Consider the following 72,089-nt stretch of genomic DNA (forward strand, 5'->3'; position numbering starts at 1 on the left):
ATATAGTGTCCTATACAGGTTATAGAGGAGCAGATTGTATATAGTGTCCTATCTACAGGTTATAGAGGAGCAGATTGTACATAGTGTCCTATCTACAGGTTATAAAGCAGATTGTATATAGTGTCCTATCTACAGTTCATAGAGGAGCAGATTGTACAGTGTCCTATGTACAGGTTATAGAGCAGATTGTACATAGTGTCCTATCTACAGGTTATAGAGCAGATTGTACATAGTGTCCTATCTACAGGTTATAGAGCAGATTGTACATAGTGTCCTATCTACAGGTTATAGAGGAGCAGATTGTACATAGTGTCCTATCTACAGTTCATAGAGGAGCAGATTGTATATAGTTTTCTTTATAAGTAAAGATTCAACCTTTCCTGGCGACTCACTTTTCAGCACCGACTACTGGAAATAGTATAATGACCCCTATGATGGGGCAGAGCAACAGATATCACTAACAGTGAGTGAGCTTTACATGCATGGGCTCTTTTACTTGGTGGTTATCTCCTGACCATACTACCCTACTCGCTCATCTGGGTTGAACCTCACATGAGTCTTTTATTTGTGATGTGCAAATTTATTTTGAGAATTCTGAGCACTGATGATTTTCTCAGAGCGGAACAATCATCTTAACTTAAGAACCGCAATGCGACCGTAACATCTCAAATAGTCACAGTAACTCTGGAGAAGCCCAGGGCTCGAGGCTCTGACAACTATCCCGGACTTTGCATTGTAACGCCCAATGTCTCCTAAGCAGAACAACAGAAAATCCAAAGATAATAAATGATTACAAGAGTCGCCCGAGCCAATTACTAGGGTAGAAAGTTCCTTCAAGAAAGAATTCTAGGGAATGTTCATAGTCCTTTTTCTAAGGAGAAACAGAATCTTAGCTAACATCAGGTCATAAGAACAAGGCGAGAAAGAAAGTGGCGGCTGTGCCAAGGAAGTAGGAAAATCCGTCATGGCCTCATCTGGAAGGTTCTTCGCTTGCTGTCATTGAGTAAAACTCTTCACATTCAGGACTTTCCTGATCATGCTGATCCCTGAGCTGAGCTTTTGTTACTATGTATTTGTGTAATTGGTGACACAAACTCTTAGGTGTGTGCAGGGGTTGCCAATGTCAGGACAGAAGAGCCCGATTTCTACAGTGTCGCCTCCACTACATCACCCCGGACAGGTCTTTGCCTTCTGCTCGTACTTTGTTATTTTGGACCTTCTGGATTATTTTTCTAGGCCTCGTCTTTTCACTGGCCACAGTTTTTCATTTCTTATAATTCCCGCCAATAATCTGACAGATGCGGCTCCTCACTGCAACCACGGCCTTGTCGCCATTCCAGGCCTCCACATAAGAGAGCACTGGTTTATCTGCCGGGATATCGCGCCATGTAATGTACCAGGAAATTACACACAGAAGTTTGTTTTTCAGCCTCCAGAGCAGAGATTTTATCTCTCCTGAAATATTCCTTTTCTAGTTTTTTTGCAAGATTTTTGTGGCTTCTATTACAGTAAATGAATCCCTGGTGTTGTGTAACGTGTCTGATCATGGCCTGCGTTTGCCTGGGGTGTCAGGCATACTTACCAGTACAGGAGTTGTCAGATCGGCGGAAGGACTTCTGTGCAGCCTTCATGGCTATAATTATAGGGGAGACGACCACAATGTCACTACTCCCTAGTACAGTCTATAAGAATATATGACCTGTGTGTAAGTATTGTCAGGAGAAGGAATGGACAAGTATGGCCTGTATGTAAGGATTGTCAGGAGAAAAACTGGACAAGTATGGCCTGTGTAAGGGTTGTCAGGTCAAAGATTGAACAAGTATGTCTTGTCTGAGGGTTGTCTCTTCTACTTATAAAGAACATGGCAGCTCGGCTTAAGTTTGCAAATTTTTGTACCTGAACAAACCACAAAACTTCTGAACATTGTCATTTGGAGAGTAAAGTGAATTTGTCCGACCATAATCTTTAGCGCCACATCTGGTGGGAACCAAACTAGGACATCAGCACTTAAGTACCTGGCCCGGGGGCAGAGGGGGAGGATTTGGGCTTGTTCTGCAGGACCCGGACACCTTGTATTCACTGACTGGACCATGAAGTTCTCAGTATAGTAAAATAGTCAGGTATGAGGCCACCTATACAAGACATGCAGCTGGGCCCAAACTGGGTAATGTGACAGGACAAAGACCCTGAGCACAGCAGCACATCTATCATACAGAGGGTTGTAATGACCAAGCTAGAGTCACATGGAGGATTGTAATGGCCCAAAGATAGCCACATGGAGGATTGTAATGGCCCGGTCCAAGTCACGTGGAGGGTTGTAACCGCCCAGCCAGAGTCACATGGAGGATTGTAAGGGTCCAAAGAGAGTCAGATGGAGGGTTGTAACCGCCCAGCCAGAGTCACATGGAGGGTGGTAATGGCCCGATGAGAGTGACATGGAGGGTTGTAACGGCCCACTCATAGTCACATGGTAGGTTGTAATGGCCCAGTCACAGTCCAGACCTCAGACCAATAGAACTATACTGTTGCTGGACCCTAAGAGAGCTGAGCAGAAACCAACATGAACAAACCTCAATGACCTGAAGAACATTGTAAAGACAATTCCTCCAGAATGATGTGATAAAAAGTCATCCAGAAAACCAGGAGGTCGGGTTATTACTGTACAGGGGGCGCTGCACTAACTCATGGGGGCCCTTAGTTACTATACATGACTTTTCCATTTTGGCCTAGTGTTTGGTAATAAATAATACCACGGTGGAATCTTCTTCATCTGAGGTCGGCCTTACCTTGTAAGGACTAGATGGTTATAATATCCTGATACATAAGGTCAGAGACATCACACAGGGTACCCCCAGGTGTAGATATTACTTTAACCATACAGTATTGCCCCATTTTTTTTGTGTCGGTATCGGTGCTGTCTCCTCTCTTTCTGACACCATGGTGGGCACTGTTCCTGGTGAAGCCCCCGATATCTCATAAGTTCTTCTGCCTCAATCGCTCTGTGGTGCTTTCTCATGATCTCTGTAGATACTGCCAAGAATACGAAGACAGGACAGACATGAATGGGGTCATGAGATGGCAATGCCATACATCATGGTCACAATTTTCCCTTTTTGCTGTTTTTTTGGCCAGTTCTGTGTATTTCCTTGTTCCGCTCTGAAGTTCCCCCTAACGGTGATCCAGCAAACCCAATGTAATAAGAAAGAGAAGATAATGGCGGTGAGCACATACTGCCGAGAAACCGCACTCAGCCTACCCCGAATATTCACAGTTTCCTCTGCCCTTCATCCATCTGCCGCCCTGAAAACATGACACACACACGTATGCTAGGTTAGAAAAATATACATATATAATATACTAGCTTTTACCCGCGACTTCGTCTGCGGTGATTTGAGAATTGGGTGGACACAGACGTGTGAAACTGTAAAAGTGCTTTAAAAAGTTTGGTGGGCTAGCAAATGTGATGTGATGTGTTATATTGTGTATGTTGTGATACAGACCATGTGATGTGTTGTATTGTGTATGTCGTAATACAGACAATGTGATGTGTTGTATTGTGTATGTCGTCATACAGACAATGTGATGTGTTGTATTGTGTATGTCGTCATACAGACAATGTGATGTGTTGTATTGTGTATGTCGTCATACAGACAATGTGATGTGTTGTATTGTGTATGTCGTCATACAGACAATGTGATGTGTTGTATTGTGTATGTCGTCATACAGACAATGTGATGTGTTGTATTGTGTATGTCGTCATACAGACAATGTGATGTGTTGTATTGTGTATGTCGTCATACAGACAATGTGATGTGTTATATAGTGGAAAGCTATATGTAAATGTGAGTGAGTAGAGTGAGGGCTACTCCTGAGGTGACAGTAAGGAGTGTGCAGGCAGGTTGAGGCAGGAAATGCCAGGCAGTGTGTGTGAGTCTATAGCTGGGGCTAGGAGTCCTGCTTTTGTGAGTTTCCTGCTAGGAAGCCATGTTGTTTAGTGGCACCAAAAGTAGCCTGTGACTCAATCCTAAGGGAAAACTATGTTTGTGGAAAATTGCACGCAAATCCGTCCAGGCGTTTTAGCGTGATTGAGGAACAAACATCCAAACTCACAAACATCCAAACACACAAACTTTCACACTTATAATATTAGTAGGAAGTAGGATGAAGTATACATATACAGTATCCTTGTCTTTGCTAATATTATATTATTATATTTTATTATTATTATTATTATTATTATTATTATTATATTATTTTATTATTATTATTATTATTATATTTTATTATTATTTTTTTTATTATTATTTATTATTATTATTATTATTATTATTATTATTATTATTAAGATGTTTGTTCCGCTTTCACGCCGCAACGCCCAAATGGATTTCAATGAAATTTGGCACATACCTAGAATAGCACCCGGAAAAGAACATAGGTGCCTCACAATCCCCGTATGTTGCCAGTTTGGCTGTCTGCGAGCACCGAATTCATGGTCCGTGTAGGCTGCAGGACCTGAGCTGACGTCACCTTGTCAGGCACGGGGCTCCAATTGGACCAGGCCACTGCGGGGGCAGAGCTACAGAACTACAATCTGGCCGCACGCTGACATGAGGAACATGACGTCCTGCATGCCGGCATCGCTGGAGCTCGGCTGCAGCAGCTGCGCAGCATGGTTTTCTAACCTTCTGCACCCCGGTAATCTTGGCACATGGGGAGCCTGGGGTGGACTCACTCTAACCCCCTATAGCAGATGGTCAGTATACATATACAGTGTTGGCCAAAAGTATTAGCCCCCCTGCAATTCTGTCAGATAATACTCATGTTCTTTCAGAAAATGATTGCAAGCACAAACTCTTTGGTATTAATATCTTCATTTATTTTGCTTGCAATAAAAAAACACAAAAGAAAATGAAAAAAAAAGTCTAATCATTGATCATTTTACACAAAACTCCAAAAATGGGCCAGACAAAAGTATTGGCACCCTCAGCCTAATACTTGGTATCACAACCTTTAGACAAAATAACTGCGAACAACCACTTCCGGTAACCATGAATGAGTTTCTTACAAGGCTCTTCTGGAATTTTAGACCATTCTTCTCTGGCAAACTGCTCCAGGTCCCTGAGATGTGAAGGGGGCCTTCTCCAAACTGCCATCAAGAGATCTCTCCACAGGTGTTCTATGGGATTCAGGTCTGGACTCATTGCTGCCACTTTACAAGTCTCCAGTGCTTTCTCTCAAACCATTTTCTAGGGCTTTTTGAAGTGTGTTTTGGGTCATTGTCCTGCCGGAAGACCCATGACCTCTGTGGGAGACCCAGCTTTCTCACACTGGGCCCTACATTATGCTGCAAAATTTGTTGGTAGTCTTCAGACTTCATAATGCCATGCACACGGTCAAGCAGTCCAGTGCCAGAGGCAGCAAAGCAACCCCAAAACCTCAGGGAACCTCCGCCATGTTTGACTGTAGGGACCGTGTTCTTTTCTTTGAAGGCCTCTTTTTTTTTCCTGTAAACTCTATGTTGATGCCTTTTCCTACTTTTGTCTCATCTGACCAGAGAACATTCTTCCAAAACATTTTTGGCTTTCTCAGGTAAGTTTTGGCAAACTCCAGCCTGGCTTTTTTATGTCTCTGGGTAAGAAGTGGGGTCTTCCTGGGTATCCTACCATACAGTCCCTTTTCATTCAGACGCCGACGGATAGTACGGGGTGACACTGTTGTACCCTCGGACTGCAGGAAAGCTTGAACTTGTTTGGATGTTAGTCGAGGTTCTTTATCCACCATCCGCACAATCTTGCGTTGAAATCTCTCGTAAATTTTTATTTTCAGTCCACATCTAGGGAGGTTAGCCACAGTGCCATGGGCTTTAAACTTCTTGATGACACTGCGCACGGTAGACACAGGAACATTCAAGTCTTTGGAGATGGATTTGTAGCCTTGAGATTGCTCATGCCTCCTCCCAGTTTTGCTTCTCAAGTCCTCAGTCAGTTCTTTGGTCTTCTTTCTTTTCTCCATGCTCAATGTGGTACACACAAGGACACAGGATAGAGGTTGAGTCAACTTTAAACCATTTCAACTGGCTGAAAGTGTGATTTAATTATTGCCACCACCTGTTAGGTGCCTCAGGTAAGTAACAGGTGTTGTTAATTACACAAATTAGCGAAGCATCACATGATTTTTCAAACAGTGCCAATACTTTTATGCACCCCCTTTTTATGTTTGGTGTGGAATTCTATCCAATTTGGCTTTTTGACAATTCTTTTTGTGGTTTTCCATTGAAGACAAATTAAATGAAGATAAAAATACCAAACAATTTGTGATTGCAATCATTTTCTGGAAGAATATGAGTATTATCTGACAGAATTGCAGGGGTGCCAATACTTTTGGTCAACACTGTACATAATAGTAGCTGCTCAATCTTCTTCACTACAGCTCACCTATGGTCACTGACTCCAGATCAGTTCCATAGTCATTCCCATCACAGGGTCAGGATACTGCTTTCTTCTCCTGTGCTTTATACTGCAGTTCTGCTCACTTGGGGCACAGTTATGATTATTAACTCCTACAGCTCTGCCTGGTCTACTTTACAGGAAACTTTTGATGTCATAAAGAAGGACAATGTCACATAAACAGAGAAGAAGCTCTGCAGGGCACAACAACAGCGAGAGGTCAATGAAATCAAAACCAACTTATATCAGGTGACTGGTGGTCATGAGACTGCTGGAGAGAAGAAGGTTGTAGGTGACGTCAGACAGAATAGAGCACAGTACACACATGGCTGGAAACCCTGAGCAACCTGATAATACTGCAGTACATTCTGTCAAAGATTCAAGGTGACCCTTCAATTAAAAAAATGGGGAGCGCCCTTAGATAATACCGCATAATGATCAAACACATATGCAGTATTATAGTAGTTATATTCTTATACATAGGAGTAGTATTATAGTAGTTATATTCTTATACATAGGAGTAGTATTATAGTAGTTATATTCTTATACATAGGAGCAGTATTATAGTAGTTATATTCTTGTACATAGGATCAGTATTATATTAGTTATATTCTTGTACACAGGAGTATTATTATAGTAGTTATATTCTTGTACATAGGAGCAGTAATATAGAAGTTATATTCTTGTACATAGGAGCAGTAATATAGAAGTTATATTCTTGTACATAGGAGGTAGTAATATATTAGTTATATTCTTGTACATAGGAGTAGTATTATAGTAGTTATATTCTTGTACATAGGAGTAGTATTATAGTAGTTATATTCTTGTACATAGGCGTTAGTATTATAGTAGTTATATTCTTGTACATAGGAGCAGTATTATAGTAGTTATATTCTTGTACATAGGAGCAGTATTATAGTAGTTATATTCTTGTACATAGGAGCAGTATTATAGTAGTTATATTCTTGTACATAGGAGCAGTATTATAGTAGTTATATTCTTGTACATAGGAGTAGTATTATAGTAGTTATATTCTTGTACATAGGAGTAGTATTATAGTAGTTATATTCTTGTACATAGGAGCAGTATTATAGTAGTTATATTCTTGTACGTAGGAGTAGTATTATAATAGTTATATTCTTGTACATAGGGGGCAGTAGTATAGTAGTTATATTTTTGTACATAGGAGGGTTTCTCGTTGGGTACAGCCTGCACCCCACATCTCCCACACACAGTACACACTGCACCCCGCCTCTCTCCCCTCCACACACAGTACACCCTGCATCTCATGGGACCATCTGATGTCACACAGGTCCTTCTGATTACAGCTGCTCTTAATGCAGTTACAACCTTCTGTTGTAAGAGCGGATGGTGATCGGGGAAAAGTTTGTTAATAAGCAAAACACCTCAGGGACAGAGCGGGACATGTGGTAAGCCGTGCAGGACAGGAGTCTAAAATCGGGACTGTTCCGTGGAATGCGGCACGATTGAGAGCTATGATTATAGCAGCACCAGCAAATCTGGGTATCATCCCATAAATTGTATAGCAACAACTCCTCTCCAGTTAAAACTGTTCCCAATAGAAAAAACAATTCGGTCTGCCAGCAACTTGTATGGATGGAAAATGTTCTTTTACTGGAAAAAAGCAGTACACCACGTATCAGTCCTTACAGGAACCTTTCTCAACTTTTTTTTTTTTTAATAATGCATATACTGTATATAGTTTTTTCCTATGTGATTTGGTAATTATGGATTGTGTGTATAATTGAGGAGGAGATGCCTATTATTCTTCCCTCTCTGAGTAGATTTCTTTTAAAGGGCCAGTTCACGAGGAGTTAATGCGCTCGCATTCTGGCGCGTATACACGGGTCAAAATGTGAGCGCTCAAAACAGATCCCATTCATTTGAATGGGTCTTTACGGGCGTATAATGCAAGCAAAATTACGCACGTTATACGCCCGTAACCACCCATTGAAATGAATGGGACCTGTTTTCAGCGCTCACATTCTGACACGTGTATACACGCCAGAATGCGAGCACATTAACTCCATGTGAACTGGCCCTAATATTGAGCATTTTTTGGCTTCCAGATTCTTACTCCTCTTTTAATAGATAGATCACTGCTTGCTGTCAGTGCAGGACAAGAAATATATACATGTAGAGAATTGCTTACACTGTAACAAACCCTCAGCAGGATAAGATCAGGATTTGAACAGATAAATGGGTGGACATTTCATACACATGCTCTTAGAGTATTGTGGAGCTTTGTCTTCCTGAGTAGAGGTTCTCGGCTGTCTCGAGAACATGTCGTGCAGCCCATTATAAGATGTCATCCATTACTGTTTGTGCACCGTTGCTCATCTTACCTGCCCTGTGTTGTTTGTCCCCATGGAGCGCTGGGCCATGGACCGGTCAGAGTTGGGCGTTTCTTGTGGTCTCTTCATACCCAGCGGTCAGGGCTCAGTACCAGCTCATGTATCAACAAGGTAAGAATCCTGGCAGGGGGCCACAGGCACTCGAGGCCATGAATTCCTGTCCACCGGGGTGGACTTTATGCGGCTTTTTGGGATTTGGAGAATATTTAGCCCTCAGAAATATTTAGGTCACATTAATAGTGAGAAAGCACAGAGTCCGGGGAAGTGATGGAGACGAAAGAGCGAGGAATGTGGGAGAGACAACAAAGTGCAGAGCAACCAAAATCACTGCAGTTGGCAGCTGGGCAGCTCGCTCATGCTCTCTGGTGTCAGCCATTTCCCTTTTGGTAGGTTCTGATCATAAGTCATATTAACACAATCTATTACTATCTGTTATCATCCATGTCATGAGAGGCCAACTGTAGGACAGATGAATACAATCTATTACTATCTGTTATCAGCCATTTCAGGAGGAGAGCGATTACACCCATTTTTGGTTTTCATACAGGATGTAACTCAGGATCAGTACAGGATAAGTAATGTATGTACACAGTGATCAGCAGAATAGTGAGTGCAGCTCTGGAGTATAATACAGGATAAGTAATGTAATGTATGTACACAGTGACTGTACCAGCAGAATAGTGAGCGCAGCTCTGGAGTATAATACAGGATGTAACTCAGGATCAGTACAGGATAAGTAATGTAATGTATGTACACAGTGACTGCACCAGCAGAATAGTGAGTGCAGCTCTGGAGTATAATACAGGATAAGTAATGTAATGTATGTACACAGTGACTGTACCAGCAGAATAGTGAGCGCAGCTCTGGAGTATAACACAGGATATAACTCAGGATCAGTTTACGTTTTTGTTTTTTTATTGAAAAATATTAAAATAAATTACACTATTATACATAAGAATCAGGCTATTTACATACAGTGAGTCCAGTGATACAAAGGACATCGGTTGAGGCAACAAAATATACAACAATCATAAAGCACATGGAGCGTTTAGTAGTAAGGGCAGGTCTGGGCACTTTGTACTCAGCAGGTTCTTATTTTTACTATGATTTCTGAAATTTGCTGCATACATCGCACTTATAGGATACTTTATAGGTATAGATGTAGTGTAGAGGTTAGAACTGCAGCTATAGGGGCTCCTGGTGTCGCTTTACATGGCACGCTCTATACAGGAGAGGATTCAGCCCCAGGTCTCAGGACTCAATGACTACATATAACATATTACATAAAGTGCTCCTGACTGTGACCCCCCTCTGACAACATGTGGTATAAATGACATCACTTCTATAATCACTGATCCAAAGTAATCAATTCCATATAAGAACAATGAACACCGGAGGACGCTACAGCAAGGTCTACAAAAACACAGGATATCAGACACTGTACACATTGAACAGTTCTCGATAATAATTTTAATATTGTTGACTTGACTTCAGCTTGTCCATTAAGTGCCATGACTAGAAGGTGTACAAACATTTCAGACAGAGTTAGAGTGATATCTAGAATAACCATCGGACCCACTGGACAATATAGACCAGACTATAGGTGTACAATGTATGAGCCTTACTATACACTATGTGTCACCCAGACACATTCAAGGTCAGTCTGCAGCTATATACATAGTATACCCATAGTATGACTGTAGTGTAGGAACCATCCACAAGGCTTCTTCTAGGTCCAGAACCATTCATAACACACATCTAATAATAGTTAATGCAAAGACTTGTCATCCTGAACTACACCAGATTTATCACAGTGACCGACACTGGATGATAGAACTTAAGTGTCTTGTCTACATTTAGAGACTTCATGTGTATTCTCTGACCTGTATCCAGCCATGTGCACTATGTATGCAGGGAGTGTTGTCTATTACTTAAAGCTACAGTACAAGGAGACCGCCATTGCTAGACATGGTCAGACCATAAGGTGTGCCCCATGGCATGATGTACGACAGACTTCAATCTAGAAGATTTATAGAAGTCTGAACAAGTGACCTGCGTACCTGGATAAAAAAAAAAAAATGTTCTGGATTCAGCACTCCCCGAATGACAAGAAGCTTCACAGCTTTACCGCTCGCACAGCGAGGAGGAGACATCACAGCAAATAAGATAGATAAAATGTGAAAATAGTAGCCAGGATTAAAGGAAGTCTATATATAGATTGGGAACCTTCAGTAATACCTAAAAACATACCAATAGCATTACCGAACAGGTGGGGCACAAGATGCGAGACAAGATGCGGCAATGCCATCAATCTAGATTTGGTTACCTTACTAGGTCCAGTTATAGAGCATTGCAGAAGAACCGGCGACATCTGCTGGTCGGGGAAACCAAGATCTAATGGAGATGACAGCCACAAGCTGCTGTCAAGTGTAAACTGTACTGTAACAGTGACAGTAGGGGGCATATTAGGAAAACATGGCTGCCTTGATCCATAAACCAGTGCAACACCGATCCATAGGTTGTGTGACAGCAGTGACACGGTTTGTGCAGCCGTGTATTTCTAATAGTGGACTACCCCTATAAAAATATGCGGGTGAAGAGGACCATCTACTATTAGACAAAATCAGTATGTCGGCAGGCTGCATATGATAAGACGACTTGCTAAAGTTTTGGGTCTTCGAATCCATAGTTACAATTTCGCGGCTGGGAACACGTGTATTTTGCCACAGACTAGCTGCAAAAATAAAATAAAATCTAAAAAATAAAATTTGGTGGCTAACCTGCTGGTCACAGACACCCTGCAGAAAAGGGTGAGGCTTTAGATACATCACCAAAGTCATGTAGGAAATTTCTAAAGATGACTATATTGACCAACAATGGAGGATAAATGACTAACTTTAAGGACTATGGGAATTAAACTGGACTTAAATGTGAAGTTCCTAAATTCTCAGGTTCCTCAAAGACCCCGTGTTCTCCTAATACCTCATGGCTCTCATGTACGGTCAGTCGTCGCCTACGCTTTAGGATGTTACATCATCTCATCCCCGGGGTCTCTGGTTCTGACATTACAGTCTAACCATTTCTTAGTGCAAATCCACAACAATCATTTATACTATGCAAATACGGCCAGAGACTTAAACACGACCCCCTACCCCCCACGAGGTATCTACAAACTGAGGGGTGGAAGTTATTCACATTGCCGCAGCGTTGGAGGTTCCTACAAGTTCTCTTCAAGTTTAGGATACAGTACCAAACGTGCATCACAAAAATATACACATTATACTAAGACAAGGGGGCAATAAGACTGTCCATTGTGACCAATCATAAAAGACATCACAGTTCCAGTTATATGAAAGAGTCTATGGCTGGAGAGTGGAGGTACGAGTCTCCACCAAACATTTAAGCTGGAGTGAAGGAGCAGACTATTTGGGCGCTTATAAACCCATGTCTTGTATTTTGGGTCACTTATCCTATGACACATGGGGTACAAGGTGAGAAGCTGTGGAATATCATGAGCTCCTTGGGAAGGAGACACAATCCCTCCAACCGATGACCAACTCATCACGAAATGTCTAGTAGGGATTAGGAGTATCAAAATAATGTGAGGAGGGGGAATGGTCACATTATAATTTACGGGTACATTAAAAAAAAAAAAAACTCCTAAAGTCTTCACTTTGTGACTAAGTCTTAGAAAATAAATATCAGTATCCGTCATCTTTATCACGTAGGAACCTATAAATACAGTATACACCAATAGGTTAGGAGACGTTGTGAGACTAAATACAAGATGTACATATATACAGCTCTACAAATTCAAGTATCGTCACCGAGGAAATAAAATGGACACAGGAGGCAGGAGAGAGTCGAGATCTGACATGCTCAGTTTTTGGTTGGACTTGGTACTTTTTGAGTTTTCCTGCATTACTCTATACGAGTCCAGTGTAACCTTGAGTCGACACTCACTACACCAACAGGTTATGATTGGCCTTGGCCAACAGAACAGTCTACATGGAGAAACTATGCACTTAGTCCTTCTACTGATCAACTAGATCTGTCCAATTACGGGTCTCACAAACATTCTCCCATTATTATCATCCCTAGCGAGCAGCGGTCTGAGGAGATCCAGTCTGCTCAGCGGCCGGGTCACGTTTCTCCCTTGCTGTTCATTTTATTGTACTCATTCACAAGTTGTTCGTACGGAACAAAAACCTCAGTGTCATTGCTAGAAAAAGAAGCCTCATCGAGACAAGTAAACGTATCCAGTCTAGTCGGAGTCTCGGGGTCCTCGTTATTTTCCTCTATGGAAGATTTAGACTTCTCTTCATCTTCAGAGTTATCACATTCCTCCTCCTCATCCTCCTCATCTTCATTGACAAAGGTAATGTTGTTCTGAAAGATCAAGGGTTTATAATCCTTAGATTCCCAAGGTTCTCCTTCCTCTTCGCTGATTCGATCTAACTGGTTGATGAAAATGGTGGCTTCTTTGTCATGGATGGACCCCATTCCATTCTCTTTGTGAAGACCATTGGAGAAAGTGACAGCATCATAGCCAAATCCATTGCGTTTAGAGTAGACCACCATCATGTCCTTGCCTTTATTCGTCACATTACCAGGCAGAGCCCCGTTCAGGACTCTTTCGTTGCTGGTCTTTAAACCATTTTTGCCAATCTGTTTAATCAGGTCATTGTACGTCTCCTCCTTCTTAGACAGGAAGCTCAGGATATTAACGTCCTTCGCCATTGGGATCTGCTTGTCCTTCTTCGTCCGTGGATCATTTTCAAAGGACTCTTTTCGTTTCTTGCGTCTCTTTTTAATGGCCTTGTGGACTTCCACAAACATGCTAACCTTCCAGTTCACAAACAAGGACAGCCAGGCCAAGCCAAGATAAATCCAGATTTCCACAAAGTATCTGTACAGGACGGCATAATCAATCTTTGGGTTTACACCTGCCAAAGACATAAGAACAGAATATGAATGCTCAGTCACCTCAGTAACCCACAGCGCTGAATCAGTGGCATAACAAGGAATGGCAGGGCCCCATGGCGAACTTTTCACATGGCCCCCCTTCCCAAAGACCCTAACCGAACACCTCCCCCCCCTGCCGCTTTCCTGCACATGCACTATTATGCCGCATAGTAGCCCCTGTACCCAGTATTATACCCTATAGTGGCCCCTGCACACAGTATTATGCCCCCATAGTGGCCCCTGCACACAGTATTAGGGTGAATTCACACGGAGTAAACGCTAGCTTATTCTGAACGTAAAACACGTTCAGAATAAGCGGCGTCTAAAGCAGCTCCATTCATTTCTATGGGAGCGGGGATACGAGCGCTCCCCATAGAAATGAATGGGCTGCTTCTTTCACTCCGTGCAGTCCCATTGAAGTGAATGGGGAGTGCCGGCGTGTACGCTCCGGCATGAGCAGAGCTTGCCGTATACGCCGGCACTCCCCATTCACTTCAATGGGACTGCACGGAGTGAAAGAAGCAGCCGATTCATTTCTATGGGGAGCGCTCGTATCACCGCTCCCATAGAAATGAATGGAGCTGCTTTAGACGCCGCTTATTCTGAACGTGTTTTACGTTCAGAATAAGCTAGCGTTTACTCAGTGTGAATGCACCCTTATTCCCCCATAGTGGCCCCTGCACACAGTATTATTCCCCCATAGTGGCCCCTGCACACAGTATTATGTCCTATAGTGGCCCCTGCACACAGTATTATTCCCCCATAGTGGCCCCTGCACATAGTATTATTCCCCTATAGTGGCCCCTGCACACAGTATTATTCCCTATAGTTGCCCCTGCACACAGTATTATTCCCCCATAGTGGCCCCTGCACACAGTATTATTCCCCTATAGTGGCCCCTGCACACAGTATTATTCCCCCATAGTGGCCCCTGCACACAGTATTATTCCCCCATAGTGGCCCCTGCACACAGTATTATTCCCTATAGTTGCCCCTGCACACAGTATTATGTACTGTAATACATAATACTGTAATAAGTTTGCTGCACACATGGGTTAAACTAACCAGTCTAAACTCATCCTTCAGAAGAAGACTTCAGCGCTGCACTGCTCTCTGCATAAGTTGAATCCCCCAGCACTATCTTCTTCCTGCACCCCTCCCCCACTGAGGCTCTCCCCCACTTGGAACACGACACCTTAGGTGGCCTCGGGCCTCAAAAAGTAAAATTTCTTTTTTATTTCTTTTTTTGGTGTATTAACTAGTGAGGGGGTCCAGGCCCTCTAAGATGTCGGGCCCTGTGGCAGCTGCTACTACCACTGCTACCGTGATAGTTACGCCACTGCACTGAATAATGTTCATGGCATCTACAACTCAGAAGGCCCCAACCTCATAGCAAGTACCACACACTGGAAAGGAAAATATCAGATTTACTTACTCTACAGACTAGAAACCAAGAAGATAAAAACAAACAATTGTATTCACTCGGTGGATACAAAGAACAGATGAGATGACGGGAGAGAAGACAAACCTGCCACGTAGTCTCCAAAACCAATGGTGGTGATGGTGATGAAGGAGAAGTAGAGACCCTCAATGTAGTCCCAGCCTTCAATCTTCATGAAGATGAAAGGAGGAATCACCAGGTGGACAAGGACACCCCATAAGAGGAAGATGGCCGTGCAGGTGATCTGGGCTTTTCTCTGCAAGACAATAAGACAAATGAAATTACACATTTAACATTATTGGGAGGCGAGAGGTTCTAACGCAAATGTAAAGGGTGGGAGATCTGTAAACAATGACTGGAGGAGTCTGTGAAAAAGGGGGGGGGGGGGGGAGAATCAGATTCATTCTATGTAATGCCCTTCATGTCATGTCTGTCAGTAATGACCTTGTAAAAATCACCGGATATTGTCTTTATGTACATTTTCTGCAGATTCAGCTACTTTCACCTGCTCAGATGACGGATAACCAAGTTCTACAGTCAGCAAATTTTAGACATAAACAATATACATTCACCCCCATTCCGTGCCAAAAACAGGAACAGAGAGTCACATTTTTATCTACATGCTACTGATCGAAGAACCCCATACACAACTCCACAGACCACAGAACTGCAACCCGCAATAATGTTTTATCAAAACAATTGAATCCGGTGTCAATCCCTGATCAGCAATGTACAAATCACATAACCAGTGGATTAATGGATCACTTACACCAGAGCTGTGATCCCTATTCTGCTGGTGCAGTCATTGTGTACATATATTACTTATCCTGTACTGATCCTGAGTTACATCCTGTATTATACTCCAGAGCTGCGCTCACTATTCTGCAGGTACAGTCACTGTGTACATACATTACATTACTTATCCTGTATTATACTCCAGAGCTGCACTCACTATTTTGCCAATCTGTAGGCTAGGACATGACACGCAGCGGTCACACAGCGGTAGCTCCATTCCTGAACACATGAGGCAGAGCAGCTATGTACAGTTTCTAGGTGACAGATTATGCCCATTGGGGGGGGGGGGTCTCAGATGAATGTTTTCGCTTCCTGTAGGTCTCTATGACCTCATTTACAGAATTTCTTGTCAGTCCCATATATCATCATTTATGTGATTTACGTCCTATAATCCCTCCAGAACAAGCACTCCCCGTTATACCCCGTTTTCCCCATAGGTATATGGCAGGATTTCTTACCAGGGTGACACCTCTCTTCGTAAGAAACTGCCCCAATCTTTTTGCTCGTCCTGCAAAGAACTTCCCTAAGGCGCTGATCCAGGTCAGGCAGAGCGGCACCCCAAACAGGCCGTAGAATATACAGAAGAGACGCCCGGCAGAGGTCTTCGGGGCGATGTTACCGTAACCTGCAGGGAAGACAGGAAATCCTATGGTGATACTTTTTATGCCTTGTGTAGATGCTCACCAGTCACATACTAGTAAATTAGAAACACAAGCCCAGCCCGGATCCGCCTGAGACCACCCGGGTCACTAGACCGAGCGGGACTGACCACTTTGTGGTGTGATCTTGTAAGTAAGGAGACCTCTGAAAATTCAGGACAGTTGGCAACTAAGTGATGACCCATTAATGGGGCCCATGTGGGAAACAACGCCATGACCATGTTAGTAAGGGGAGGTCCTGAGCTAGCCATGGTCCCATCAGGTCCCCTGGTATATATCCTTGTTCCCTGTACCTCACACCTACCGATTGTAGTGATGACAGTGGCTGCGAAGATGACAGCATTTGCCCAGTTCCAGTTGTTGAAGGTCGTGTTCCCGGTGATGGTCACACCTTGACCTGCTGCATTAGAAACCGTCTGTGGACATAAAAAAAATACATAAATAAGTGGTCAAGCTATTTACCTCTGTTATCAGCCATGTAGGGATCAGAGATGACATTCTGGCAGAATGTTGGGACCAGAGTTGGGGGGGAGGGGGTGTGTGGAATTGGGACACCTACTTTATTAACTTTGCGTAAATCATTAGTCCAGACTAATATCTTTCTCTACTTATCCCTCCTCCCGGAGCCAACCTTTACTTACAAATTCTTCCTGAATCTGTCTTAGTCTCCCAAGATGGACTACAGCACAGATGTATCAGATTGTAGAAGTCAAGTATAGAAGTCTACATGGGGGAAAGGAAATGAACACACAGAAGCGGAGACTGTGTTGTAGCTATGATTAAAGGGGGTGGCTTTCTGGCCCCAAATACAGTAAGCCACCATGTACCTAATCTGTGTGGATCTGATAACCGGACCTCAAACAGAATAGCTTCATGTTACTCCGTGCATGCACACACACACATATACACACATCCCTCCTTGTGTTACTTTTGTATACACTTTGCTGCTGATGTATGGAAAGTTTCCTCAGAGTTTAATGAATTTGATTCTGGCCAATATAAATGCGTTCCCCAAAAACTCTACAGGTAAAACGCCATTAGTAACAGCGGAGGGCGCCGCGGTCTCCTTGGGGCTACTCTTATCTCAAACACTATGTATTTAGCTCTATAGAGGAGCCAAAAATCGAGCCCACCCGATTCTGCCCTAATTCAACGATCCCAAAAATCTTCTCATCTATAGGACAAGCAACTGACACTGAGCAGATTAGTCACACCGAGCCACGTGTATAGGACCAGACACCTCCTGATTGACCCCGATAGCCCCCACACTTTGATTCATTGCAGACATTTGGGCTGTGATCTCTCATCTATGGGTGGACAATATCAATGAAATGTCTCAAAGTTATTTATCCTATGTTATGCAAGATTTTGAGTGATTCACTACTTGAAATGAGACAAATGGGAAGGAGGGGGGGGGATAGGGCAGCCATACAGATTAACCCCTTGCAGGTTACTGGTACATGTTATAATGGGTTGCAGAGAAGACAGACCGAGCCACCTGCTGCCTGCCTTTCTCTGCTCGTGCCACATGACCAAGAACAACACGTGTGGTCAAATGCCACGACCTCCAGGCAACTCCGAGCACTTGACCCTCAGACTCTTGGGGCCTCTGGATATGAAAAGGGGATTAAAAGGCAGGCTTTTCATTTCCTCCTTATCCTAATTCAGACACTGGAAAATCAATTTAGGACTCATGGAAAAAACTCAAGTCCAGATGTGAAGGAAAGGTCTCCTGGGCTTCAGAGCAGCAAGGACATGACTAAAAATGTTCTCGCTATCTGCCCTATCTATGGTGAGCACTCGCCTCTCCCACCACATAAGTCTACGAGACTGCAGAACAAAACAAGGAGCCTGGAGGAAGGACGTGTATTCTGCACCATAAAGCTTAACCCTGCTTACTTTGCCCTGACACAGCCAGATCAGATTTAGTAACCGTTTCCATCTTAAAAATTATCCGGATGTTTCTGCATAAACTTATGTAAACAGACAAACAAGCGGCTCATGGGAAGGACAAACAAACCCAAAGAGATCTGTCCTGGGTCAAGGGCTGAAATGTGGCCGAGCACTAGAAGAGCCCTTATCAGCAGAGAGCAGTACTCCAGAGACACCCAATGATGGTGACCAGGGAGATCAATGGCCAGCAGACCCCGAGCTGAGCAAAATGCTCACTAAAGATGTAGTGTGTGACAAGGCAGTCACACCATGACCAAGGGGTAAAGATACAAGGATGGGAACAAAACCAAAATGCCCCAACTTTGGCGATCATTGGTCACGGATCAAGAGAAGACCAGACTCTACTCTGCTCTCCTTGCTTGGGGTTGCTGAAGACCCCCATTACGGTCCTGCCTGGTTCCTAATTTTCATCGGCCATTACATGTAGAGGGGAAGTTGCCAAACAGATATTTTAATTTCATTGGTATATGGTTCCTGACTTGCTTTACATCCTTGTGATGTCTGCACATGCCCCGGCTCCCCTTCTGTGTGAATGGTGACATATGCCGGGCAGGTGGAGGTCTGCATAGCGGCTGTACTCGGAAGGTTTAGTAGCTGCAGGCTGTTAACCTCATTTTATAGGGAAGTTGCAGATCAGAATGTGGATCCTAAAGAACAAGTAAGAGGCCCAAAAATCTACAGAGACCCTACAGGTGATTGTGTGCGCAGCCTCAAAACACACAAGTGCCTCTATAAAATTCCCTTAATATAATGCACAGCAACTACAACAAAGTTAAAACATCACCAGAACCGGCAGTGTCATCCCTCCGGAGCACCAGACCCCCACAGACTCAGCCCTCCAAAGCTCTGGGCCCCCACACAGCCTCATCCCTAAGGATCACCGGGTCCCCACACAGCCTCATCCCTCCAGAGCACCGGGCCCCCACACAGCCTCATCCCTCCAGAGCACCGGGCCCCCACACAGCCTCATCCCTCCAGAACACCAGGCCCCCACACAGCCTCATCCCTCCAGAGTGACATCTTGTCCCCGGCAGCTTCTCCTACATACAGGAGCATAAAGCCTGCCGCCACAAAGACCGCTCCACGAGCACTGCAGGCCACGTCTTACATTGCCGTCTGTCCGTCCTGAGGCTTATTGTTATGTAATAGAGCAAATTCCTCTTGTAAAAAAGCCCCTTTGGGGTCAAAAATACAAACAAAAAAAAAAAAACACACATGGAAGAAACTTATCAGCAGCTGCGAGAAGCTGACGCCACAAAATGGACCTTTAATAGACAGTTAATGGACTCGATCAGATCGAGGCGGCGAAGGTCAGGATAAAGGTCAGTCTAGGACTGCGAAGACTCACATGACTCACATCTGAGGAGGAAACTCGACAAAGGGCAAAGGTCGCACCTAATACCGAGGGCATCTACAATTCTCTCATCTTCATAAAATATACTAGTAACCCTGTGAGTTCCCGACGCATTGTCACTTTTGCACAGCACTGTAAACTCTATGGAAATTTATGAAGTCAGAATTGATCATGATCATGTATTGCGATCACCATCTCTTAGCCATAAAGCCACCACCTAATATTCCAAAGACTCACAAATTCTAGTAAGAAGCCGCTCACTGGTGTATGTGTCGTAGTACGTGGTAATAGGACCAGACAAGATACCAGATGGCAGGCGTGTGCTCCTCAGCACCCCCAGGAGGTGCCATTAATAACGCCCCAGGTTAATGAATAACCCGTCAGCCTTGAATGTCATCACCTGCTCCGATAACAAGAGGACCAGCAAATATTATCACACGAGAAACGTGACAAGTATAGCCAAAAAACACACAGAGAGTGGTCCATAATATGGCTGATAACAGCGAGCAGTATATGGTGTATACCAGCCTACACGACAGGTACAAGTACAATCAAGAAAAACACTGCTGAGTCCACAACCGACCTCTCATACATATAAATACAAGGAACCCCCAAACTGCACGGGCAATGTCTCCCGGACTGAGACGGTATATAGAAAGCAAAACCTTGCTGGACTCTTCCTAGTTTTGCTTTTTACAAGTACAATCAACCTACCTGCACCCATGACACCACAGTGGGTACAGGGTATACAGTCAGTGGAGATGGCAGACACGTGCTAGGAGCAACACAGTGCATTACCTGCACCGATACACTGTAACAAGCTCATCAGCTGTGTGAGCAGGATAAAGACACCTCGGAATGTTTCATTAAGATCCTGAGATCTTTAAGAAGTTAATGAAGTCTAAGAAGCTACAGATCCTATAAAGAATTAGACTTCAGTTAACAAGATTCAGTGACAACCAGAAAACGCGTCGGGCGTCACTTTCTCAGCTGCTTCATGTGACTCTTCGCTAGTCTACGCGGCAGAAGGAAGAACTGGGCACCCCCTCCCACAACAGTCCACTTCACTCTCCCTGAATCCTCGATGATCGGAACAGGCTCGCTGCGTTTCCTTCCCAGACATACAAGAGCACAATAAGCAGGAAAGTCTTAGGGACGAAGTCCCATTATTACAGCCTGATGCCAGAAGGATCAGCAGAGGGGCAACCATGATAGGGGGATTAGACCCCCCCAATGCTGATTACGTCGGTTCACCCCACAAACGACATGTTTGTGGTCGACCCCCCACGTACAATTTATAGAATATCACCCAAAATGAGGCTCAATACGTCGTCACATTGAGTCTTAATCTGCAGATGTTGTGTTCTGTTGCCTCCGTCCCAGCTGCTGAGAGTTTGGCAGAGGAAACTGGGAAGAGATTCAGCAGCTTCTGCAGTAACCAGAGGAATGAAGGAAGACGACATGGTGACAATCTCGCACACATTCATGCACATGATTGGTTGTCACAGTCCCTCCCTATTTATATCCATTACTTCTGCTCGTGTGGGTGAGGAGGTTTGGGCTCACTCTATTCAATGGCCATTTATATGGGGGGGTGACCTCTGACCTTTCATAACCAGATTTCTGAGGGAACAGAGACTCAATCCTCACCTAAGGGGAAAGCCAAGAGTGGCCACTTTAGATCAGACAGATAGGCCGGCTTCCATGTCTGTGCGTCCCGAACAAAAGATCCCTTGTCTGAAATATTATTGACAGCGTGAATTGTAATAATGAAGGACCCGGAGAGGTGAAAAACGTGGCCGCGCGAGGAGGGGGCAGAAGAATGTACAAAGGAAGTGGAAAATCCCCCCAGAAATCGGAATCCTGTGTTCTCGTGTGTTCAGCCTGAAATACACAGGAGATAAGCGTCATGGGCACAGTATGGCCACCACATTGGGGCTGCACTCCCTAGACCTACAGGTTATCCCCCTCAAACCTACAGGCTGCCCCACCCCAGACGGCTCAGATCCTCAAGGTAAAGAGCAGAGTCATAGATGGGGATCCTGAGCTGGACTCCAGGGCGCCGCTGATCCTGGCTATACACATATGACTCACAGTAATATAATGTATGGGGGGGGGGCAGTAATTAATGATTTATGAGCTTGGGATGATGCACCGCATGTCTCAGTAATGATCCAACTCTGACACCTGAAGACGTTCAGCCGGAGGCAGAAATCACAAGAAAACCCTCCCAAGGTACAGCCAAATCTCTTAGACTCACAGAGGTTACATTGTACAGTTTGTAGTCCCCTCGTGTCAGTGCTCACTGTTGTTCTGACATTCTATTCATAACACATGAGAAATTAAATCTGTACAGTAGTCCCTGAACCAGGAAGCTCAGGATGGTCAGCACTATAGGTTCTTGTCTGACATGGAGATCGTGGAGTGGTCGGAGGGTTGGGCCTATAAATAGATGATAGATACATTGTGGCAAAGCCGCATCTGTGGCCGCTCTGCGTGCTGCGCTGCTAATTGTCCAAATCTGTAGATAATTACCGACCACCACAAAAAACGAGCAGATGGAGGACGCAGAGGCGGTTCCTGCAGAGACCACGCCATGTTTGTTCTGATGCTGAAGTTTCAGTTTTTGGCAGATAGATATAGATAATCCCGCCATCTGTACGTGCGCCAGAAAGATTCATACAGAGCACCAAAACACCCAGGTCATTTATCCCGGCAACCTCCGGCCAGGCCAAAACCAGAGACCTCAACTTTGCAGAAGTTTTCACAGACACAGACAGGGGGTGCCGTCACCTCCTTAAAGTGACAATGTGAGCGAATGTGACGTGGACAGAGGGGAAAAACAAAGGAAAAAAAAAAAAAGGTCAAAACAAAGTGTCCTGAACTTGACACAACAACTACTGCGCACTGTGGAATGTGTGTGAACAAACACCAAGGCCCAGAAGTGAGTGAGCGACACTTTCACTGAGTCAATAAACTACTGCGAGGCAACGGGCGGGGGAGATCACCCAGAAGAACATGTCCTACAAGGAGGATAAGAGAGCCTTTAAGATGACGGACAGCCTAGACGTGAGGATTACAGCCAGAACACCCCAATGATCCACATCAGAAACTTCTTGAAGGTGCACCTTGTAGAAAAGAATGTGTAGTCAGCACATTGTCTCTTAACTCCAACCAAGGGACCTTAGTCTGACCTGAACCCCTTACAGCACAAAAACCAGCCCAATGCTAGGATGGTGTCCTTACAGGTCTCCAGCCCCATCGTGGTTTGCCTCACCCCATGGGGTCACCTCTTGGACATGATGGGAGTTTTTCCTTCAGATCTGACCAGCTATTGTATAAGAAAACTTCACAAACTGAATCCTTCCCTCACCCCAGAGGGGAAAAGACCCCCCCACCCAAGATTCCTACACTCATATGGAGCTATGAACGTATGTGCCCACGTCATGGACAAACAATACCGCACTCTCCAAGAAGATCACATACACCAGACACAATGAGAGCGCTTTACATTACACAGGACAAAGCCCAACCACTGATACATCAAAACCCAGAGCACGAAAGAAGGAATGGAACATCCCCGAAACAAAGGAAGCCTTATAGCCATAGTCACCCCCCTAACCCAGCACGTCACTCCCCATGGGAACAGGTCAAATCCTACACAAGTAATATAAGTCACCAAGCGCAGACCCGCAACACATCGTAATGGCAGTACATGTGCTGAGGAAAGTTCTGGTAATAAGTATAAACAAGATAGCAACAATCCATAGGGGGCAGGATTATAGTAATTATATTCTTGTACATAGGAGCAGTATTTATACAGTGTTGGCCAAAAGTATTGGCACCCCTGCAATTCTGTCAGATAATACTCATTTTCTTCCAGAAAATGATTGCAAGCACAAACTCTTTGGTATTATTATCTTCATTTAATTTGTCTTCAATGGAAAACCACAAAAAGAATTGTCAAAAAGCCAAATTGGATAGAATTCCACACCAAACCTAAAAAAGGGGGTGGACAGAAGTACTGGCACTGTTTGAAAAATCATGTGATGCTTCTCTAATTTGTGTAATTAACAGCACCTGTTACTTACCTGAGGCACCTAACAGGTGGTGGCAATAACTAAACTACACTTGCAGCCAGTTGAAATGGATTAAAGTTGACTCAACCTCTGTCCTGTGTCCTTGTGTGTACCACATTGAGCATGGAGAAAAGAAAGAAGACCAAAGAACTGTCTGAGGACTTGAGAAGCAAAATTGTGAGGAAGCATGAGCAATCTAAGGCTACAAGTCCATCTCCAAAGACCTGAATGTTCCTGTGTCTACCGTGAGCAGGGTCATCAAGAAGTTTAAAGCCCATGGCACTGTGGCTAACCTCCCTAGATGTGGACGGAAAAGAAAAATTGACGAGAGATTTCCACGCAAGATTGTGCGGATGGTGGATAAAGAACCTTGACTAACATCCAAACAAGTTCAAGCTGCCCTGCAGTCCGAGGGTAAGAGTGTCAACCCGTACTATCCGTCGGCGTCTGAATGAGAAGGGACTGTATGGTAGGAGACCCAGGAAGACCCCACTTCTTACCCAGAGACATAAAAAAGCCAGGCTGGAATTTGCCAAAACTTACCTGAGAAAGCCAAAAACGTTTTGGAAGAATGTTCTCTGGTCAGATGAGACAAAAGTAGGAAAAGGCATCAACATAGAGTTTACAGGGAAAAAAAAAAAAAGAGGCCTTCAAAGAAAAGAACACAGTCCTTACAGTCAAACATGGCGGAGGTTCCCTGATGTTTTGGGGTTGCTTTGCTGCCTCTGGACTGCTTGACCGTGTGCATGGCATTATGAAGTCTGAAGACTACCAACACATTGTGCAGCATCATGTAGGGCCCACTGTGAGAAAGCTGGGTCTCCCTCAGAGGTCAGGGGTCTTCCAGCAGGACAATGACCCAAAACACACTTCAGGTCAGCAGTAGAAAATGGTTTGAGAGAAAGCTCTGGAGACTTGTAAAGTGGCAGCAATGAGTCCAGACCTGAATCCCATAGAACACCTGTGGAGAGATCTCTTGATGGCAGTTTGGAGAAGGCCCCCTTCACATCTCAGAGGGGACCTGGAGCAGTTTGCCAAAAAGAAGAATGATCTAAAATTCCAGCAGAGCCTTGTAAGAAACTCATTGATGGTTACCGGAAGCGGTTGTTCGCAGTTATTTTGTCTAAAGGTTGTGCTACCAAGTATTAGGCTGAGGGGGCCAATACTTTTGTCCGGCCCATTTTTGGAGTTTTGTGTAAAATGATCAATGATTTGACTTTTTTTTTTTTTTTTATTCTCTTTTGTGTTTTTTCATTGCAAGCAAAATAAATGAAGATATTAATACCAAAGAGTTATATTCTTGTACATAGGGGGCAGTATTATAGTAGTTCTATACTGCTCCTGTTACAGTTTATGACGGTTGAGCTGCTGGAGAAGATAGACAAGATAAAAGGTAGGGAACTAAATGACATTATTAGGCTGCCGGAGCACATGGTGAGCGGTGGAGGATATGGACACATGTGGGTTTCAGACATTGGTCAGGAAGCGGAGCTCAATTTTTCCATTTTAAGCTGAGGTGACTTGTGAGCTGCCCCTGTAGTCAGATGTTAGCAGTGCTTTGTATGGTGACCTCAGAGGACAGGGGGCTCCTGCACTGTATCTTCAGGTCTACCTAACCTCTGTTGCAGGATTCTTTATATCAGTCTGGCCAGAAGGATTCACTCAACTTGAAATCCAAGATGGTGAAGATGAATGGTTCGGCCCATGGATATCTAATGTAACAATAGGCTTTTATCCACATCATACGAAGAGCTCTCCGATCCAGGGGGCGGCTCTTCAGGCCTTGTGTCTGTTCTTCAGGGGAGAGACCACCCTACATACCACCCACTCGTAGTTGAGAAATTTCTGCCAGGTCTGAGGGACATTCATGGTCAGGTCTACCATACATGGTATAGAAGTGGAGTGCACCTGACAAGTCACTGACCCCACCGATCCCCATGGTCACATAACCATACCAATCCACAACCCGCCAACTCCGGAGAAAGATCCATAAGCCACAGAGCCTTCACTGCATGGGAATAGGATGTCAGAGTGGAAGTCAGGAAATCCTGGACTCGTGTACAAGAGACCTACAAAATACACTGTAGTTACCTAACGTGCCAGGAATGTGACTCCGATAGACTGGCATCAGCGAGCAAGACACTACAGAAAGTGAACAGGAGCCTCGGAGGATGGGAACCGCCTGAGCACAAGGTAGCGCCACCCAAAGGAAGCGTGGGGCCGAGTAGCCGGCTTAATCACTGACTCCTGCAATGTCTGGCTCCAAGGGATCCCAGGTGGAATTACATATAAGGTTCATCAGAAAAGGAGGACGCCAAGGTCACATCCAGCACTAGACTAGTAACATGGGCGGGGTTGTGACAACTACCTTTACCATATGACACCATCTTACAGTATTGCTCCAGTTTGCTGGCTCTTTAGTCACCTGCAAACGCCAAGGGCTAGTTCACACGTGGGCAAAGGGGAGGTTTTTGACAGCGGAATTCGCTTCAAAAACCTCTCCTTTAACATGGTGGTCTATGTAGACCACTAGCTTTTTTTTTTCCTCCTAGCGTTTTCCGCCTGAAGAAGCGACATGACCTTTCTTCAGGCGGAAAACGCCTGAAGAATTGCATAGAAGTGAATGGGAGGCGAAAACCGCGCGGTAAAAAACCGCGCGGTTTTTTGCACACAAAAACCGCGCGGTTTTTTGCAAAAAACCGCGCGGTTTTCGCCTGCAGTTTCTATAGCACATATAGGAAAAAAAACCCTAGCGAAAACCGCTAGCGAAAACCGCGTCAAAAACCGCGCGGAATGCAAAAAACAGCGTCAAAAAAACTCCTCGAGGTTTTTTACCTCGCACAAATAAGCTAGGCGGTTTTCACGTGTGAACTGACCCCAAGATGTCAGGAAAACCTGGCACTGTCTGGAAACCATCAACAAGTTGGTGTTGATGGATCCGCTACACTATACTATGCAGATCATAGTCACACATATTATTACAGCGGTAGCCCTCATATACATGGACTGGCCGGCTGAGCTGGAGTGGGGGAGATTTGGGGGTCAGGTCATATAGATTGTAGTGGCGGACACAGGAAAATCCCTAAAAATATGACTATAAACTATATAAACCATACAGAGGTGTCCTGCTTACTGATGCTTTCTAGATTATTCAAGTACAGCAAAAACTAGTCACAAATTAGAGATAATGGAGCTTATAAGGATGGGCGGGATCAGCAGGAGGTATTCATATGCCTTATGTAGCAATCAGATATAGGGGTTCGAGAAACTTCCAGCATCAGCTGCGACCTCCGCCCTGTAGGATGAAGGATCTCAAGAGTGCAGACACGACGTCCTTCATGTATCGACCTGTGTACAAGTTTCTATATCATCAGAGATATCCAGTGATACAATGTAACACTTGGGAAGTCACGTAAAGGCAGTGGCACCCATTGTGTCATGTGAGGCGTACAATATGAACATGCAAGTGACCCTCCACCCCGCTGCTGTAAAAGACACCAGTGTGACCCAGCTTTCCAAAGAGCCAGAGTAGACTGCTAGTGTCAGACTGCACTGCGGTTCTGGCATTCTATTCATGCACCAGGAGGATAAACAGGGCTGCTGTAACATGTGACAACGGACAGGTGACATTGATGATCACATGATATAAATACAGATGGCGATGCTACAAGGATCCTGCTCGGACTGGGGGAGCGGGAGAGAGGAGGTGGAGGGGGGGTGCCAGGATTTGTACGGTCACTTGCTGCAGGGAGACCTTTAGAATTTGCCTGCTGAGTGTCACTTTTACTGGTGCAGACTCATCCCCTCCTCAGCAGATCACAGGCAGCAGGAAACCCCGGACTGCTGTCAGCAGAATACACTTCCCCTTCATGTGTGCAGGTGCAGAGGGATGGGCAGGAGGAGGTTGCACAAGGCACATCTGCCACCACAACTCTGCCCCCACATTCCCTCATGTACCACAGCTATGGGGTCCAACAGAAAGTTTCCGGGCTAGTGAATAGAATTCTTAAACCACAGTAAAGACTGACACTTGGAGATCTTCCTCTAATTAAAGATCTATAGCAAGTCTAAAGAGTTGACGAGACAGCTCAGCAGTGGTCACCGAACGAGGTCAGAGTATTTGTAGAAATAGAAGTTACTGAGTTGTCAGACAAGAGGACAATGTGGGAAGAGGGGCAGATAATCTAAAATAAAAAATGCCAGGTCAAAGATCAGCGCACTTCCCCTTTAAGTTATATTTCTACACGGCACATTAGAGGACATGAGGGCGGTGAGGTTAAGGAAGGGGGGGGGGGGCAGATACTTTTTGCTGTGAAATTGTCGCTGACTGAGGAGAATCGCAGCATTTACAGACTCGGAAACTTCTAGAAGTCCCCGGTGGGCTGTGAACAGAAGACGCTTTCAGAGAGTCCTCCAAGCCCCGGACTATGTATAGACAAACTAATGACAGGGCGCCCCCTGTTCCCACACTTCTCAGCGGCTTGTACTAGATCTGTATGGATGAAAACACAAGAAGAGACATCAGCGAGGTATCCAGTGCTTCACGCCTCAGCCCATGACTACACCTTATACATTAGTGCAAGCCTAGGCCAGAGAGTCCGCCGATGTACAGGCACCCTGTGGGTTACAGACCCCGATGAGTGAGGTATCTGATGCCTCACGCCTCAGCCCATGACCACACCTTATACCATATCCATAGTACAGGCCTGGGCCAGAGAGTCCACTGATGTGCAGGCACCTGTGGGTTAGAGACCCCTATGAGTGAGGTATTTGATGCCTCACGCCTCAGCCCATGACTACATCTTATCTCATATACATAAGTACAGGTCTGGGAGTTAGAGACCCCCATGAGCGGGGTCTTATGGTGCGACGTCATCAGGTTAGGAGCCAACGCTCGCTATTTGCGTATATCTCAGCGCCCGCCGCTGCCTCTCCTTGGAGTTTATGTTCACAGTGGATTAGACATTGCATTTTCGCTCTTGGAAAGCGCCTGGGGCGAGAAGACGGTGACACACACAGGTCTGAGCAGAGTGCGGCGACCTCCCTGGCAGGGCCGCAGAGCGAGACGAGCTGCTAAGACTGAAGACAAAAGCCAAGAAAAACAATCGGAGGAAGAAATCGCTTTGCGCTATTATCCGACCACACGCTGACAGCGAAGAATCCATCCTGTTCTCTGCAGCCACGTCCCATGTAGACAACACAGCCAGGCAGCCAGGGGTTAATGACCAGCGCAGAGAAAGTTAAGTCACCTAGGATGTGCAAAAACGTAAGACATTCACGGCATGGACCTTTTACCTCACAAGTAGAAGGTACAGAAGACATCTCAATTCTTGAGTCTACACAGGGAGCACAGCTCTGAAGCTATAAGAGAGGTTGTGCGCACCTATCCGGCCGGTCACCATCAGTCTAGGATAGGAGGCAGCGCAGCGGGCACAGGAGAAGGCCAGGATGTGATGCAATGTAAAGCATGGGAAAGGAACAAAACAGCCACCCCCAGGAGATAAGGGGGAACCTCTGAGCATGACATATCACAGACCAATCGCTGAGGGTGGGGGTGACCTGCCTAGAATCTTACACAAATGCCCCTGTATCCATTTCCCACAACCCAGGGGTCAATGCCCCAAATATCTGCCCCAGTGCCCGAGTCTTTGGGTTGTTTTATGTTGTTGTGCATCACAGTTTTTAGTGGAGGGTATCCAAGCTCTGCGGGCACGCTCAGGCCTTCAGTATTTAGCCCCTCCCTCTCACACCCTGGACATTGGCGGTTTGCCCCATTGCCGTGGCAATAGCACACGCTGCCAGTGTTGCCAAATGTTTCTTTTCTTTTAGACTAGTAACAAGGTTTCTACCTTGATGGCTCCAGAGCACAACTCAGACAGCGACATCACAACGGGCCCTCCCCGCTACGTCCCTCCCCGCTGCGGCCGGCCTTATCTGCCACTTACGGAGCAGACACTCAGCAAATGCTCCAAGTTGGGGAACCAGTTTTTCAAGTCTAGGATCTAAGGACTGAAGACAACAGACTCCAATGGTGCACTGAAGTCCCCGAGGCAAGGGACCACGTGCACTTTTAAAGGGGAACGCCAAACATAACATCATTTTGTCTTGCCCCCAAATCCTATCACAGATATCCCATGTGAAGCCATTATGTGGGAGTCCAATATGCCCTTCCCTCCTCCCACTACCCCTGTTAGAGCCTGGCAATGCCAAGTCTTATCAATGTGTTATCCTTGTCCAAACAGGATCCTTGGCAAGTGGTGGACATTGAGCAACTCTGATATTTAGCCCTCTCTGCTGTGACACACAGAATCGCATAGTTGTTGGGCGACAAATCGCTCCTATAATCTATTACAATGGTTTGCAACGTGCGATACATGTACCCCGGGGGTATGCAACACGGCTAAGCACCGCTGGTCTATATTATATACAGGTCCTACCTGCCCAGGATGGATGTCCATGCATCATACTACACGTGGAGAAAAGAGGGGGCCATGATACTACACGTGAGCGCGCCGAGAGGGCCATCATACTACACGTGAGGCCGCTGAGAGGGCCATCACACTACACATGGGGGTCATCATACTACATATAAAGGTAAAGAGGGGGCCCATCATACTACACAAGGGGGTGTCATCATACTACACGTGGGGGTAAAGGAGTGCCATCATACTACACGTGTGCGGGCGCCATTACATAATGCTTATAAGTGATGACTACTTTGGGGTACTTGGTTGGGACTTTTTCTCACTAGGGGTACTGCTCTTGAGACCCGCTGATCTATACGGGGTTGCTGTGATCCTCAAAGCCATCGGCTTTTATATCAAACCCACCCAATCTCAGTCCGCCATGAAGCCGTCTCCTATAGAACATACATAAAGTGACTGCACGAGCCCTTACGGTTTGACACCAATAACTGGAGCCAAAGTGTAATGACAGAATAATCCGATACAAGAAGTAAATGCCGAGGACAACAAGGAAGACAAAGATCTTAAGAGAAAGCAAACAGAACAGGAGGCCGATCGCAACGTCACCACCAGATGAAAACACCCAACGTCACAAACCGCGGCCTCAGCGCTGAAAATAGCTTCGCAGGTAGAGAAGTGAGCGGCGCGCCCTGTAGAAGAGGCTGCGACAAGGACTTGTCAGGAAGGGGAAGCTCTGGAACGTCGGTCATAGTTTTGTATTTATTTGAATACGTTTGTACAGGTGACTGATCCTGCAGCGTCGCCTGCCTCGTAATTCCAGCAGATTATCGCCACTTTACTGAACACTCGGCTGCTGACAGCAGGAAATACTGACAAGTGGCAGCAAAGAAGATATCTCTGACCACACCTTCAAAAAGAGTCTGTGGGGAAGTGAAGGGGGGTCATCATCCTAAACCCAGAACCCCCCACCCGTGAAGGAACAAAAAGACTAATAATGAGTGGCCCTGGTTACACAAAGCCAACCATTTACCCCTTCACTACAGGGCAGGGCAGGACTCGCAGCTGCAAAGATCTCTGGAAAAGAAAAAAGTTTCCAAAAAACTGCAAGAAGGGGGGGGGAGTTGTATAGAAACAAAACAACCCCCCCACCCTTCACTCATACTATACACTGCTAGCAGCTGCTTCATGCTCCTGTCACACTACAACTCTCAGCACGTCAGGGGTAGAAGCTGCACAACAAATCTACAGCTACAGTTTAGAGAACAAAGTGGCCTGGAGAGTGAAACAACAGTGTGAACACAGCCCTGTGCATGGGGGCTGCCAGACCCCACCCATTACACACTGGTGCTATATTATGGCCGGGCCAACGTACAGGTGCAAAAAAAAAAAAGTTATCAGACGCACACCATAATGACTGCCAACAACCCAACAACGCTGGCTGTGCCCCCCCCACTACAGGTGAAGCAGAACTCGAACCGCGCAGGATACAACAATGCAACAAGTCTCAGGAGCAGGTGCTTCGAGGTCTGATTGTTTTGGTCACAGAACACCAATCCTGAGAACACAAAGTAATGTACATACAGTAATACAAAGTAACACAAAGTAGTGTACGTACAATACAAAGTAACACATGTACAGTAATACAAATTAACGCACGTACAGTAACACACATACAGTAATAAAAAGTAACGCACATATAGTAACAAAGTAATGTACGTACAATACAAAGTAACACATGTACAGTAATACAAAATCACATACAGTAACAAAATAACGCACACAGTAATAAAAAGTAACAAAATAACACACATACAGAAATACAAAGTAACACAAATTAAAGCACATACATAATACACAGTAACACACGCACAGTAACGCCGCCACCCACCAAACACTATTAAAGGATAAGAGACCTTGAAGGTTACACAACAAGCCAAGCCTTGGACTTCAGCACTTTCTTCTAGAAAAATGGCGCAAAATGGTGGACTTTACCGCACTCCAAGTGTCTGACACTCAATACAGTGCAGGGACAAAATACTGTACAGTGATCATATCTATAGAGCGTAACTGAACCCCAATAAGGCGATAGAACAAACCCCAGAGATCAAGGACTACCCCCAGTACTGCAGGGTACACACAAGGACCGGACACTAAGACATACAGCAGACACACAAGACTTGTCCTACTGGGCGCAGAGATAACAAAACTAGCTTCTGCCAAAGCAGCACAGAGCATTCCAGCAGCAGCTCCCTATGATATACTTATTGCATCAGACAGTGGACCAGAGATGGATGAGGGGAGGGGGGCAGATGTGGATGAGGTGAGGGGGCAGAAGGCAGATGAGGGTACAGAGCAGGAATAGGGGGGGCACCTTCTGTTCCACAAGTCTCCCTCCCAGCTATCATTCCCTCATCTCTTACCTCCAGGATCTCCTCCAGGTCCTTCAGGGTCAGGCAGGTGTACTTGTCCAAGATCTTCGTCTTACTCTCATCAAACTCCTTGGTCGCTTGCTTCCAGTTGGGCTCCTCTAAGACTTGGAAGATCGCTGCCCCTATGGACAGGTAGAAGATGATGGCAGAGGTCAGGAGGGGCCCCCTGTCCACCATGGTGGCTGCTGTTACTGTAGACTTGCACCCCTACTAGAGCCTGGCATGGGTTGTCTGGAGGTGCCAGCTGGACCCCCTTCCCCTTCTTCTCCTCCTCCTCCTTGTGTCTTGTATAGGAGCCTCTTGCACCAGCTGTTTGAATTTGGTACACCCACTGCGCATGCGTGATGCGCCTAACAACTTTCTTTGCTACAATGTAATGAAAGTTTGTGTCGGAAGTTTCTGTCTGTGCTGAGAGTGTGGGGGAGCGACCCCGGCGGGAGCCCCTGTACCCCCGGGCAGGGCCAGCATGGAGGGGGGCAGTGTGGAGCAGCACCGAGGGCAGACACGTGTCTTCTGCTGCACTGACTCACTGGGGTTCATATTTGTAGACGGTGCAGCAGGGAGGAGAAAGGGGCAGAGCCCGCCCCGGGACACCGGCACCAGCGGGGGGAGGGAGAAGGAAGCCCCGCACCTGGGGAAGGGGGACCACACTGCTAGGGGGCAGTTGGTGGAGGGAGGTGGGCGCCCCGCACCTGAGGAAGGAGGAACCTACTGCTAGGGAGAGGATAGAAAGACCCCACTGCTGTAGGGGGAAGGTAAAGGGACCCCCACACCTGAGGAAGTAGGACCCCACTGCTAGGGGGAGGGTAGAGAGACCCCACTGCTAGAGGTCTCTAGGGGGGTAGAGGGACCCCCACACCTGAGGAAGGAGTACCCCACTTCTAGGGAGCTAAGGAGAAGAGTAGAGGGACCCCACACCTGGTGAAAGAGAAACCCCACTGCCAGAGGACCTTGGGGGATGGCAGAGGGAACCCCACAATTAGTGGATTCTGGGGGACTAATAGTGGGGCCCCCATTGCTACTAGTCTAGGTCTTAATGTCTAGGCTTTGGCTCTGATATAATGGGATCCCACTTGTGGCTTACTTATGGGGGTGCAATGTGTAAAGTATTGGGGTGCTCTGATTCATAGTGACCTGAGGCTCTCTGCTCTTAGTTGACTCTGCATTTTGGAAGTTAGGGGGCTTCTTTAAGCCTCTTGCAGGATCATATCTGTTTGCCTGTTGGGGTTATAAGGGGGATAGGAATTCATCAGACATCTGTGGATTTCTAGCTGGCGGCGAGGAGGGGTCTCCAGGGGTGTCGGGACATGTTGGGACTAGTCGCTCTCCTGCAAGAAGTTATAGATGGCATGTAATATAAGAGTATAATATGTAGACAGGCTGTCAGCGGGGCATGCTGGGAGATGTAGTGTCCCAGCTGCTGGAGGGTCACAATGCGGACGAGTAACCTATAATAATCTAGAATACTCATAGAATCACATCAGCGCTATAAGTAAGTGCCCCCTCAGCACAAGGACTAGGATCAGTCCGCACCCCCTCCCCAATATATTGTGCCCCCCTCACTGGTCATGAACCCCTCATGTGTACTGCCATCGTCCCTAGCGCATGTACCCCCCTGTTGCAGTTTTGGATGTGCATGTTGACAGTTTCCCCTTCCCACTGGGTGTCACTGTTGTTATAGGAGTCGCTTATTAATTTTATATCAGATTTATTAACCCTGCGTGGTAATCTACGGAGCTAATAATGGACTATTATAGGAACAGGACGTGTTAGATTAATGACCCCCCCCCCCCCCCCCCCTCCGCAGCAATCCCTTGGGAGCCTATAGGGGCTATAGGAGAGGAGAAGACAATAGCCCCGGAGCCCTAATAGGGGCCATCATCTTCATCTCCATCCATCAGTCAGCCATAATGCATTGTGAGTCTGGGGTCTGGACTCTGCGCCCAGGTCTGTGTACAAGAACTTTTTCTATAATTCTCTACTGATTTCTAAAAGACTTTTGGGGGATTTATCAGGGCTTTTCAGGAAGTGTCACGGGCGGCCCCAAAACCGGCACAAATTACTCTTAGCAAAGCCCTTACTCTATGCCACATAAATCTGCCCCTTTGCTTGTTGGTTTCTCACAATTTTCATGATTTCTGCTTCCTTGTTTACATCCAGAGACTAATATTGTACCCAGACCCAATACCGCTCACAGCTGAGGGGTTGTTACAGTTGCATCCAGTCTTTGGTGACATAAACCCATCAGGATCATATCTGTGTTAAAGACTCTGCCGCAGAATCCACCAAATATCGGCATAGAGAAAAGTCCTGCACGGACTCCTCTGGTTTCTGTATAACAAACAGTGGAAATCCGCCGGACACATTATAGTCTATGAGGTCCGCAGGTAACCACAGTTTCAGCAGATGGGCTCTCTGTTGTTTGGGTCCCCGGCACACCTGAAGGATGGAGAGCCTAGTATGAGCCGAGCCTCAGCTGCACTGATCTCTGCTGTGCTACTGGTTTGTTACAGTGTATCAGTGCAATGTCCAGGCTGTGGTCTGCTCGGGGTATGGTGGACCCATAGCCTTCACTTGTATCACTCTTCATTGTTCTCAGATTCCCATAAGACCCCAGATAGTAATTACCACATAGTCACCCCCACATATCTGCTGCTGGGTCAGATCTGGTGGTCGGTGCTACCAACAGGTTGATCCATATCACCCCCTTCCCCCCCAGTTCCTTGTGGGCTGATGCCCAGAAGCCTCGGAGCCGTTCCCTTTTATTATGACGATCACCCCTTCTCCTGGGATACTTTAGAAAATTCTGCCATCTATCCTCAATCTCCTTTATATTGCTAATCATTCCTACCTCCTACTAGAGGGACTTCTTGTGGGATTGTGCAAGGTGTGAACTGAGACTTCTGGGGGTCTCCTTCTCCATCCTGAGCTGATTCCCATAACAAGACTAAAGTAATTGGATTATTCACAATGAGCCCCTGGGCTGTATTTACACCTGACATACCGAGAATTTCTGCACAAAGACACCAAACAGTACATTGTGATTGTTTGTATTTAAGGGGAAGTGTTGAGGCGTCGGATGCCTCAGGCGCTAAATATCTGATCCTCCTCCTAGAAGTGTCAGTCTACACTGAACCTCAGAAAACCCCGGTCCTCTTGTGTTTTTCCATAGTCAATGGTTTACATTGGAAGGATGAAGTATTATTATTATCATCGCTGGGATCCGGCTGTGCCGTACAGATGGGGAAATTACTGTGACATCCCCCTGACCTCGGTGTCCTGCAGAGCTTGCAATCTATCCAGTCGGGCGAGGTAATGGAGGGTCTTGTGGGTCTCTTTATACGTTGTCATTGAACATATAAAAGCCCTCAGGTCTTCCTATCGGGTAAGCTCAGAGCTTTGATAAGTATAGACTGTGTCCTATAATATATTGGGGGGGGGGGGGGGGCTTGCAGTAAGAGCCGCCATTAAACTGCCATAGTGCTCATCATCCAGAGACCCTCCAGACCCCTGTACCTGCATAATGGATGAGTTACATGACTATATCATTTACTCACACCCTACACCAATATATCTTACCCCTGCAGGTATTATTTGAGTCATCATATGGACCATAGTATTCCCCATCATGACAATGTTACATCTCACAATCATGGACACACAATAACAGCTCATATATAATAGGTTACTATGGAATGATATAACTACGGTCTGATTCCTTAGTGTCAGTCTTCACTATACTGCACTATTATTTTATTCGCAAATCTGGATAGAGGCCTTAGCTTCCTTGCAGTGCATGGAATGTTGGATGATACTGAAAAAACATGACTATATCCAGTAAGAACATTAGAAATATCCTTGTGATCACCAGCAGATATCACTGCGGCATCCGTGGCCTGAAGGTCTATCGTTTACCATCAGATGTTCTGCAATTCCTACTCTTCTAAAATCCAGTAAAAATAACGCCCGATTCTGGGAATTTCTCCAATAGTACAAATATAAGAGCTGATATGTGATATCTTGGAGAATGTCTTCCCGGGGCTAGAGATGCTGCTGTCATGTCTCGGGCAATTATCTGTCTGGACCATTGGACTCCACAATTGTGGGAGATAAAACAGTGAAGGCCCCAAAGGAAAGATCAAATTGGCATCAATGCCGACAATCCAGAACAAACAGACTAGTACCCAACAGGAGTGCAACCACCTAAAGATACAGGTCACCACCCAACAGGAGCGCAACCACCTGAAGATACAGGTCACCACCCAACAGGAGCGCAACCACCTAAAGATACCGATCACCACCCAACAGGAGTGCAACCACCTAAAGATACAGGCCACCACCCAACAGGAGAGCAACCACCTAAAGATACAGGCCACCACCCAACAGGTGTGCAACCACCTAAAGATACAGGCCACCACCCAACAGGAGAGCAACCACCTAAAGATACAGGCCACCACCCAACAGGAGTGCAACCACCTAAACAGACAGGCGTACAGCCAAAAGCAGCGGCTATACCAAGCCCAGGGCTTCTCCCAGTACATGGAGCCCACATGCCCACTGTAGCCTTGTGTATAGCTAGGTGTTGTGTGACCAGACTATGTACGTTCTGTGTTGTCGATGTTTCTTATCTCAGGACATGGGATATCGTTGAAGCTTCTCAGATGATTCGCCCCATTTTTTTTGTTTTCTCATTCTCATTTTGGAAAGTTTTGAAGACGTCTTAATCAAGCCTCTCCGAGCTGCAGATCTCTCCTTGCCAAATCCATCTCCGCCACCTGAGACCAAACACATTGATTGGACACGTGGACGGGGGCGCCTGTTCCTGCCAGAGAGATCATCTTCTGATTTCTAGTCCATCGCTCCAAGCAACCACTCCCCGAATTGCTTACGAATGTGCAGGACGATGACAAAGCCAAAAGTGACATAGGCTTGGGAGCCGCCTCGCCCAGCATTCATTCAGCTGTGATGAGGCGATCTCCGCCATGTCATCTATGATGTCCTGGCTTATTTGTGATTCTGTTTATGCAGATTATCGAGAAGATGGTTTCGTAACATTGGTCATCTGCAGAATGTTATCCGTCCCGTTCCTTGGGTAAATGACGGGATCTTGAAATCTTGGAAAGATGGAGGAAACTGAGATTTTACTGTACATCTTATTTAAGGCTAGGCATGTCTAGGAGGGATTCTTTCAATTGGGGATCTAGAAGGGTGGCCCTGGGTTTACTAGTACCCTTCTACTTGCAGATACTTGTATATGGCGTGTGACGTGAGCCCGATTGGTCCTCTGACAACTGTTGCTACTTCTCATTTGTACATTGATGAGTTAGATTTCCACTTTCCCATCAGCATGTTGAGGGGTCAACGTTGAGTTGGATCAGTTCTGCAGTTTCTGAAGCCAACATTGTGGGTTGTTGGAGTAAAGATGATTCAACCCTGAGCATCAGGAATAAAGTCACATTCACACTACAGTAAATTGGTCAGTATTTGCAAGGTAAAACTAGAGGTGATTCTCCTGTTGTAGTTTTCAGTCCTATAGGATCCACTGCTGTAGATTTCAGACATACAGGTCCTCCTCTTGTAGGTTATACTGCTGTAGGTCCCCTTCTATATGTTCCACTACTGTCAGATCCATTTGTCTAGATTTTACTCTTGTACGTTCCACTGTTATGGGATCTAGACCTGTAAGTTGAACTCCCGTAGGAACTAAACCTGTAGCCTCTTATCATGTAGGTTCCAGTCGTATAAACTATGCTCTTGTACAGTACATTCTACTGCTGTAAGATCCAGGCCTGCGGGATCCAAATCTGTAGGTTCTACTGCTGTAGGATCCAGATCTGTAGGTTCTACTCTTGTAGGTTCCAGACCTGTAGGATCCTGACCTATAGGTTCCACTCTTGTAGCACCCAAACCTGTAGGTTCTACATTTGTAGGTTCTACTCTTGTAGGTTCCAGACCTGTAGGCTTCACTTCTATAGGAACCAAGCCTGTAGGACTGTTGTAGGATCCAGACCTGTAGGTTCTATTCTTGTAGGATCCAAAACTGTAAATTCTACTCTTGTAGGATCCAGACTTGTAGGTTCTACTCTTGTAGGATCCAAACCTTTAGGTTCTATATTTGTAGGATTCATACCTGTAAGTTCCACTTCTGTAGGATCCAGACCTGTAGGTTCTATTCTTTTAGGATTCAGACCTTTAGGCTCCACTTCTATAGGATCCAGACCTGTAGATTCTACTCTTGTAAGTTCCCGTCCTGGTATTAACCTTCAGATACTGATCAGAATACTGACCTTGTGAATATTGCCAATCCCGGGACAGATTACCTGCCTTCTATGTACACTGCAATATCTCTCAGCAAGCAGAGTTGTTTGTAAAGTAGGGAAAGTTATAAAAGTTACAGAAATTCCCAGATAAATTGATGAAGATTTTCTAACATTGAAGAAGATAACCCAATTTAAAGGGATGGTCCATGAAAAGCATGTGATAGATAATAATGTATGATAGCTGGGGGGTCGACTGATGGAACCATCACCTATTGCAACGGTGCAGGTCTTGTATCCCCCTGGTTAGTTGGTAACAATTGGGCACTTCGCTCTACTCATCACTAAAGCACCGATGGAGATGGTTGAGCCCAGTACACGACTACCTGCAGTTCTCATAGATATGGAATTGAGGGGAAGTGCCCATGGTTGATATGAGACCCTGGTTTGTGTGATAGAATTATGGGGGGCTGACGGCTGAGATGTTTACATGGGTTACCCCTGTAGGCTGTCGCTTGCAGTTCTTGGAATTACTGAAGATAGTAAAGGAGTAATGAGCGGACAATATAGACAGCTGCATGACACAGACCTCAGGATCTATCCAGTAGTCACTGACTAATCTACAGCCTCAGCTGGTAATATACACAGTTGGTCGCCTTTCCACCATCCTGCAGAGAAAAGAATAGCTGCTCAGTGCCTGTAACTGCAGAATGTGGGGGAGACACAGAAACCCTTTGTTTCCCGATTTCTGTCATGTGCTCCCATCCCCTCCCCCACCCAAAGCTTTCCATACAATGGACTGAATCTCCCTGATCTGTCAGTCTATATCTAATCTACTCATAGTGATAACAGATACAAAGGGAGGAAGAGGATACAGACAGCTGTATATATAAACTGTATAGGGGGTCAGAGGGGCAACAGTGCATGACACTACAGAGATAATACAACAAATAATCTACAAGGGTCTGCCTGTAAATAACTGATTTATCAAGACTATAAGTAATCCAATCAGTACAGATAATAGCAAGATGAAAGAAACAAAGAAAGTGATATAAGCTAATTATTAGACTAATGATCACTCCCATCATTCCTCAAGGGAGAATAACAATCTCTCACCTGGAGAAACACGGGAACACTGTGAGAATAATGTTCTGCGATTTCCCCAATGCGTTCAACACCATTCAGCCAGAGCTACTGAGGGAGAAGCTGAACCTTGGTGGAGTGGACCATCACCTGTCCAAGTGGATCCTAGACTACCTGACAACCCGCCCTCAGTATGTGAGAGCCCAGGACTGTGTGTCTGACACTGTGATCTGTAGTACGGGGGCACCACAAGGTACAGTACTTGCCCCATTTCTCTTCACACTGTATACTGCTGACTTTAGACACAACTCATCCAGCTGTTACTTACAGAAGTACTCCGATGACTCTGCTATAGTAGGCCTTATCACTGATGGCGACGATAGGGAATACAGAGACTTAAACTTGGATTTTGTTGAACCTCCTCAGGATTAATGCTGGGAACACCAAGGAGATGGTGGTGGACTTTAGTAAACAGAGAAGTGCTCCAATCCCGGTGGAGATCCAAGGGACATGCATTGAGATAGTCAGGACTTATAAGTATCTACAGTAACTACTATAATACTGCCTCATATGTACAAGAATATAACTACTATAATACTGCCTCATATGTACAAGAATATAACTACTATAATACTACTCCTATGTACAAGAATATAACTACTATAATACTATTCCTATGTACAAGAATATAACTACTATAATACTACTCCTATGTACAAGAATATAACTACTATAATACTGCTACTATGTATAAGAATATAACTACTATAATACTACTACAGTTAGGGCCAGAAATATTTGGACAGTGACACAAGTTTTGTTATTTTAGCTGTTTACTAAAACATGTTCAGAAATACAATTATATATATATAATATGGGCTGAAAGTGCACACTCCCAGCTGCAATATGAGAGTTTCCACATCCAAATCGGAGAAAGGGTTTAGGAATCATAGCTCTGTAATGCATAGCCTCCTCTTTTTCAAGGGACCAAAAGTAATTGGACAATGGACTCTAAGGGCTGCAATTAACTCTGAAGGCGTCTCCCTCGTAAACCTGTAATCAATGAAGTAGTTAAAAGGTCTGGGGTTGATTCCAGGTGTGTGGCTTTGCATTTGGAAGCTGTTGCTGTGACCAGACAACATGCGGTCAAAGGAACTCTCAATTGAGGTGAAGCAGAACATCCTGAGGCTGAAAAAAAAGAAAAAATCCATCAGAGAGATAGCAGACATGCTTGGAGTAGCAAAATCAACAGTCGGGTACATTCTAAGAAATAAGGAATTGACTGGTGAGCTTGGGAACTCAAAAAGGCCTGGGCGTCCACGGATGACAACAGTGGTGGATGATCGCCACATACTTTCTTTGGTCAAGAAGAACCCGTTCACAACATCAACTGAAGTCCAGAACACTCTCAGTGAAGTAGGTGTATCTGTCTCTAAGTCAACAGTAAAGAGAAGACTCCATGAAAGTAAATACAAAGGGTTCACATCTAGATGCAAACCATTCATCAATTCCAAAAATAGACAGGCCAGAGTTAAATTTGCTGAAAAACACCTCAAGAAGCCAGCTCAGTTCTGGAAAAGTATTCTATGGACAGATGAGACAAAGATCAACCTGTACCAGAATGATGGGAAGAAAAAAGTTTGGAGAAGAAAGGGAACGGCACATGATCCAAGGCACACCACATCCTCTGTAAAACATGGTGGAGGCAACGTGATGGCATGGGCATGCATGGCTTTCAATGGCACTGGGTCACTTGTGTTTATTGATGACATAACAGCAGACAAGAGTAGCCGGATGAATTCTGAAGTGTACCGGGATATACTTTCAGCCCAGATTCAGCCAAATGCTGCCAAGTTGATCGGACGGCGCTTCATAGTACAGATGGACAATGACCCCAAGCATACAGCTAAAGCTACCCAGGAGTTCATGAGTGCAAAAAAGTGGAACATTCTGCAATGGCCAAGTCAATCACCAGATCTTAACCCAATTGAGCATGCATTTCACTTGCTCAAATCCAGACTTAAGGCGGAAAGACCCACAAACAAGCAAGACCTGAAGGCTGCGGCTGTAAAGGCCTGGCAAAGCATTAAGAAGGAGGAAACCCAGCGTTTGGTGATGTCCATGGGTTCCAGACTTAAGGCAGTGATTGCCTCCAAAGGATTCGCAACAAAATATTGAAAATAAAAATATTTTGTTTGGGTTATGTTTATTTGTCCAATTACTTTTGAGCTCCTAAAATGTGGAGTGTTTGTAAAGAAATGTGTACAATTCCTACATTTTCTATCAGATATTTTTGTTCAACCCTTCAAATTAAACGTTACAATCTGCACTTGAATTCTGTTGTAGAGGTTTCATTTCAAAACCAATGTGGTGGCATGCAGAGCCCAACTCGCGAAAATTGTGTCACTGTCCAAATATTTCTGGCCCTAACAGTATGTACGAGAATATAACTACTATAATACTGCCACTACGTACAAGAATATAACTACTATAATACTGCCTCATATGTACAAGAATATAGCTACTATAATACTGCTCCTATGTACAAGAATATAACTACTATAATACTACTCCTATGTACAAGAATATAACTACTATAATACTGCCTCATATGTATAAGAATATAACTACTATAATACTGCTCCTATGTACAAGAATATAACTACTATAATACTACTCCTATGTACAAGAATATAACTACTATAATACTACTCCTATGTACAAGAATATGACTACTATAATACCTCCTATGTACAAGAATATAACTACTATAATACTGCTCCTATGTACAAGAATATAACTACTATAATACTGCCTCATATGTACAAGAATATAACTACTATAATACTGCTCCTATGTACAAGAATATAACTACTATAATACTGCCTCATATGTACAAGAATATAACTACTATAATACTGCTCCTATGTACAAGAATATAACTACTATAATACTTCCCCTATGTACAAGAATATAACTACTATAATACTGCCCCTACGTACAAGAATATAACTACTATAATACTACTCCTATGTACAAGAATATAACTACTATAATACTACTCCTATGTACAAGAATATAACTACTATAATACTGCCTCATATGTACAAGAATATAACTACTATAATACTGCTGCTATGTACAAGAATATAACTACTATAATACTACTCCTATGTACAAGAATATAACTACTATAATACTACCTCCTATGTACAAGAATACAACTACTATAATACTGCCTCATATGTACAAGAATATAACTACTATAATACTGCCTCATATGTACAAGAATATAACTACTATAATACTACCTCCTATGTACAAGAATATAACTACTATAATACTGCCTCATATGTACAAGAATATAACTAATATAATACTGCCTCATATGTACAAGAATATAACTACTATAATACTACCTCCTATGTACAAGAATATAACTACTATAATACTACTCCTATGTACAAGAATATAACTACTATAATACTGCTCCTATGTACAAGAATATAGCTATTATAATACTGCTCCTATGTACAAGAATATAACTCTATAATACTACTCCTATATACAAGAATATAACTACTATAATACTACTCCTATGTACAAGAATATAACTACTATAATACTACTCCTGTATACAAGAATATAACTACTATAATACTACTCCTGTATACAAGAATATAACTACTATAATACTACCTCCTATGTACAAGAATATAACTACTATAATACTACTCCTATATACAAGAATATAACTACTATAATACTACTCCTATATACAAGAATATAACTACTATAATACTACTCCTATATACAAGAATATAACTACTATACTACTGCCTCATATGTACAAGAATATCACTACTATAATACTGCTTATATGCTGTGTGTGTTTCTCTGGTGGTTTCTTGGCTATGATATCTCTTTCAGATTTGCTCTTCTTGAAGTCACTGGTGTATGTTTCTTCTCTCATGTGTGTTATTAAACATCTGGTCAGATATGAGTCGGGGGTGGGGGGTTCTTCCTCTGTATACTGTGTTCTCCCCTCGGTACAGGCCGTTGAGCTTACCTCAGCTGAGAACACTAAGTGTACAGACCTTGGAGTTGTCAGGTCAGGGCTGCAGATTGTCAGATATTCTCCATCGTCCTCTCAGGTCATTCTATGATTTTTGATACATGAGTAGATAGTCAAGGCAGATTATGACAACACAGTGGTTGAACTTTTGGGAACCTCAAAATTGTTCAGTTACTACATAACTTTACAGGTTTTACTGAAGATGTTCTACAGCAGCTGTCCATCTCTTAAAACATTCTCTGTGTCTGCCATGGGAACAGCAAAGTCCAGCTCATAAACAGTTAACAAAAGCAGATTCATTTACAATGTGACTTGTTGGTGACTTAATTTATGATGGTGTTTACCGCACAGCGACTTCCATACGAATCTTGCAACAAGAGGCATCACTACAGGATGAAGATGTTATTACAGAAGTCAAAGATCAATTACAAGAAGTTTCATGGAAAGTGCGAAATGTGAAAGTGACAGCAACAAGAGAACCAATAGGATGGAAGAAGTAGTACTGTGCACTGTCCATATATACAGAATAAGAGAAGTGGTACTGTGCACTGTCCATATATACAGAATAAGAGAAGTGGTACTGTGCACTGTCCATATATACAGAATAAGAGAAGTGGTACTGTGCACTGTCCATATATACAGAATAAGAGAAGTGGTACTGTGCACTGTCCATATATACAGTAAATGAGAAGTAGTACTGTGCACTATCCATATATAAAGGACATAAGAAGTGGTACTGTGTACTGTCCATATATACAGAATAAGAGTAGTGATACTGTTCTCTGTCCATACATACAGAATAAGAGATGTGGTCCTGTGCATGGTCCGTATATTAAGGACATGAGAAGTGGTATTTTGCAATGGCCATGTATACAACATAAGAGAAGTAGTACTGTGCACTGTCCATATATACAGAATAAGAGGAGTGGTACTGTGCAATGGCCATATATACAGAATAAGAGGAGTGGTACTGTGCACTATCCATATATACAGAATAAGAGGAGTGGTACTGTGCAGTGGCCATATATACAGAAAAAGAGAAGTGGTACTGTGCAATGGCCATATATACAGAATAAGAGGAGTAGTACTGTGCACTATCCATATATACAGAATAAGAGGAGTGGTACTGTGCAGTGGCTATATGTACAGAATAAGGTAAGTGGTACTGTGCAGTGGCCATATATACAGAATAAGAGGAGTGGTACTGTGCACTATCCATATATACAGAATAAGAGGAGTGGTACTGTGCAGTGGCCATATGTACAGAATAAGGTAAGTGGTACTGTGCAGTGGCCATATATACAGAAAAAGAGAAGTGGTACTGTGCAATGGCCATATATACAGAATAAGAGGAGTGGTACTGTGCACTATCCATATATACAGAATAAGAGGAGTGGTACTGTGCAGTGGCCATATGTACAGAATAAGATAAGTGGTACTGTGCGGTGTTCATATATACAGAATAAGAGTAGTGGTACTGTGCACTGTACATTTTGTGAGATTATACTCCAAATAAAACAAAGCAACAAAAGAAAATCCTTGCCTGTCCAGCAATTGCTAGAGAAAAAAACAAAGCTAGCTAGCAGCTGGAGAGCTTCTCCCTGTCATCTTAGAACCATAACAAGTTCTGCCACCTCTTGCTCACCTTTGTCTCTCCCACAGACTGACTTTCTATGTCAGAGATAGTTGCCCTCGTAGCCTCCCTTACCAGCCTTTTCTGAATTAGATAATATTAGGTGATGCCTATAGCAGCTACTTCACATAGGAGAGGAATCTGGGAAAAATATATCTCTCCTCCACAACCAGTACAGTATATACAGACTATGAGCAGATATTGAGTCTACACCTATCACATGTTCTTGTTTAGTGTGAGATTTGTTCCTCTTCTGCTCTGGTCAGACTGGTCCTTCTGATCTTCTTATGTAACTTGGTAACCATTGCTTTCCCTTCAGGCAGTGAGAAGCCTCCAGAGGTCTCTGTATTGTGTGTAAATTGTGAGACAATTAGGACAACACTTAACACAAAGGGGGAAGTTTCCTAAACTGGACATGTCAGTTTCTGGCCCAGAAGTGATGCATTTTTGGTCAGGGCCATTTGTGAGAAATATGTGTCAGACATTGCCCCTTAGTCAATACTGACTTGCTCAACACTTCTAAGAAAAGTGGTTTGTAGAGTGCCGCAACCTCCCACCGTGCACCAGAATTATCAAGAGGCCGGAGCCTGATCAGCACTGACAATATCAAGATGTATTAGGTTACCCCAATGTTTCTTTTGATGTTGTCAGATTACATGTAGAGGAGGAGATGGCTCAGATTGTAAGGATTGTCCTGACATTCAATAGTCAAAGAAATACAACCCAGCAGCAAAAACAGAAGGAAAAAGATCTGTTTGTAGAACATCAATCGTGGCTGGAAGGATTGTTTCCCGTGAAAGTAACACTGGTCATATACAGAAGATACCTCTCTGCTGAACAAGCTACTTCTCCTAAGTTCCACATACACATGCATGCTCTGCAGAGCTGTGTATGTGTAGTAAATAGGACAGCAGATTCTTCAGTCACCCTAAAAAGTTCTTCTGTCCTCCTACAGATCCTACTGTCCCCCTAAAAAATCCTCTGCCCTCCTCCACACTCATCTGTCTCCTCCAGACTCCTCTGTCCCCTTTTGTCTTTCTTTCAGTCTCCTTTGTTCCCTCCACACTCCTCTGCTCCCTTCCATACTGTACTCCTCCAGAATCCTCTGTCCCTTTCCAAACTCTTCTGTGCTCTCCAGACTCCTCTTTTCCCCTTCAGACTACATTCTCCCTTTTCCATAGCTCCCAACTGTCGCGCATTTAGCAGGAAAGTCCCGCTTTTATACTCCTGTCCCGCGCAGCTCCCTGCATGTCCTGCAATGTCCCTTTAGTATTTTACTTAACAAACTTTCCTCTGATCACCCCACCACTCTTATAACAGCGATAAAAGCGGTGAGTGATCGGGGGAAAGCTTGCACTATTGTAATTTGAAGGATCTGAGTGACGTCAGACATCACGTGACTAGGGAGGCATGTCTTAGTGTGCCAGCCGGAAGATGGAGAGATGTGCCATCTAAAGGTACTGAGAGGGGAGAGGAATGTGAGATGCAGGGTGGCGAGAATGAGTGAGTGAGTGTTTGTGTGTGTGTGTCTCAGTAACCTAGGGGCAGAGATGGAAAGGGAGCGTTATACTCGGTGCAGAGATGGATGGGGAGACATGAAACTAGGGCCACAGATGGAAGGGGAACATGAAACTGGGAGCAGATGGAGGATGAAACTGGGGGCAGATAAAGGGGGATATGAAACTGAGAGAGATGAAACTGGGGGCAGGTGGAGGGGGGAATGAAACTGGGGGAAGATGGAGGGGGGACATAACATGAGGCAGATGAAGGGGGATATGAAACTGGGGGAGAAATGGTGGAGGGAGATGAAATTGGGGGTAGATGAAGGGGAGCACTTAAACTGCGGGACATTAAACTGGGGACAACTGTAGGGGGCATTAAACCGTGGGAGTAGCTGTAGGGGGACTTGTCTGCCTCTAGTTGCCCCCAGTTTAATGTCACCCTTCAGCTACCCCTATGGTTTAATGTATGCTTCTAGTTGCCCGAGTTTAATGACCCCCTCCAGCTACCCCTACTGCTAATGTCCCGCCTCCAGCTGCTCCAGTTTCATGTCCCCTCTAGTTTCTGCCAGTTTAAACTGGGGCACCAGGAAAGGGACCTAATACTGTGGTGAAGTTGGAAGGGAACATTATAATGTGGGGGCATATAATGTACGGGTGACTGTAGGAGGATTATACTGTGTAGGGGCACATGAAAAATGAATGAGAATGGTCGGAGTAAACAGCACCTGTTACTTACCTAAGGCACCTAACAGGTGGTGGCAATAACTAAATCACACTTGCAGCCAGTTGGTCATGTTAACCAGAGATGACGGTGTGTGATATATGGGGAGCACTGAGGGCGGAGACTTGATGTATACGGTCTCTGTATTATTTTTTTCTTACACTACCATTATTATTATTATTTATAAGATTATTTTTATATTGCTATATCCAGTGTGATCCTGGATGTGCGGGGGTTGCAGGCTGTGCTGTAAGAGGCGGCGGGGAGTGGAGATAAATATGTCAGATCCAGAGAATGTTCTGGAACAGAAAATGAGAAATATTTACTTGCCCCCCTCCTCTGGTCAGTAGAAGGGTTCACGGTCCAACTCCCCCTGTAGTCACATCGCTCCAGCCCGGTACACACGAATGATCACACGCGGTACCTCCCGGTGTCTGGGATGAGGAGTTGCTCCGCAGGAAACCTCATTTATTAGGACATTCCTGGAAATTCTTCTTTATGATAATATCCCGATATGATTTGTAATGTTCTAACCATAGAAACATCCTGAACCCCCCAATACTAAATACCGCTAGAAATTCTAGGTCTTCAAGTCATCCTTGAGTCTACAATTATTATAGAATCTTATTCCATTTCCTAGTTGTATCTGATTCTGAGAAAGTTGGAGAACACTCATATCACACAGTGACTGTACCAGCAGAATATTGAGTGCAGCTCTGGTGTATAATACAGGATGTAACTCTGGATCAGTACAGGATAAGTAATGTAATGTATGTACACAGTGACTGCACCAGCAGAATAGTGAGCACAGCTCTGGAGTATAATACAGGATAAGTAATGTAATGTATGTACACAGTGACTGCACCAGCAGAATAGTGAGCACAGCTCTGGAGTATAATACAGGATGTAACTCAGGATCAGTACAGGATGTGTAATGTAATGTATGTACACAGTGACTGTACCAGCAGAATAGTGAGTGCAGCTCTGGAGTATAATACAGGATAAGTAATGTAATGTATGTACACAGTGACTGTACCAGCAGAATAGTGAGTGCAGCTCTGGAGTATAATACAGGATGTAACTCAGGATCAGTACAGGATAAGTAATCTATGTACACAGTGACCAGCAAAATAGTGAGTGCAGCTCTGGAGTATAATACAGGATAAGTAATGTAATGTATGTACACAGTGACTGCACCAGCAGAATAGTGAGTGCAGCTCTGGAGTATAGTACAGGATAAGTAATGTTACCATCTGTATGATTACTATGTAGCAGTATTTGCTGTAGGTATACACTTACAGGTCTATGCTGTGAATACAGTCGGCCCGCTATGTTGATCATGTACACACACTGTGATTGTTCAGGTTATATTGTTATTTACAGGCATCAGACTATAACAGACAAGCAGTAGAGATAAAGGTGTCGGTATTTTTCCCACGCTCCTTTTCTGTTTGCTGTCAGTCAGTGAAGAATTTGCTCAGAGAAATGACACAATGTGTGATGTCACCGACCTGAGGATATCACCATGAATCAGAGGAAGAAGAGGGAGGACGATATAGGGGTGAAACCTTTGCATGTCAGGTCTGAACTGGCTCCTGCAGTGAATATTTCACACATTGTGTCACCGGTTACAGAGTATTCACCTTTCTTCCTCTTCCTTTTCTCGCTGGTTCATTCAAGCATTTTTGATTGACAAGTTTTTATTGATTTTCTTACCTCCTTTACCTCAGTATAGAGAAAGTGCACAATGGCGAGGAGACGGTCTAGTGTGGGAAATATTACACAGGATTAATAAATCTTTTATGTCCAAGATCTTGGACATAAAGCGCATAGAGCAGGATGAGATATATATACAGTGAATGTCAATACATCTCAATGCCATTTTCTGGTACATGTGGTGCTTCAGTCCTAGATCTCCGATCAGATATGTGTCATGTTATAAGAGCGCCCCTATGTGGATGGACAGGTAGGGGTGGCCTGTTGTGATTGTTACTTGTATGTCTCATGAATCCGTCACCAGCCTCAGAGATGTTATCTCTGCTCACAGCTGATATCTCTCTCTTTTAGATCTCTGTCATGTTCAGTCTTGTATATCACGGATTCTATGACAACGTATTCACAGATAACAGGACATGATCAGGATGCCACAGCCCAAGCAGCACCAGGTCTTACCTGGGCCCAGGAGTCCTAGGGGCCTAGAAGATTTATCTTCCCGCTTTGAGGAGACCAGTACTATAACCTGATAACCAGGTATATAGCCCCATAACCTGAGCACCAGGTATATAGTCCCATAACCCAAGCACCAGGTAGGTAGCCCAATAACCTGAGCACCAGGTAAGTAGCCCCATAACCCAGGCACCAGGTAAGTAGCACCATAACCCAGGCACCAGGTAAGTATCCCCATAACCCAGGCACCAGGCACGTAGCCCCATAACCCAGGCACCAGGTATGTAGCCCTCATAACCTGAGCACCAGGTATGTAGCCCCATAACCTGAGCACCGGGCATGTAGCCCCATAACCCGGGCACCGGGCATGTAGCCCCATAACCCGGGCACCAGGTATGTAACCCCATAACCCGGGCACCAGGCATGTAGCCCCATAACCCGGGCACCAGGCATGTAGCCCCATAACCCGGGCACCAGGCATGTAGCCCCATAACCCGGGCACCAGGCATGTAGCCCCATAACCTGAGCACCAGGCATGTAGCCCCATTACTCAGGCACCAGGCATGTAGCCCCATCCCCACCTTAGATACAAACATGATCCAATCCACTACTGTAAGAATAAGATGATATTATCAGTAACCTACTGGCAACACTTGGAATATTCACAATTATCAGTCTCTGATGGAAAGGAGATAAAATCCAGCGTCTACCAGGAAGGATCCACGATGATTCAGGAGTAAATATAAAATAAAGATTTTATTTGCTTCACCATAAAAAGTTACAAAGTAACTGATGGAGTAGTCTGGTTACATTCCAAAGGCTTCGCACTTCAGGGCATTGCTAGCCCTTTCTTCATGCCATGAGGAAGGGCTAGCAATGCCCTGAGACCTGTAGCCTTTGGAATGTAACCAGTCTACTCCATCAGTTACTTTGTAACTTTTTATGATGAAGCAAATAAAATCTATAGTTTATATTTACTCCTGAATCATCGTGGATTCTTCCCGGTAGACGCTGGATTTTATCTCCTTTCTATTTGATCGCTCATCTGAGTCCTACAGCAGTCTGTGCGTCCCAGGCTTGTGGATCTCTTCAATGGAGATATAGTGAGCTGAAGATGTTTTCTTTTGCTATATGTTTCATCAGTCTCTGATCCTTCAAATCAAAACCAGGACTTTATAACCTTTAGATGGGTCCTCAGTATTAGATTGGTGGGTCCTGCTCCCAGTACCTCCACGATCAGATAATTGATGGGGTAGCAGCCTCTGCACTGTATACCAGGCACAGCGCCATACATAGCATAGTGACCTAGTCTGGTACTGCAGTTTGGTCCCACCAATCATAAGGATGTCAAGAATAGCCATAAATGCAACTGTCATGGAAAACCCCTTTAACCCTAAAATCACCATTATCCGCCAAATTACAGGGACTCCTGCTGCTCCCTACATGGCTCCAGGGGGCATTTTTGTAGGAATGCCCCTGATGAAGTATGGGTAGTGTGGGACGTGGAGTAGGTAAAGACGCCATGGAGAAGGTACCACCATAATCTAGGATGGTGGGTGTAGTACCTGAGCAGGTTGTAGTATGCATACCTCCCAACCGTCCCGAATTCCACGGGACATTCACGATTTGGGTGACATGTCCCGCGGTCCCGGTTGGAGGGAGGTATGTCCCGATTTCAACTCAGATCTGCGTCCAGGGGACGCAGATCTGAGTTGAACTCATATGCGGCTGAAGCAAGGAGCTGACACAGGTCAGCTCCTCGCTTCGCCGCTGCGTGTCTCTCTCGCTGACACATATGCGGCTGAAGCGAGGAGCTGACCTGTGTCAGCTCCTCGCTTCGCCGCTGCCGCCGGCTCCTGGCTTGTGTCACATCGCGTCTACAATCCAGTGTCTACAAACGCGTCTACAAACCTGTGTCAGCTCCTTCCTTCAGCCGCATGTGTCAGCGAGAGAGGCGTGCAGAGAACGGCGAGGGAGCGGAGGAGAAGGTAAGTTTAATGTGGAGGTGGAACGTGAATCTGGGGGCAGATGAAGGAGAGGACGGCATGACACTGGGGGCAGAGATGGAGAGGAGGGCATGACACTGGGGGCAGAGATGGAGAGGAGGGCATGACACTGGGGGCAGATGAAGGAGGGGACGGCATGACACTGGGGGCAGATGAAGGAGGGGACGGCATGACACTGGGGGCTACGCGCGCCGCAAATTTTGTCCCTCTTTCGGTTCTTCAAAAGTTGGGAGGTATGTAGTATGGGCAGGCCAGACATCTGGAGATTCAGAGACACTTTTCACTATCCGCTCCTTGTGCTAATAGTGACACAGCAGAAAGTGTTTGCACTTGTGACTTCTCCGCACGCGACTGGCAGCTGTAAGGCCAGAATCCTGACCTTGAAGTCTCTCGTGTAGGAGGCCACGATATGTGTATACATTAATAGCTATATATACCTGGAAACTATATACACCTTAATAGCTATATATACCTGGATAACTGTATGCATCTTAATAAATATATATACCTGGATATCTCCAGGCACTTGGATCCAGAATCTGTTTGGGATCTGATGACAGTCTGGTTGGAGTATGGAGGCCTCATGGTGAGCGTTTCAATCCTGCTTATGCTGTAGAGAGACACACTGCCCCCTGCTGGTGTGATGATGTGGGGAGCCATCACATAAGGCAGTCAGTCACCCTAATAGTGATACAAGGACATGAACAGCTCAGTGATATGTACAGGACGTCCGGACAATGCCACATGTGTTGTGCCTTATGGCAGGGCAGACAACTGGTACGAGCAGGATAATGCTCAACCATACAGACAAGGGTTCCCAAAGAATGTCTCCATCAGATTACAACAATTCCTGGTCCTGCCGGTCACCAGATTTATCACCAATCCACCACAGGGACAGCTGGGACACCAAATTTACCTGTGTACCTCTATGCATACCTCCCAACCATCCCAGATCCTGCAGAACAGTCCCGGATTGTGGGTTGTGTCCCGCAGTCCCGAATTGAGGCCCACAGTGATTGAGGGGGAACATTAAACTGGCGGAAGATAAAGGGAACTCCCCTCCATTTGCAAAGCACATTTGCACCAGTTTAAACTGAGAACAGATGAAGGGGGGGAGGGGGTATTAAACTGATGGAAAATGGATTAAGAGGGACATTAAATATGGGACAGCTGGAGGGGGACATAAAAAATGGGGGTCACTGGACGGAGACATTAAGCTGGGGGCAATTGGAAAGGGGCATTAAACTGGGGACAAACTGTCCGCCTCTATTTGCCCCCTACGGTTTAATGTCCCCCTTCCAGCTGCCCCAATTTTATGTCCCCCCCATTTGCCCCCAGTTTAAACTGGGGTGCGAGGAGAGGGACTTCTTACTATGGGGAAATTGGAGAGGAACATTATAATGTGGGGGCATATAATGTTAGGAAGACTGTAGGAGCATTATACTGTGTGGGGTACAAAGAAAGATGGATGAGAATGGGTGGAGTCAACATAGAAGTGGGTGGGGCTAAAATTGTAACGGCGCACACATTTTGTTCCTCTTTCTGTTCTTTGAAAGTTGGGAGGTATTCTGTATGTATTGCTGTATATCAGGCATGGTTCACATCTGCGTTCAGTATTCCGTTTAGGGAGTCCCCCCCGAACGGAATACCGAACGCATTAAAATGTGGTGAGCAAAGAAAGCACATGGACCCAATTATAGTCTATTGGGTTTGTGTGCTTTCATTACTCACCACTTTTTAATGTGTTTGGTATTCAGGGAAGGGGGGGAGGTCAAGCAGCACCAAGATAGCAAAGCCTGTTTCTCCACTGTGGAGCATATAATACTGTGTGGGGCCACTGTGGAGTATATTCTGGGTAGAATACTGTGCGCGGACCACTATGGAGAATGTTATACTATGTAGGGTGTCAATGTGGAGCATATTATACTGTGTGTGGGGCCACTATGGAGCATATTATACTATGTAGGGGCCACTTTGGAGCATATTATACTGTGAGGCCACTGTGGAACACATAATACTGTGTGCGGTCCACTATGGAGAATATTATATTATGTAAGGGCCACTGTAGAGCACATTATCCCTTTGAGGCCAATGTGGAGCATATTATACTGTGTAGGGACAACTATGGAGAATATTATATTATGTAGGGGCCACTGAGAGCACATTATCGCTTTGGGGCCACTGTGGAGCATATTATACTGTGTAGGGACAACTATGGATTATTTTATACTGTGTGTGTGGCAACTATGGAGCATATTATACTATGTAGGGGCCAATGTGGAGCATATTATACTGTGTGTGGTCCACTATGGAGAATATTATATTATGTAGGGGCCACTGAGAGCACATTATCGCTTTGGGGCCACTGTGGAGCATATTATACTGTGTGGGGCCCACTATGGATCATTTTATACTGTGTGTGTGGCCATAATGGAGCATATTATACTATGTAGGGCCCACTTTGGAGCATAATATACTGTGTGGAGACCACTGTGGAGCATTTTATACTGTGTGGGGACCCACTATGGGACATAGTATACTGTGTGGGGCCATTGTTGAGCATATTATACTGTGTGGGGCCCCTTCACTATTCACATTATACCCCATTTGTTTTATAGCCTTACATTGCATGATGATTATAAAACAGATCTGTGTAATGTAGATAGTGAAGGGATGAGGGTGTTCACAAAAGAACCACAGTCTCTTCAAAAAGCTGACCAGCAGGGGCCCTGGGTATTAGACCTCCATTGATCTCTTAGGCTAAGTTTACATCTGCATTTGGGTTTCTGTTCAGGGAGTCTGCAGAAACCCATGGACCCCATAAACTATAACGGTGTCTGCGTGGTTTTCGCTCGGATTCCACCTGAAGAGGGTGAAAAATGTTTCAAGTCAAGAGGGGAACGAAATCCCTGCACGGAGAGCCAGTGCTGGTATGACCCCAGCCTTAGACTGTCAGGACCCTGCAGATCAGCTGTTTCCCACAACACACAGCTCCCAGTATTGTTTACGTGCCGGCTGCTGCTCACCACTGTATTCTTGATAACTGCAGTTGTAGGTCCTATAGTTGTATTTCTTTCATATATCTGAGATATCGCTGCAGCACCCGTAACCGTCACTATCAAGAATACGCTGTAGGGTGGGGGCCTCTGTAAAAGTTTGCCATAGGGCCCACAACAGTTTAGTTACACAACTGCTGCCTTGTCCTGCTGTGTCTCATATTGTATCCAGGTGAGAGATGCCAACAGGGTCTCCATTGTGCAGGGTTCCCAATAACATTCTCCTTGTAAAATTGTCATCACAGAGACATCTGTCCTTTACCATAGTGGTATACTCATGTAGCAGAGGACCTTTGGGCCCTCTCAGGTCCCAGGGCCCGGTAATGTCTGCTGCCTCTGGACCCCCTATATGTCAGTAATCAGGATTTTACATAGTGTTACCCACCATCCTGTGTGGATATGTTGCTGCACTTTAGGCCATGGAGCTGATCCTCGACTTACTGTGTTATTATACGTTGCGCTCGTGTTCGCGGCCGCTGACGTCAGAGCTGTTAATTACTTGGAGCTTATTAATATTCCCGGGTAAATCTCTGCTATTTAATTAAAGCTGAGTTTTCCATGGAAATATAAAGGTCTGAAAATCTACACGTAGAAAGATCTCAGTATTAACCTGCCATAGGAATGAATTGTACCCGAGGGTGAGGCGTATTGCTAACTGTAGACCACCAGTGATGCCACAATACCACCTGCAGGCCACCAGTGATGCCACATTACCACCTGTAGACCATCAGTGATGTCACATTACCACCTGCACACCATCGGTGATGCCACAATACCACCTGCAGACCACCAGTGATGCCACAATACCACCTGCAGACCACCAGTGAAGCCACAATACCACCTGCAGACCACCAGTGATGCCACATTACCCCCTGCAGACCACCAGTGATGTCACATTACCACCTGCAGACCACCAGTGAAGCCACAATACCACCTGCAGACCACCAGTGATGCCACATTACCACCTGCAGACCACCAGTGATGTCACATTACCACCTGCAGACCACCAGTGAAGCCACAATACCACCTGCAGACCATCAGTGATGCCACAATACCACCTGCAGACCACCAGTGAAGCCACAATACCACCTTCAGACCACCAGTGATGCCACAATACCACCTGCAGACCACCAGTGATGCCACAATACCACCTGCAGACCACCAGTGATGCCACATTACCACCTGCAGACCACCAGTGATGCCACATTACCACCTGTAGACCATCAGTGATGTCACATTACCACCTGCAGACCACCAGTTATGTCCTATTACCAGCTGCAGACCATCAGTGATGTCACATTACCACCTGCAGACCACCAGTGATGTCACACTACCAGCTGCAGACCACCAGTGATGCCACAATACCACCTGCACACCATCGGTGATGCCACAATACCATCTGCAGACCACCAGTGAAGCCACAATACCACCTGTAGACCACCAGTGATGCCACATTACCACCTGCAGACCACCAGTGATGTCACATTACCACCTGCAGACCACCAGTGAAGCCACAATACCACCTGCAGACCACCAGTGATGCCACCTTACCACCTGCAGACCACCAGTGATGTCACATTACCACCTGCAGACCACAAGTGATGCCACAATACCACCTGCAGACCACCAGTGATGCCACAATACCACCTGCAGACCACCAGTGAAGCCACAATACCACCTGCAGACCACCAGTGATGCCACAATACCACCTGCAGACCACCAGTGATGCCACAATACCACCTGCAGACCACCAGTGATGCCACATTACCACCTGCAGACCACCTGTGATGTCACATTACCACCTGCAGACCATCAGTGATGCCACATTACCACCTGCAGACCACCAGTGATGTTAAATTACCCAGATGAGCCCTGGCATCTTACAAGTCAGTGAGTGACACTTATACAGCTAGTGGAGTCCATAAGAATTTTACAGTCTCGTAATAAACTGGATTGAGCCATAAACCTTTCCCCCCCGGCGGTGGCGGTGTTCGTTCATTCGTTCATCCTGTTCTCAAATGCTGAAATAATATTATTAATACAGGTTGTAATGGAAAGTGCAGCCATTGTGGTCAGATCTCCTGGAGGAGTCTATAAAGGGCGCTCGCCCTCTCTTATTACAGCTTTATAGACTAAATAAACCCCGCCGGGCGACCACAGAGACTCAGTAGGGGGAGGGGGCATTATTCATTGCATCAGTCTAGTGGTCAAATAAATAAGATCAGTGAGGCAGACAGGAGAGGTGAAAAGAAAGGGTTAAAAAAGAATAACTACACCTCTCCAGACTCCTCTGTACCCCCCAAACATCTATTTCCCCTCCAGACTCCTCTGTTCTCTTCCAGTCTCCTCTGTCATCCTCCTGACCTCTATCCGCCTCCAGACTCATGTGTCCCATACAAACCCCTCTATCCTCCTCCAGACCCCTCTGTCCTTTCCAGACACCTCTGTCCCCCTCCAGTCTCCTTCAAACTCTTATATGCCCCTCCAGACTCTTATGTCCGTTCTGCAGACCCTTCTGTCTCCTCCAGACTCCTCTGTCCCTTTCCAGAGTTCTCTATCCCCCTCCAGACTCTTCTGCAAACCTCCAGTCTCCTCCACATAGCCCTGTCCATTCTCCAGATACCCTATCACCTCTGTGACTCTTTCGTCGCATTCATTTGGAACTGATCTTTGTGTGAGAGGTTGTGAGCTAAGATGGGAGGAGGTTATTGGGAGATTCATAGTCTGTGGATGGCGGTAATGGGAGACGACCATCATGTCATGAATCTGAGAGTTGGAGCCTATCAGATTATAGATACAAATTTGGGGGGGGGGGGGGATTGGTCATTTCGGTTCTGATTTGATCAATCTAGCCACCACATTCAATTTGGCCTGAACTGATTTTGTTCTTAACTGAATGTGGCCCAATCATCCTGAAAAGTAGTGGACGACCCTCTGTGTCCAACCACTTCCAGCTCTATACTCACAAGACAAAGGAAGTAACGTGAATGTGACAGCAACAGATGTGGCTATAGGTAACCAGATGGCTTGTGGTGGTAACAGATATGGCTATAGGTAACCAGATGGCTTGTGGGGGTAACAGATATGGATATAGGTAACCAGATGGCTTGTGGGGGTAACAGATTTGGCTATAGGTAACCAGATGGCTTGTGGGGGTAAGAGATATGGCTATAGATAACCAGATGGCTTGTGGGGGTAAGAGATATGGATATAGGTAACCAGATGGCTTGTGGTGGTAACAGATATGGCTATAGGTAACCAGATGGCTTGTGGGGGTAACAAATTGGTCAATAACACATTGAGCTGGAGGATTTTTTTTTTCCATTTTTTAGATTAGAAAAAGAAAAAAAAAATCTTTACCGAAGTGATCCCTTTGTGCTTGCAGATTCCTCCTGGAGCCTGTACACACTGCGAGAGTTTTTTTTTGCGGGGACTGTTGTACTTTTTATTTCTACCATTTTTTGGGAATTTCTGAAGTTCTGATCACTTTTTATTAACATATTTTTTTGAGATATAATTTCTTTAAAGTTTTTCTGGCTTTTACGGTAAGGGAGAAATATTTTCTAAGTTTGTTGGTCGAACATGTTTGGAAGTTGGATAAATAATGTGGAATCAAATGTACCAACATATTGGGCAGTTTATAAGGGTTAATAGAATACTGAGGTCAAAGGTCCTTGGGGTATTTCTCAATTATTTGGTAACAAAATAAATGTTACGTTATGATGGATGAACATTAAGTAATGTGAGGTCATGACCAACGACATCATCATCATCATGTCTACCACAATGAGTGTCCACCTCATGTCCAAACTGGGCAAACATTGACCCAGTGTAACATGAAAGACATGTCCTGGGCCTTCATTGCTCCAAATATTGATCCTGAAGTGCACCTCACTGCACTCATCACAAGACTAGTTCTCCTCTATTGAGAGTGAGCATACAGCTTCAGTAAGTGGTGCGGCAGTGACTGCATTGCCAGCAGTGCGGCCAGATGATACCTGGTTCACATCTGCATTTGGTATTCCATTTGGGGAGTCTGCATGGGGCCCCCCGAACAGAATACCGAACGCAATGGCCAGTGGTAAGCTTATGAAAGCCCACGGACCCCATAGACTATAATGGGGTCTGTGTGGTTTCCACGTGGTGTCTGCATTTGGATGCTGTATAAATAGAGCTTGAGGCTGAGGCCCCACCTTGAGGAAACGCAGGTTTTCTGTTGCAGATTTTGCTGCAGCTTCTTGGGCTAAAGCCAGGATGGAATTTGAGGAATTGTCTAAGATCTTCTATCTTATATTTTTCATTCCTTTTCAAGTCGCTCCTGACTTTGGCTCAAAAAAATGCAGCAATATCTGCAATAAAAAAACGCTGCTTTTTCACAATGTGGGGTCTGAGCCTGACACAGAAGATTGTATAAGCAAGAAAAAAGTTATGGTCACCTGGCCGGGCGAAAAGATCAATGAAAACTCTCAATATCTGATACATGAAATACAAAATAACTTCACAAACAAAATCTCATTAGAGGATATTCCAGAAGATGCAACACTTTAGATTATCCCTTTAAGCACATACAACACTTTACATGATCCCTTTAAGCACATACCACACTTTACACGATCCCTTTAAGCACATACAACACTTTACATGATCCCTTTAAGCACATATCACACTTTACACTATCCCTTTAAGCACATACAACACTTTAGATGATCATTTTTGCACATACCACACTTTAAATGATCCCTTTAAGCACATACAACACTTTACATGATTCCTTTAAGTCCATACAACACTTTACATGATCCCTTTAAGCACATACAACACTTTAGATGATCCCTTTAAGTCCATACAACACTTTACATGATCTCTTTAAGCACATACAACACTTTAGATGATCATTTTTGCACATACCACACTTTAAATGATCCCTTTAAGCACATACAACACTTTACATGATTCCTTTAAGTCCATACAACACTTTACATGATCCCTTTAAGCACATACAACACTTTAGATGATCCCTTTAAGTCCATACAACACTTTACATGATCTCTTTAAGCACATACAACACTTTAGATTATCCCGTTAATCATATACATTTCTCAATTCTCCACATTGCACAAGTCTCAATTTTTTTTTACTTTTCAGTTCGTATGGGGGCTTTTTGTTTTTGCAGAACAAAATGTACTTGATAGCGGTGCCATTTCATTTTCCATACAATGTACTGACAAACTGGAACAAAAATAAAGCAGAGTAGAAATGAAAAAAAAAAGCGATTGCCCAATTTTGTAGCAGACGTCATCTTTACAGCATTGACTGTGCAGGGTTACCCGGATTCTGTGGGTCGGGACCATCATCTTTACAGCATTGACTGTGCAGGGTTACCCGGCTTCTGTGGGTCGGGACCATCACAGCGATACAATATTTATGTAGGTTTTATTATTTTTAACACTTTTACAAAAATTCACACTTTGTAAAACTCCCTTTGCGCCGCCATATTGTGTGTTTTTTATCTCGCCATGTACGTTGCGGTATTACAGGCTCCTTCCTAGGCTTTATTATTAATAACATTTTGGGATTTCTGATCATTCAATTTTGTGTTGGAGAGGAAACAACCCAATAGTGTCAATTTGCTTTGGTTCTGATTTGGGATACATGTTGTAATATTTATCTAGTTCAGGCATTTTCAGACTTTACCCAACTTGTTTATGTTTTTATGTAATGTAAGGATGGGGGAGGGGGGATTTAAACTTTTAGATTTTTTTTTTTTTTTTTCTATCCATAGAGTTCCTGACTCTTAGCAGGTCTGATCACCCATACAATGTACTACAGCTGGACTGCAGTATATTGTGTAATCAATTCATTCCTGTTACATTAGATCCTTAAGATAAGATAAGATAATCCTTTAATAGTCCCACATTGGGGAAATTTCAGCATGTTACAGCAGCATAGTAATACAGATACAGGATAATACACAGTAATATATTACAGACGTAGACACACATAAGCTGAGAAGAGAAGATATACTAGGAGTCCATAGCAGCTAAGGAATAACGGAAGAGAAAGAGGAAGACCTCATGGTCATCGTCATAATCATTAGTTTCCTGTGCGGAGTGATCTTCGCTTGGTCTGATGTAGATTATACAGCCTGATCGCGGTTGGAAGGAAGGACCTGCGATAGCTCCTTCTCACACTTGGGATGAAGCAGACGGTCACTTACAGTGCTGCCAAGTGCCATCAGGGTCCCATACATGGGGTGGGATTTGTTCTCACGCATGGAGGTCACCACAGACAGTATCCTTCTGTCACCCACCACCTGTACTGGGTCCAGAGGGCTCCCCAGGACAGAGCTGGCCCTTCTGATCAGCCTGTGAAGTCTATTTCTGTCCCTGGTTGATATACTGCTCCCTCAGCAGGCCACACCAAAAAAAAATGGCTGAGGCAACCACAGAGTTGAAGAAGGCCCTAAGAAGTGGCCCCTGGACTCTGAAGGCCCTCAGCCTCCTGAGCAGGTAGAGTCTGCTGTGGCCCTTTCTGTGCAGCGCCTCCAGGAGATCAGCCCAGTCTAGTTTATTGTTGAGGATCACGCCCAGATACTTATAGGTCATGACTAACTCAATACATGTTCCTTGGATCTCCACCGGGGCCGGAGCACCTCTCCATTTACTAAAGTCCACCACCATCTCCTTGGTCTTCCCAGCATTAATCCTGAGCTGGTTCTGCTGTCACCATTCAACAAAATCCCGGTTCAAGTCTCTGTATTCCCTATCGTCGCCATCAGTGATCAGGCCGACTATAGCAGAGTCATCGGAGGACTTCTGTAAGTAACAGCTGGATGAGTTGTGCCTAAAGTCAGCAGTGTACAGTGTGAAGAGAAATGGGGCAAGAACTGTACCTTGTGGTGCCCCCGTACTACAGATCACAGTGTCAGACACACAGTCCTGGGCTCTCACATACTGAGGGCGGGTTGTCAGGTAGTCTAGGATCCAGTTGGACAGGTGATGGTCCACTCCACCAAGGTTCAGCTTCTCCCTCAGTAGCTCTGGCTGAATGGTGTTGAACGCAATGGAGAAGTCAAAGAACATTATTCTCACAGTGTTCCCGGGTTTCTCCAGGTGAGAGAGAGCTCTATGAAGAAGGTGGATGATGGCGTCATCCACCCCAATGCCTGGCCGATAGGCAAACTGGAGGGGGTCCAGAGCGGAGCTCACTAGGGGGCGTAGGTCTGAGAGCCTTTAGTAGACTTCTGGCTGTCATAACAACCATTCTACTCTTTATTATTTCTTGCTGTATGTTCTTGTCATTGAGGTTGGTGGACATTTGCGTATTTATGCTGTCTTATATTTTGGCTCTTCTCACCCACGTGGCCGCGCTCCAGGGGTAAGATCTTCCAGACATCCTTGAGTTAATTACATTTTGATGAAATTTTTACCATGTTTTGACCTGTGTAGATGTCCCTTGGGGTTGGTTTTTTTCCCCTTAACCTGTTTATCAGCTATTGTCTGCGGTATGCAAAAAGCTCGGAATTATCTTAATGTGTTATGTGTGTTTACAACAGTTGTGCAACTCTTCAGATCTTCTAGATACTAGTTATTGCCATGTGTGCTAGACACATCCTTCAATGAGTCCTAAAAAACCCTTAAGACAATGAAATCTCCTTTTGTCGTCCATAATAGAAAATTACAAAGACAACGCCCTCTAGAGGACCATCCACACATTACACAAATTACATACATTATACACATTACATACATTATACATATTATACACATTACATACAGTATATTATACACATTACATACATTGCATACATTATTATTACATGCATTATACACATTACACATATTACATACATACACATTACATACATTATACATATTACATAAATTACACACATTATATACATACACATTACACATATTACATACATTATACATATTACATACACATTACACATATTACATACATTATACATATTACATACACATTACACATATTACATACATTATACACATTACATACATATTACACACATTACATACATACGCATTACACTTATTACATACATTACACACATTATATACATTACACTTATTACATACATTATACAAATTATATACATTATACACATTATATATATTATTCACATTACATGTATTACATACATTATATACATATTATGCATTATACACATTATATACATTACCTAAGGTACCTGCCAGGATGAGATACATGGGGTTTTGGGCTTGCAAGTACTGCACAGGCCAAACCCATGATTGACTGGGGTACACCAAGTCATTGAGAGAAGAAATCCTTGTGGGTGCCGGGTGGAGCGCTACCTACTGTGGTTTCAAATACAGGGGGCAGCAGGCTTGGTGGTTACAAATACAGGGGGCAGCAGGCTTGGTGGTTACAAATACAGGGGGCAGCAGGCTTGGTGGTTACAAATACAGGGGGCAACAGGCTTGGTAGTTACAAATACAGGGGGAGCAGGCATGGTGGTTACAAATACAGGGGGCAGCAGGCATGGTGGTTACAAATACAGGGGGCAGCAGGCATGGTGGTTACAAATACAGGAGGCAGGTAGTGTGAGGGTCACAAGCTATCAAGGGTTTCAGCTGGGCAGGCAAACCTTATGTGATTCTTTTCACACATTTTTGTGAGGTTTGTCCTTTAGTTTTGTTTGCTATCATTATTCTCTGGGGTGTCCTCAGACCTGAGAGTGGAATAATCGGAGGCTCAGGGTAGCTCCAGCAATATGACCAACCCTCATACTCACCATTCCGGGGCTCTCAGGTAACGTCTTGTCTTCTGTTCCCACCACTACCAGGGGATCTGAGCTCCAGGTACAATATACTGTACTGTTTATCAATGGGTCTGCCCATCAGGATAACCCCTCTAATTGATGGTGGCCAGTGGTCACCTGACTACCTATGTGATGATGCTCTGGCCCTCAATGACATCCATATGTCCTAATAGTACACAAGACAATGTTATCATAATGTGTAGGAAATTCTGACCTACTGACATATTTAGGCCGGGTTAACACGGAGTATTTTGGCTCGTAATGTGGTATGTAGACGCCGTGGGAGCTTTTGCGGGCCATATATGCTCCCATTGTTTTCAATGGGAGCCGGTACCGTATACGCGGCGCTATTTTGCGGCCGCCGCAAAATCACGGCCGCAAAATAGTGCCGCGTATACGGTACCGGCTCCCATTGAAAACAATGGGAGCGTATACGGCCTGCAAAAGCTCCCGCGGCGTCTACGTACCACATTACGAGCCAAAATACTCCGTGTGAACCTGGCCTTACTTGTCATGATGACCCAGAAGATTATAGGATTCCTATAGTGGAGGGCCAATCAATGCTCCATGTTACTGTATCCTGGAGGAAGAGCTCAGATCCCAATAATAACCTCGTAGTAACATCCTAATAACCTTATAATGACTTCATAATAACCTTATAATGACCTCCTAATAATGTTATAATAAGCCTGTAATAACCTTATTATGACCTCCTAATAACCTTATTATAACATCCTAATGACCTTATAATAATCTTATAATAACTGCATAATAATATTCTCCTATTAACCTTATAATAGCCTTATAATTGCCCAATACGTTTCGCCTTCTGCTCCTTGGACATTCTGTTCTCAGGTTCATCTGCTGAAAGTGGTTTATTCCATTACGTTGCGATCCCTCACACTTTGGTCAGGAGGCAGCTGGATTTCGGGCTCTTGGCCATGGACATTGCTCACCCTGATCTCCAGAGTTGTTTGATGTTCATGATCTATTCTAAACTGTAATAGTGAGGATGAGAAGCGCAGCTCCCAGATGGTAAATTCTGCTGATCTGAAGCGTTACAAATGTGTCCTAATTATCCCCTGAGCTCTCTATTTATATAGTAAGTGAATCCCCAGCCTTAAAGGGATTCTTTCATTAAAATCACATTTTTTTGTTGATCACACGTAGGAATAGCCTTAAGAAAGGCTATTCTTCTCCTACCTTTAGATGTCTTCTCTGCGCCGCCGTTTGGTAAAAATCCCGGTTTTCGTATGTATGCAAATGAGTTCTATCTCAGCACTGGGGGTGGGGCTCAGCGTTCAAACAGCATTGGGGGCATCCCCAATGCTGCGAGAGAAATCTCCAGCGACGCCTCCATCTTCTTCAGGAACGGCCTCTCTGTGCACGTCTTCTTCCAGAGATGGGTTCCAATTTCTAGGCCTCGGGCAGAGCCAGCTTTTACCCTTCCCTAACAAAGTTTGTCAACAGCAAAACACTTCAGGGGCATATCAGGTTAAACCGTAAGCTATCTGGGACGGCAGGACAGCAATGTAAAATCAGGACTGTCCCGCCGGATCCAGGATGGTTAGGAGCTATGTGTATGGGGTTGGGGATCTCTATTTAGGTGTTCTGTTCTAAGGTGTGTATTTATTTAGCGTTTTTATCTAGAAGGTTTAGTTGGGGGGTCTGTTGTATGGTATGTTATCTTCGGGTGATTTGGTTTACTGAATTAGTTTAAAGGGGTTGTCCCATCACAAGGATCCCATCTATACTGCTTGTTAATGTGGATGTAAGACTTTTCCTAAATACATTTCTTCAGCACAACTGCTTTGTGTGTCCACTATCTTACTTTATTCATTTTTTTTTTTACACATCCCTTGACTTATCTGGTCATAAGTCAAGTGATGTATCTGCTGCTCTGAGGGGGGAGGGAGGAGGGGCTAAGTGCACAGGAGCGAGCCTGGAGGAGGGTAGTTTACACTTTGGGGGGAGGGAAGGGGCCACCAATACAGACCCGGCATCCGCTGTAATAGAGAGGCAGATGCCGGGGAGTGTAGACGCCGGCACAGGTGAAGCAGCAACAGGAGCGATACTGCTATTCTGGAGGGGAAGGGGGGGGCGGAGGAGCGAATAGCAGCATCGGTCCTGCCGCTGCTGGCTTCACCTGTGTCGGCGTCTACACTCCCCGGCATCCGGCTCTCTATTACAGCGGATGCCGGGTCTGTATTACATTGTGAAGGCTGTACGTCTGATGCCTAGTGCATCAGCAGCGCACACGCAGGGCCAGCGGCATAGAAGCAACGACTTCTCGGCGCTGGCTTTGCATATGTAACCCCGCCCACCAATGACGCAACAAAGCCGGAAGACAGAAGAATTTACTGCAGCGAAGACTAGCGAGTATGTGACGTGGAAATACCCCTTTAAAGGTTTGGTCTGGGGTTGTATTTATTGTGTTACTTCAAATAAAGGGCTTGTCTGGGAAATTCAGGTTTTGGCAAAGAGGCTTATCCCCTATGCTCAGGTGTCCGGTCCCTGCAGCGCCCCGGTGATTCTTTTGGCAGAAGTCTTCACATTACTGCTTAGGCCAATCAGTGGCCTCAGGAAAGGAACCAGGACATCAATCACATACGTCACCATATGTCACCTCACGGGTCCATTCACTGTAGCCACACCCCAGGAGCAGCAGGACCGAACCGCAGCTGGAGACACCAGAGCATTGGGGAAAGGTGAATATATTTGTTTTACTTTCACCTTCCCCGGCCTCCATAACAAAAATTATATATCATGAACAATCCATTTAAGTTAGGAATCTGATTGGATAAATTATTTATTTTAGAGTCTGAGATCTGAATATGTTATTACTAAAGAGCAAGAAATGTCCCTGAACCGACCTCTGTAGTCATCAGGAGAAGTCATTATAGTCGTTTGGGTGGAGGAAGAAGTCACCAGTGGATTTATAGAGGAAACTTCAACTCTGCTGACACCTCCGATATTCTACATAAAGTACTAAAGTAGAACAAGGGTAATATATAAGTATAGTAGTTCTAGTATTACAGCAGTTACCGGTACATTCTTGTACATAGGAGCAGTATTATAGTAGTTATATTCTTGTACATAGGAGGTAGTATTATAGTAGTTATATTCTTGTACATAGGAGGTAGTATTATAGTAGTTATATTCTAGTACATAGGAGGTAGTATTGTAGTAGTTATATTCTTGTACATAGGAGGTAGTATTATAGTAGTTATATTCTTGTACATAGGAGCAGTATTATAGTAGTTATATTCTTGTACATAGGAGGTAGTATTATAGTAGTTATATTCTTGTACATAGGAGGTAGTATTATAGTAGTTATATTCTTGTACATAGGAGTAGTATTATAGTAGTTATATTCTTGTACATAGGAGGTAGTATAATAGTAATTATATTCTTGTACATAGGAGCAGTATTTTAGTAGTTATCAGTGGCGTAACTAGGAATGGCGGGGCCCTGTGGCGAACTTTTGACATGGGGCCCCCCCGACACCGAAGATCTCGACCGAGTCCCTCCTACGCATTCCTGCGCGCTCTACTATGTTCCATAGTGGCCCCTGCACACAGTATTATACCCAATAGTGGCCCCTACAGGACTAAATACTGTCACGTCACCCGCTGACCGCTATACCAGGACAAATTGTGGATAAAAAATCTGGTCATGTGCATTACAATTTAGTAACTCCATGTGCCTCATATTAATAGCAGTTAACCCCATCATATCCCTCACATTAACCCCTGTGTGCCTCACCATAAGAGTTACTGATATGTGAGAGACATGGAGGTAATAATAAAGTATCTTCATTATTATTACCCCCATATGTCTCACATATCAGTAACTCTTATGGTGAGGCACACAGGGGTTAATGTGAGGGAGATGATGGGGTTAACTGCTATTAATATGAGGCACATGGAGTTACTAAAACACAAGTAATCACCCCATATACCTGATATTAATAAGTAACCCCAGTACGTACCTGTGTAGCTTTAGTTTCACTTTCCTTCTTCCTTTCTTCCTCCAGTGCAGGACGGCAGGAGCTCGGCAGGGATAAGCCCCGCCTCCTCCTCTCATTGGTGGGCAGAGGACAGCAGAGAAAGGGAGGGGGGAGAGAGGGGGAGCGTTCTGAAGCGCTGACAAGAGCCAGAGCTGCAGCTCCTGTGTCTCAGCCGTTGCTGCAGCTTCGGGGCCCCCTGTTAGTGGAAAGTATTCCACCAACAGGGGGCCCCGATCATTATACTCGGGGGTCCGAAAAGACCTCCGAGAATAATGATAGCAGCGGTAGCAGCTGTCACCGGGCCCCTAATGTCCCGGGCCCTGTGGCAGCTGCTACCGCTGCTATGGTGGTTGTTACGCCACTGGTAGTTATATTCTTGTACATAGGAGGTAGTATTATAGTAGTTATATTCTTGTACATAGGAGTAGTATTATAGTAGTTATATTCTTGTACATAGGAGTAGTATTATAGTAGTTATATTCTTGTACATAGGAGTTAGTATTATAGTAGTTATATTCTTGTACATACGAGTAGTATTATAGTAGTTATATTCTTGTACATAGGAGCAGTATTATAGTAGTTATATTCTTGTACATAGGAGCAGTATTATAGTAGTTATATTCTTGTACATAGGAGCAGTATTATAGTAGTTATATTCTTGTACATAGGAGGTAGTATTATAGTAGTTATATTCTTGTACATAGGAGGTAGTATTATAGTAGTTATATTCTTGTACATAGGAGGTAGTATTATAGTAGTTATATTCTTGTACATAGGAGCAGTATTATAGTAGTTATATTCTTGTACATAGGAGGTAGTATTATAGTAGATATATTCTTGTACATAGGAGGTAGTATTATAGTAGTTATATTCTTGTACATAGGAGCAGTATTATAGTAGTTATATTCTTGTACATAGGAGTAGTATTATAGTAGTTATATTCTTGTACATAGGAGTAGTATTATAGTAGTTATATTCTTGTACATAGGAGTAGTATTATAGTAGTTATATTCTTGTACATAGGAGCTGTATTATAGTAGTTATATTATTGTACATAGGAGTAGTATTATAGTAGTTATATTCTTGTACATAGGAGTAGTATTATAGTAGTTATATTCTTGTACATAGGAGCAGTATTATCTATTAACTATTACTCTCTATTATTGTCGGGGCCTTGTATATGTTTGTGACCCCCCCCCCCCCCGAGATGATGTGTCAGGCAGTTGTCTACACATGGAGATTATCTACATCATTATATAATAGACTGTAATCTTTTCTAGGATCATCGCTTCATAACATCAGAATTCCAGGGGTTTTCTCTGTTATTTCAGGGGATCTTGTGATGGAAGTGAAAGCAAACACACATTAGTTTCCGTTTTGTCTGTAATCTGCGTACATTAGAGATTGCTTCATCTATTGTCCGGACCAGGTGATGTGTCAGCTGAGAGTGTGTAAACATTTGTGACAGCACACAAAGGGGACAGGGGGTGCGTGTCCTCTGGGGGCTCGTCCTCCATGACGTCCACTCCTGATGTATCCATAGCCAGTTAGACACAGAGCAGTTATGGGGTTTTGGTTTTCTGCTCTCTCTACTTGTGTTCAGCTGTCACTGCTGGGGTGCATGTATTGAGGTGCTGTCACTGGTGGGGTGCACGTATTGAGGCGCTGTCACTGCTGGGGTGCACGTATTGAGGCGCTGTCACTGCTGGGGTGCACGTATTGAGGCGCTGTCACTGCTGGGGTGCACGTATTGAGGCGCTGTCACTGCTGGGGTGCACGTATTGAGGCGCTGTCACTGCTGGGGTGCACGTATTGAGGCGCTGTCACTGCTGGGGTGCACGTATTGAGGCGCTGTCACTGCTGGGGTGCACGTATTGAGGCGCTGTCACTGCTGGGGTGCATGTATTGAGGCGCTGTCACTGCTGGGGTGCACGTATTGAGGCGCTGTCACTGCTGGGGTGCATGTATTGAGGTTCTGTCTACTTACCATGCTGCCTTGTTTGATTAGATTAGGACATAGTGCACATTGGCAGACTGCGAAGATGGGATGAGGATCTGTGAATATAAGGATATTCTGCAGCAGAGGTGAAGAGGGCCTGTGAGCGATTTGCAAATTTTTTTACTGATTTGCAAATGATAAAATTTGGAAACAAAATATTTGGCAATTCTGGATGTATTCAGTATGGCTTACGAGCGCCCCCGCAGGAATATTTGCACTGGCATGTTATCAATCAGGTTATTAATGGTTGTCAGGAATGTTCTGCCACGCTGAATACACTTGAACCTTAAATCATCAGGATTGTCCCTTTACAATGGCTGATCAATGATGTCCCAGATGTGTTCAAAGTCCAGAGATGCTTCAGGCTATAATATCATGTTTAGGCCACGCAGTCTGCACATACCCTGTTTCCCCGAAAATAAGACACCCCTCCCCTTCACCTCCTGGAGCACCTACAACCGGCAGTCATGCCGGCGCTTGGCTAAGGAAGCGCCAGCATGACTGCCGATTGTCCCCCGCTCCAGCCACTGCATAAGACATCCCCAAAAATAAGACAGGTCATATATTTTGGAAGAGAATTTAATATAAGACACTGTCTTTTTTTGGGGAAAACAGGGTAGTAACATGAGGAACATGTGACCTGGTGATGTCCTGTGTAAAACGGCTCCTTGGACACTTTGGACAAATGTTTGCACCCTTGGTTCAATGACCAAATCAATGTAACACTGAGCAGTTGGTATGCCTGAAATATATACTAGAAAGGACTAAAGGAGGACTCCTCACTGTAGAGGATAGATGTAAGTCCGGGCCAGCAGGTAACGAGGATCCGCGACTAGGAGACAGACGCACACTGGCAGGTATATAACACACTTTACTTATGGAAAATGGGAAGGAATCAACAAAAGAAACTAAGTTACATATCACAATATGAGGATAACGCCCTCTATAAACTGGCCCTAGCTGTCCCTGAGATACTTGTACGGTACCGGGTTTATACAGTCTCTCTCAGCTCTCTGTGGTGCTCCCTCGATGCAGGCCTGTCCAGGAACTCAGCAGACTCTGTCTTGCTTCTGTCTTGGGTGAAGGTCTGAACCCAGTCCAAGGCACAGTCCGGCTTTAGTCTCCAGAACAATCTCCACAACACTGCCGCTTTCTCCAGTCAGTCTCTGCAGTGTTTCAGGCCTTCTACTATGGCCTACAGCAGCAATGGCCTCTCACAGGTCCTCACAGCACACACACTGGACCCACACCAGGCTGCTCTGTGCTTCCTGCTCATGTCACTTCCTCCGGACTGCACCATTTAGCAGGCAAAACAGGGTGCTTATTGTCTCTCACATTGGTGCAGCCCCAGGCTATATTTCTTCACACCAGTAGATGGCAGCAAAACAACACTATTAAGACAATAGGGGCTATTACTGACTGCTACATACCCCCCCAGTCGAATGTTGGCAGTCCCTGACAACAACAGCCCCATCAATACATTTCTGTAATCGCAATGTTGTGATGTAACGATGGACCGCTGGCCAAACGAACTCATTCTGGGCATAGCGCACTGGCGGTACACCCGCTGTGGAGCGACTAGTCCGCCGCAAGCTTGCCATATCGTCAGCAAGTGTAGAGGTTGGTCTCTCATTAGGACGGTCAGATATGGCAGTCGGGGGTGTCACTACAGTTGCAGGCCCAGTTACTGTCGGGGTGGTCACAGCTTCCACAACACCCCCGTTATCATCATCGTCATCCCACAACCAGGGCTCACTTGTGGAGGGGTGTGTCAGAGTCACTTCCTCTCTGTCGTCCTGAACTGGCCCCTGAGACTGACATGGGCGTAACATGTCACGGTGTAGTGTCCGCGTCTGCT

At 44.7% G+C, this 72,089-nt stretch overlaps 1 protein-coding gene across 1 annotated transcript; it reads right to left on the reverse strand.

Annotated features, from left to right (window-relative positions):
- Positions 1-9,769: 9,769 nt before the first annotated feature.
- Positions 9,770-33,413, reverse strand: KCNK5 (potassium two pore domain channel subfamily K member 5). The gene is made up of 5 exons (XM_075267329.1): positions 32,913-33,413; positions 16,986-17,097; positions 16,481-16,647; positions 15,315-15,483; positions 9,770-13,767 (listed from the first exon to the last, which is right to left on the reverse strand). Exons 1-5 carry the CDS (start codon positions 33,096-33,098, stop codon positions 12,965-12,967), a joined length of 1,437 nt encoding a protein of 478 aa, XP_075123430.1. The 5' UTR covers positions 33,099-33,413; the 3' UTR covers positions 9,770-12,964.
- Between the last annotated feature and the right edge of the window lie 38,676 nt (positions 33,414-72,089).

This window comes from Leptodactylus fuscus, chromosome 3, assembly GCF_031893055.1.
Source record: "Leptodactylus fuscus isolate aLepFus1 chromosome 3, aLepFus1.hap2, whole genome shotgun sequence".
Lineage (NCBI taxonomy): Eukaryota > Metazoa > Chordata > Amphibia > Anura > Leptodactylidae > Leptodactylus > Leptodactylus fuscus.

Excerpts from the sequence above, each read along its gene's own strand:
- KCNK5 (XM_075267329.1), bottom strand. The coding sequence starts at position 33,098 with ATGGTGGACAGGGGGCCCCTCCTGACCTCTGCCATCATCTTCTACCTG. Across the intron at positions 16,648-16,985 it reads CACTGTCATCACTACAATCG|GTTACGGTAACATCGCCCCG; the intron begins GTAGGTGTGAGG and ends TCTTCCCTGCAG. Across the intron at positions 15,484-16,480 it reads CGAAGAGAGGTGTCACCCTG|AGAAAAGCCCAGATCACCTG; the intron begins GTAAGAAATCCT and ends ATTGTCTTGCAG.